The sequence below is a fragment of the Camellia sinensis genome, chromosome 4, assembly GCF_055761805.1.
Source record: "Camellia sinensis isolate YWXY chromosome 4, ASM5576180v1, whole genome shotgun sequence".
Lineage (NCBI taxonomy): Eukaryota > Viridiplantae > Streptophyta > Magnoliopsida > Ericales > Theaceae > Camellia > Camellia sinensis.
Genome location: NC_138964.1, coordinates 123,174,361 through 123,233,528, shown reverse-complemented (window position 1 = coordinate 123,233,528; position 59,168 = coordinate 123,174,361). Strand labels below are relative to the sequence as shown.

The following is a 59,168-nucleotide window of genomic DNA, read 5'->3' as shown; positions in this document are numbered from 1 at the left end:
TCGGGATAATGGATCTTTATTTTTGACTATTACCTTGTTTAGTTCTCGGTAGTCAATGCACATACGTAACGTTCCGTCTTTCTTCTTTACAAACAACACGGGAGCACCCCATGGCGAAGTGCTTGGTCGTATAAACCCTTTATCTAGTAAGTGTTGCAACTATTCCTTCAGTTCTTTCATTTCAGCAATGGACATTCTATATGGAGTCTTTGAGATTGGCTGGGTGCTCGGAACAACATCAATGGTAAATTCTACCTCTCTGTCCACCAATCCCCCTGGCAGTTTGTCGAGAAATACATCTAGAAATTCTCGGACCACAGAAATATTATTCAATTCACTATTCGCAGATTGTTCAGATAATACACTACACAAGTAACCCTGGCACTGTATCCTGATCAATTTACGTGCTTTCATTGCAGATATCAAATACGGTGGAGGTACTACCCCATTACCCACAAACACAATTTTTTCGTGTCTTGGTGGCCTAAATATAACTTGTTTTGTTACACAATCGATGGTGGCACAATATTTAAATAACCAATCCATACCCAGGGTTACATCGAAATGTCTAAAGTCCAAGGGTAACAAATCTGCATACTAGGTAGCATTCCCAATACGCATATTACAAAATCGACATACAAATGTACACAACACAAATTCCCCAGATGGAACAGATACACACAACAAATATGGTAATGATTCTAGAGGTCTATTTAATCTAGATGCAAATGCATAAGTTACAAAGGAGTGTGTTGATTCGAAGTCAAATAACACAAAAGCATCCTAATTACATATAGAGATAGTACCTAAGATGACGGCTTAAGTATTTTGTGTGTCAACTGGGACAAGTGCAAAGACTCTCCCTTGTCTCATTGTGCCTCTGATAGTAGCAGGCCCCGTAGTATTACCCAGTTTTGGGATGGATCCGGTTGAACTAATGGTTGGTTTCCCACCTTTTTGTTGTTCAGTTTGGGTACAATCCCTTGCCATATGCCCCATTTCACCACATCTGTAGCATGCCCCAGAGATACGGTAACAAACCCCATGATGCTTCTTACCACATTGAGTACATGTTGGTGTCGTATTTTTGGTGGAGCCCGAAGTGCTTGAAGACCTCGTGTTTTGTTTCTTTGATGATTTCTTTCCTGAGAAAAAGCCTTGTGTCTTAGCCTTCCAGTCAGCTGGTGGTTTACCTCGGTTGGCCATGTTAGCTTCTGACATCAAAGCTTGGTCTAATACATCAACATAAGTGGGCAATTTCAGCACATTCACTCTTTCCAATATGTCATTGCGAAGACCATTTTCAAAATTTCTCACCTTTTTATAGTTGATGTCAACCATATGTGGGTGAATCTTGCCAATTTAGTGAACTTAGCTTCATACTCAACTATGGTCAGACTACATTGCTTCAGTCCTTCAAATTCCAACACCTTTCTATTACGGACACACTGTGGACAGTATTTCTCATAAAAGAGTGCAAGAAATTGTACCCAGTTAATGCCCTTGTTATCATCACGGATTAGCATCCACCACCGTCTTGCTTCATCCTCCAATGTAAAAGTGGCCAATTGTATTTTCTGTGTCTCCAGGCATGGAAATACCTCAATTAACTTTTCAATACCAAGGACCCAAGCTTCAGTCGTCAATGGGTCCACACCCCCATGGAACAGTGGTGGATTCATTTTCTTGAATTCTTTAGTCAAGGCTATTGTTTAGTCGTCATTTTGCATATCCGGTATAGGTTGTATCGGAGGTGGGAGTTGCAGATGTTGCCACTGTTGTTGTTGCCTTAGTGTTTCTGCCATGCCTTGCATCATTCTCTCCATTTGGTCTAGTCGAGTAGTGGAGGACTTTTCTAGCTCATCGGCTCTTGTTCTCACCATTATCTAATAAGACTTGCATTATAATTCATACAAAAGATATACACAATATTCATGTACAAAAGAGTACATTCATACGACTAGGCAACAATTATATACATACATATATCATATAGTTGCATACTTCAATTCATTTAGTAAGTTCTCAATGTATTCCACATATGTACTTATCTTATCAATGCAACTTAGGTCTTTTTTAGACACTCTATTGCTCATTTGGACAAGTGTGTGAGTTATTACTCGTACTTTGATACCACTCTATCACGACCTGAACCCGCCCCTATAGATTAGAGTCATAACCGGCCAGTAATTACGAGATTACCTGCGGCCTCAGTCAGAAACTGAGTCATATTTAATAATAGGGGGCCAAATTGCGGAAGTAAAATTTACAAAGATTGTCCAATGAGCTGTGCATACATGGCTTAACCAAACATTCTCATATTCATATAATAAATCAAACCATACGAACATTCATATTATGTATGTAATACATACATTCAGGATCATTCAATAGTCAGCATTAACAAAACCAAGGTTGTACAGAATTAGTCATACGTGACCTCAAAAGATCAAAGGACAAGTACAATAAAGATAAGGCCTCTTGCATGAGGCGACCTTGGTTGACCTCTCAAAACTTGGTTTCTCATTGCTCACTAGGGTTGAGGCTGGGCATCCCGCTGCTCACCTTCATACATACAAATAAGGGGTGAGCTAACGCCTAGTGAATAATACCAAAGCAAAGGAGTTCATAAAAAAAATTCTTATAATCATAATTCACCATTACATTTGAAAATCAATAATAAGGCAAAATGACCTCAGGTCTTTTCTATCATTTCTTAAACACAAAACGACCTTGGGCCCATGTAGCATACAAAACGACCTTAAGTCCATCAAGGGCAAAACGACCTTGGGTCCAACTTACACATAGAATGACCTTGGGTCCATCAGATACGGAACGACCTTAGGTCCAATTCATATTTACATTTATTGTGTGCACACATTTGAATCTATGATCATACCCATTCTTGTATCTAGAACGACCTTAGGTCCATATCTTTTCCTTATCCCGAATGGCCTTCGGCCCATTTAGTAATCATACAGAATGACCTTAGGCCCATTTCATACTCATACATTTATCGCTTCGTATATTTCATTCTGAATTGAGTGATTAGAATGCTTGTTCCTAATATCACTCCAAAGGTTTAGAACCTTACCACATAGGCATCGTTTAGAAAATAATGTGTATACCAAAAATATCTTTGCTAAGATATTACTCACCGTATTCTGGTGCTTGATTCGTCCTTGCACTTGACCCTACATAATTCATAACACATTGGGTTATAATACAATTCACTTCGTTCTTTAGTTTGCTTAAAGCTCTTACGCTTCTTTTGTGATCTTTAATTCATTTAGAATGTTTAATGCATGCCTAAGAGTTCTTAGAAATGAAAGAAATCGAAAAACAAATCGTAAAGCAACTTTTCAAAATTTCTGAAACAGGGTTCTCCGCTCTAGCGTAGCTTTTCTCGCTCGAGCGGATCCTTTTGGTCTGCAAAAGTACTGGTGGCCTCATTTTTGCACTCGAGTGTGACTTTGGTCACTCGAGCCGAGAGTCAAAACAAGTGAGTGGGCGCTCGAGTGCAGTTATTCTCGCTCGAGCGGACACCAACGCCTACAAAAATTCTGGGAGCTTGATTTTTACGCTCGAGCGGCACTTTCCCTGCTTGAGCGGACATGACGAATTCTAGAATTTCCAGAACTGTGTTTGAAGTTCAAAACTCGATTCCAAAGGCTCAGAACTCATTTTTTTGGTACAAAAACATGAAAAGCCATTACATGACATGGGAACATAGGTAATTTGAGACCAATTGCCCAAAATCTTGATCTAATTCTCAAATCATTTCACATTCTTCTTGGTATGGTCAAAGTTTATGCATTCAAACTTCATACAAACTTCATATCTTCATGAATCATGCATGCATGTTAATTATTGACTCCAATCCTACTTCAAATGACACAAATGATGCTCAAAATCATGAAGCTCATTAAAATTATGCATGCATGTGAATTTTGATACTCAATTCTTCATGATTGTGCACATTCATGGTAATTCTTTACATGCATGGAGATATTAACTTCAATTTTATCAAACACTACTCAAATTTTGTTCTTGATCACTAACTCTCTTGGAATTCACATAATTACAAGTTTAAACCCATGAATTAAGGGTTGATTACTCACCTAAAGGCTCAAATTCTTCCAAATATAGTTAAACCTTGAGTTAATTCTCCTCAATTCTCCAAGCTTGAGCTAAATCCTTCTAATTGTGTTGCTCCTCTCTCTACAATCGGCTCATTCTCTCTCTCTCTAGAGTGTAATCTCAGCCCAGTTGGAAGAAAATGAGCTCCAAAGAATAAACTTAAGTGTTTATATATAGGCTTGCTTAATCAAATTAATTAATCTAAGTAATTGTGCTTTAATTCAATCATATGGAATCTAATTATTTTGATCCGAATCAATTTTTAATTAAATCTCATTGTAGGATCTAAAGCTCATGTAAATCGTAGAAGTACAATCAATTTCAGTTCATGTCGTATCTGCGGCTTTCAATTGAATTTTATAGCAGAAATCAAACAGATTTTCCTATGGTGAACAGATGTAAATTGGGAAACACATATAATCACATAATTAGCATTCAAAATCATATCAATCTCATAATTATAAGCATAATTAAGATCAATTAACATAACATAGAACAGGGTTATCACACTAAGTTTGGGAAATGTGAATTTTGGCTGAGGGAAGTTATGTTCTTAGGCCATGTGGTACCTGGGGAAGGGGTGATTATAGATTCTTCCAAGATTGAGTCTGTGCAAGATTGGGAACAACCTAAGAATTCTTTTGAAATTCGTAGTTTCTTGGGGTTGGTCAGGTATTGCCATCAGTTTGTGAAAGATTTTTCTATATTAGCTTCACCATTAACTAAACTGACGAGAAAGGGAGTTTAATTTGTGTGGAATGAGGCTTGTGAGTCATCTTTTCAAGAGCTTAAGGTTAGACTTACCACTGCTCTAGTATTGATTATTCCGGATAGGGGTTTGGGCTATTCGGTGTATTGTGATGCCTCACGAGAAAGGTCAGGCTGTGTTTTGATGGAAAAGGGAAACGTAGGCCTATGGCTTGCGGCAGTTGAAAATACATGAGAAGAATTACCCTACTCATGACCTAGAGTTAGCGACGGTGATCTTTGCCTTAAAGATTTGGAGGCATTATCTGTATGGCGAGAAGTTTGAAGTGTTTTCTGATCACAAGAGTCTAAAATATATGTTTACGCAAAAAAACTTAAATCTGAGGCAGAGGAGGTAGATAGAGTTCATAGAGGATTATGACTTTGAGTTACATTATCATCCAGGGAAGGCTAATGTTGTGGCTGATGCTTTGAGTAGGAAATCTATTGCCAGTGCATCTTGGAGAGTTCGTTGAGTCGGCAACCTTGTTTTCAGTAGTTGCACAACCTACACTTGTGAACCGAGTGATAGAAGCATAGAAGGGTGACTTTGAGGTAGAAAGAGGCCTGAACGTGATTGTGGCTTAACTTTTTCGCGCCCCCTTTCGGAGGTTTGTAAGAAGCCCTATAGTTCAGACTCCAGCGGTTCTGAATCTAATCTCACAAATGCAATGTGAAATTGATAAACACCAAAAAGTCCAAATTTGGAAAATCTTTTGGAAAATCAATTTTGAATTAAAAATGCCAAAAATGGACTGCTTTGCCAGATACAGAGTCGCCACCTAAATATTTTATTTTGAAAAAATTTAGGATACCCATGACTCGTGCGAAAGGCCGTGTGTCCGTCATCACCACAGTTGCCTCGGTTCAGGAACTTAGGTACGTGAGGGGATGGTCATGAATTGAGCACCCCTACTCACCCGATCAAAGATCGGCCTCTACTAATTATGATATGATTTTTATCAGCATTATATGCTCTTGTTTCGGTTATTATGCTAGCATTTACTATGTGATGCGCACAAGCAAGTATAGACTAGTTTTTCTGAATTGGAACAATTCAACTTCATGTTTGTTTTGCAAAGGGTTTGATTTTGCCACCTCAAGTGGGCTTAAAGTTTGTGAATTTGCCACTAGACATAGTGGGCTTAAAAGTACATTTATTTAATTATCCCAATTCAAGCAACAAGCTTTTATCCACAAGCATTCATGCAGTTTTAGCAATTAAGCACTTAGCCTCATGGTAAGCATACTAGTCGCAGCTGTCACTCACACTCATGCAAGTATGCTAAAGCACTAAGAACTCACCTAGTACTCCAAGCTAAGATAAAACAAAAAGAGTTAGAAAAATATGCATGATTCCTAACTATACAAGATGTCTAATGCAACACATGCAATATGCAATTACTAGGCTCGGCTACTTAACCTGTTACTTGCAACAATTTAATAGCATGCGTTTTAAACATGTATTCATCAAAGTATTGAAACGACAATGCAGTTTGAATGATGCGTTGAGCCTCGGTGCATGCAATACAAAATGAATGGATGCAAGCATAAGGTATGGTAATTGAAACGTGATGCTCCTAAACTAACCATCGAAGTAAAAGGGAGAAAGGTGTGGGGTTGGAAGACATACAAATTATTACATCACGCTCTCATCAAGGAGAGTCTGAATGAATTAAGCTAACTAGCTAACTAAGCTAAGCTAATTATTACAAAACTTGAATGAATAATAAACTAACTATCTAAGCTAATTAAATAGGAATTTAACTAGGTTAAGCTAATTAAATATTACAACACAAACTAATTAGCTATAACTAATTAAGCTAATTAGATATTGTAACACAAACTAATTAGCTATAACTAATTAATTTACAACAAATAAATAATTAAACTAATTAACTAGCTAACTAGTTCCGAGAAGCGAGGGAGGCCCATGCATGCTCGGTTTTCACCCAAAGAACATCCATTGTTTGCCCTCGAAAGCCTCTGTTGCACAACCCTTGGATTGTTTTCCTTCTCCAGATCAACTCTGCCATGCTTCACAAGTACACTGCCCAAAATTCACTAGTGGCCGGCATGCCAGAAGTTGTGGCATTGAGGGGCTGCCATCCAACAGTGATGGCCTGCTGGCCAATAACAGTTGCCGGCCGGCCACTGATGACACTCCAGATTTTTTTGCTGCAACAAAGAGCAAACAGGGCAAAGAGAGGGTATTCTCACAGGTTGTTTGTACTGTGTATCCCTCCTTATCATCAAAACATCTCAAAGGAGTGATACACTTGGTCCTCAAACCATCAATCAAGCAATTTCATTGCATGATGGCTAAGGAACCAAGATGTACAAGTTAATAAATGCACGAACAAGACCCAAAAAAGATCATCACTCTATCATGCATGATCAAGGGCAATGAAGACCTTGAAAACTTGGCACATTTCATCACTTTGAGTATGAAATTCCTCAATTTTCCTCGTGTTCAATTAACGTCCGATTGAACACATCAAAACACAACCAATTTCTTATCTTGCACACTTTTAGTTTCAAATTTTTAGTTACTCATTTTAATGTACCAACTCATTCTTTAGCCAATTAAGTCCATTAGTGAGAAGTTTTCTAAAGGGAAGACAGTGTCAAACAAGGGGTAGTTTAAGGCAAGAGAGAGGTGTCTGCCATTGGTAATGCACCCCCAAAATAGGATTAAACCATTAAGCAATGAACCTCAGTCTCAAGCCTAAAGTATCCTAAGGTAGAAACAATCCTCAAAGCAAATAAAAAGTGAAGAAATGAGAGAGATTGCAAAGATTATAAGTACTGAAAATGAAGTGAGAAAAGTGCTAAAACATGCAATCAATTCAAACAAGTGGTGTCTAAAGGCCTAAAACACCAAGCTTGTGAGAACTATTACACTAGAGACATGCAAAACAAGACTCAAATGCAATAAACAGCCAAAAACAGAGTTAAAAAAGTCTAAAATAGAGTCTAAAACATGCTAGAATTAAGCTACAAAAGCCTAGAAAAATAAGGTAACACATAGAGCTATCTAGGGTAGCAAACAAGACACAAGGAGGGAAGGCTAACCCCTCCAATTTGGACCTCAAAATATGATTTTGGCCACTGAAAAAGCTCTGAAATTCAATGGTAAAAAGCCCAAACAAAGATGGGTTGAAAGTGGGAAACACAAGTGGAAAGGCCTTGTAAGCAAGGAATAAAGAAGGGTGAACCACCCCTTAACCTTAAATGGCCTAAAACCACAAATTTTAGCCCACTAAAACAGAGGTTTAGACAGTCCAAAAACAGCCCAAAAATAATACAAAAATGTACTGGAATGAAGACAAAAGTAGCTAAAATAACAAGCTAAAATATTGAGCAATTAAGCTAGGAAACAAGCACAAGGAGGGAAGGCTAACCCCCTCTATTTCTGGGACTTCAAAACATGAATTTCAGTATCTGGAAAACTCTGAAAACCAGTGGTAAAAATCTCAAAAAAAAATTGATGAAGAGATGGGAAACACAAGTGAAAAAGCTTACAAAACAAGGTTCAAAGAATGGTGATTATCCCCTCTACCTGTAACAGCCTTAAACCACAAGCTTTAGCCCATAAAAATAGTTGAAAAACACTTCAAAATTATCAAGAAATGATAGAAAACAAGTAGTGCAAAGATGCTCAAAATTATATCTCTTGAAGAGGAATAACACTTTTGTTCTAAACCACAAGTCTTTCACTCTCAAAGGCTAAAATTCAGACTCAAGAATCTCAACAAAGAGAGCTCCAATATTGGTTTAGGAAGTGTAGAGAGAGGGTGTATGGGTTACAAGATAGAGATACAGAGAGAATTCCAAGTTTTGGAATTTTGGAAATTTTTGTAACCTTAAACCATGAAGGAAGGCCTGGTATATTTACAAAAACAGCCCCTCAGGTCGAAAATATCAAGCTTGGAACAGTTGGAGCCTTTAGGGGACAACTGGCACAAAATATCTAGGTTTCTCACTAGTGGCCGGCAGCCCAGAAGTGGTGGCCTGCCGTCCACTAATAATGGCCTACCGGACACCAAAAATATGCTTCTAGGCCCGACTTAAAATGGGCATATCTCTTTCATCCGGACTCTTTTTCAGGTCATTCTTGAGTCTGAATTGAAGCCCTGGAAGTCTACTTTCTAATGGTGGCAGCTTTACATCTAAATTCTAAGTGTTCAAAGAGATAAGCCAATTTTACTGAAGGTTTCTCAGTTTTGGTTTTAATCAGATTGATGCCTAACTTCAAACAGTCATATCTCCCTCATCCGGACTCGGCTTTAGGATATTGTTGGGTCTAAAATGAAGGCCTAGAAGTATACTTTCCAATGGTGATGGCCTTACAACTAAAGTCTAAGTGCAAAAAGAGATAGGCCTGATTTAGTGACGGCTACTCAATTTTTTCTTAACGGTTTCAAGCTCAACCATTCCTCAACTAGTTTTCTTCCCTCTCCTCCAATTTTCTTCAACTCCAAACCTGTAAATAAGAGGTTTAAAAAGATTTTTCAAAGAGTTCACTTCTCTTCCATTTATTTTCACTTTGTCCTTGCTCAATTTATCAAAAAGTGCAACATTTAACGAAATGCGAGCCTCGAAACATTGCAGAAACATTTTTTAAAATATTTTTAAAGAGAGGGTTTTAAGGTCTAAAATAATTTTGGTCTAAAATGTTTTGGTCCAAAATGGGGTGTAAGGTTGGGATTTAGAGCTCTCCATGCTGAAGAAATTGAGCGTGTGTACAACACAACTTTCATCATCGAGTGATCAATCAGTGGCATCGAAGTCTTAAGGGTAGTCGAAAATGGGGTGTCTACACTGTACTCTGACTCGAGTGTCAGATACCTTGACCGCCTCTTCGTGCCGGAGTCTTGCTGAGAAGAAGTACTCCGAGAGTTTCACCATTCACACCTTGCGGTGCACCCGGGAGGCACAAATATCTATCACGACCTTACTCACCAGTTTTGGTGAAGGGAAATGAAGAAGGATGTGGCTGTGTCTGTGTCGAGATGCCTTACTTGTCAACAAGTGAAGGCCGAACATGCGAGGCCAACGGGTTTGTTATAACCCATGCCTATTGCCGAGTGGAAGTGGGAGCATGTCATGATGGATTTTGTTGTAGGTCTTTTGAGGACTCAATGGGGTAGTGATGCAATTTGGGTGGTAGTTGATCAGTTGACCAAGTTGGCCCACTTTATACATATGCGTGTGAGTGACTCGGTAGATCATCTTGCCGACCTCTATATTAGGGACATAGTTAGATTGCATGAAGTTCCTATGACGATTGTCTCGGATAGAGATTCACGTTTCACGACTCGGTTGTGGTAGAGCCTACAAAGTTCCTTGGGCACGGGATTAACTTTTTGTACTACATATCATCCTCAAATTGACGAGCAGTCCGTGCGTACTATTTAGATCTTCGAAGATATGCTTCGAGGTTGTGTTCTTGACTTTAAGGGGTCATGAGAGAGACACTTGCCCGTAGTGGAGTTTTTCTATAACAGCAGCTTCCAATCGAGTACTGGCATGGCACTGTTTGAGGCCTTGTATGGTCGATCGTGTAGATCCCCTGTGTGTTGCGCCGAGGTGGGTGATGCACCTATGTTGAGTCTAGAGTTAGTCTGGGAAACGATGGAGAAAGTTACACTTACTCGTAAGAGGTTGGCTACTACTCAGAGTCACTAGAAAAGTTATACCGACCGTAGGGGGAGACCCTTGTCTTTTAAGGTAGGAGACCATGTGTTCTTGAAGATATCACCTAGGAGTGTTTTGATGAGGTTTAGAAAGAGTGAGAAGTTGTTCCTTCGATTCATTGTGCCTTTTGAGATCCTTGAGCGGATTGGAGAGGTAGCTTATCGTTTAGCCTTGCTGCCACAACTTTCAGGGGTTCATGATGTGTTTCATATTAGTATGCTTCGGAAGTATGAGCCGGATCCATCGCACGTGTTGGATTGGACCGACTTAGAGGTAGATTAGGATGCCTTATATGAGGAGAGACCGGTGAGAGTCTTTGATAGTCGGGACCAAGTCTTGCGAGGAAAAAGAATTCCCTTGGTTAAAGTATTATGGAAACATCACGGGGTTAAGGAAGCAACTTGGGAGCATGAGTTGGAGGTCCGTGAAAAGTACTTAGACTTATTTGTTGATGGTTGATCATGCATTGAAATTTTGTTATGTTAATGAAATATGAAAATATTATATATGTTTTGAGAATATGGACACATTGCATATGTCGTATATGTTTTGGAAACACGGATTTAATGTAAACATTGTATACGTTTTGGAAAAATGTGAATCGTGCTTTCAATGTTGGAACTTGTGTATCGAGTTGATGACAATGGGTGGCCAAAGAATGGGTCGTGGTGATGGAATTGATTAACTATCCTTATTGTGATCGGTTTAAACATAATTTTAAAACTTGATTTGTAGTTTTGGGGACAAAATTCCTTAAGGGAGGGAGATTATAGTGATTCCGGCTTTAACCCGACCCTTTTTATCTTGGAGTCGGGTTTCATGGTTTCATAATGTTGACTCATGTCTTTTTCCCCTCATACTTTCTTGAGTTTGGCTATTGGAATGTAATGGTTGCGCTTGGAACAGATTGACTGGTTTGTTTTTCAAATTCCTGTTGCCTAGAATTCTGCTCTTCCACTCAAGCGGAACTTTTTCACTCGACCGGGCTCTATGAACTCTTAATACTTTTGCCGGTCTGCAAAAGTACCAGGAGTGTGTATTCTACACTCGAGCGGTGCTTTCTGTGCTCGAGCAGCCTTAGCTCGAGCAGATTTTCTTGCATTCGAGCATCTTGATCTATTGTCTACAAAACTACTGAGAATGTGTATTTTATGCTTGAGAGTCCCTTCTTGCGCTCAAGCAAAACAACTTATTGTGTTTGACGCTCCAGCGTCACTTCTCGCGCTCGAGTGGATTGTGTGTATATCAGTTTGTAGCAGCACCTTTGTACATCACTTTTTCATATATTTTTGTCTTAAAACCCTAGATTTAGAGCCTCTCTCTCTCTAAAACTCACACTCTCTCTACATTTTCACCCAGATCGTTGGTTTCTCTACCCTAGTGTCTTTAGGAAAGAGGTAGAGCGTCTCAAGAGCTTCACTTTGGTCTGAACAAAACTCGATTTTGGCGTCTTTGAAGTTTCTTCCTTGCTTTGCTCGTCTTCTAAACTTGAGGTAGGGATTTTATACACTCTGTACGGTTTTTAACTTAGTTATTTGTTGTTGTATAAGTAGTGTGGTGATTTTGAAGGATTTTTAAATAAACTTAGGGTTTTGGTTTAAATCAAAAGAGGGGTTTTCAAATGGATGTATTGAAAATAGTTTTGGGAGTAGATATGAGGTTGTAGTGTGTGCGGAGAAGTGGTTTGGAAATACTCTTTTGATCTTGGGGGACGCTAATGATCTTCTGCTAGTCACCTGAAAAGGAACAAACACTCCGGTCGGGGGTACCGGAATTAGCACTTCGACGGGCAAGCCAGTCTCTACACTCAAGATTACTTGTATTCTAAGTTAAGCATAATAGTTCTCACATACCTCTTTCTGGCTGATGTTCTTCTATTTATATATTTTCTTTCTTGGGCCTCGGGCAGGCCCTACCTTTAGTTCGCCATTCGGCTTCTTGTAAAGCAAACTATTTTTCACTCGGCCCCTTACCCAACCGGCCTTTTGACCGAATAGGGTAGGATTTGAAATTGCGGGACGAAGCCGAATACTATATTTATATTCCAACTCTCCAAGTTCAGCCATTCGGCCTCTTTACGATCCCCAATATTCGGCCCCCACAATTGCCCCCCCAAGCACCCAACTAATGACAGTTGGTTTGAGTGTTTTGTTTTGAACTAGAAAAGTCAGGGCCGAAATTTGGCGGCTGACCTCATTCCAATGCAGATGTCTAAGCACACACTTCTCGGTCATCATTTCAACTTCCCGCCCCTTCGTACACTTCAATTTATTATGATTTAAAATTTGGACGTCTTTTCAAATACATACACACTTTCAGATACTTGTCTCTGGACTTCCTTCCGAATTATCTCTGCAACTTCCTTTCCTTCACTATCCTCTTCGTCTCATGTAAGTTTTCCCCCTCTCTGCTCTAAATCCTTTTTTCTTGATTTGTTTTTGGTTTAGAATATACCTATAAATTGAAGAAAATGGAAAAACATTTGAAAGATCTCCTCTCTTAGGATCGAATTTCTGGCTTCCGACGCCATTTTTCCATTCCTGATGACGTCCATCTGTCTCTCGTGATAGACGGTACCCTTGATATGGAGAGGGCTGACAAAACCACGATCGTCTTCCCTCTCCTATCATTCACAGAGGGTGGTGTCCGATTCCCCCTTCACCCACTCCTTAGGGCTGTGCTCTGCCATTGGGGTCTAATTCTTTCCCAACCCAATGTCAACTTCTTTAGAATCATAATGGGAATTGTACAGCTAAACCGTCGCCTTAGGATCAGCCTCGGCATTCCTGCCATTCGGCATTGTTATGCCCTGGCCAAGTCTTCCGGTGGGCACGGTCGTTATTTCCTTAGGGCCAAGGACACCGACTATCAACTAGTGACTATGCTTTCTAGCTCTGGGAAGCGAGTCGATGACGTTATGGTCGTTGTTCAAGGCAACTGGGAATTCGGTGAAGGCGAGGATCGCCTCAATCCTATTCCTAGGTGGAGGGGTGAACTAGGTGGCCGTGTAGCCTCTTGTGTTTATTTTTCCTTTGTTATATTTGTAAAGCTTCTCTTTTGGGACCTAATGGTTTTGCTTGTGCAGGAAACGATTTGCAGAAAGTTTCGATCTCAACCAGCGATGCCATTCTTTTAGAGATAAAAGTCGCATTGAAATACTTCGGCCGTCCAAGCCTTCAGAATTAAGGGAGAGTGGCCCATATTCTGCTTAAATACGAGCCGACGTACACGACTTTCTTGGCGGCAGAAAACATCCCGACTCCAAGAGACGAGGAGTTTCCAACGGCTCTTATTTTGACCAACTTCAGAAACTTGTGCCAAATCGGCGTCGAAGGATCCAACTCGGAGCATGCGGAAGTTGACGTCGCTGAAGAATCTGGCCAATCCGAGACCGAAGTAGACGAGGCTTTAAAGGTAGCCTTTGAAGAAGCCGGCCTCAATTCAGCTAACCCTTCATCCACCTCGGGTTGAGGGGAAGTTTACGACGACGTCTTTATTGGACTAGAAGATCTTCCCGGTGCGTACCTTAAAGATATGGTCGGGTTATCACTCACACAACTCGCCAAAAAGGCAAACGCGGAGCGAATAGCCGTGCGGCGGAGAGTAGAGGCCATTCGAGCAGAGGCCAATCGATCTAAGGTGCCGCCTATCGCAGATGTTGAGCTGCCCGTGCCTATTATTGAGGAGACGATTCAAATACGAGATACCGAGTCGGAGCTGATCGTGCCTGCAAATGAGGAGGTTGAACGACGGGCAGAGAAATGTCCTGTCGAGGTTGAGGCTGACGCAGGGGAAGATCCCGTCGACAAACGGCCGCATTTAGAGGAGTTGGAAATAGTTGTGCCTTTTGTGGTTCAGCCAAAGATAAGAAATATGCCGATCTCCTCTGACGCGTCAGCTATAAAAGACCCAGCCGTTGCGCTGAGTACGGCTTCATCAGTTTCATTGCCATCTGACAAGGAGACTTTTCGCTCGGAGCCAGACGTTTTAGCAGTAGCGTTAGCCGCTCAATCGACTCTTCTGGTAAAAATATATTTTCAGATTTAATCTCCTTTCCCTTCTATGCATATATTTTTGGATTTAATCTCTTGTTTTGTAGACGGTCGGAAGGATAGCCGAGATAGGCCACCGCTAGCACGATGCCCTCAAACGAATTGGCCGTTTACAAATCGAAGTTAAGCGCCAAAGGAGCTAGGCCAAGTTCGAAGCAATAAGGGCGAAAATGGAAGGGTGGACATGAGCAAAGCTGCGCTCAAGTTAGCCCAAGAGGTGATCGCCAAACTTGAGGCGGGCTTAGCGGCGTCGAAGGCGTATGAGGCTGGGCAAGGCGCTACCCTCAATAATTATGTGCAAGAAGTCCCCAAATTCGAGAATCAGGGATTCAAACATGACTGGTTGAAAACCCTTGCTGCTGTTAATGTGACATTGGCTATGCCAATTCCATACGAGCAAGTGGATGTTGAGCCGTTGGAGTCTGACTCCGAGGATTGATCAGGGCGACAGTAGTTTTTATTTACAGCTTTTGTTTAGTTTTTTATGTATGGCTACAGGTTTTAAGTTTTCTCTAGGCATTTCCCTACAAATTTGTAGCCTTTTGTTTAGTAGTTTTCATATGTAAAATGGCTACAATTTGTGCCCAATTTACTTAATGAAAATTCCTTTTGCACTTTGCTATTATTTGTGCTAAATTGTGTTATTGGATCATTCATTCATGTATACTTAACCAATTTTAACTCCAAAAAATGGATGTGGCACATGTCGATCGGCATGGGGGCTAGATATTTGGCCGGTTAGATTACTAAATCTGCCCTTGCCCCAACCAGTGCATGAACTCCATAACATTCATGTATAATTGTCGTTTAGATGATTAAGCCACTTTAACTCCAAAAAGCAAAAAATTAGTACATGGAGTGGCTGTGGCACATATCGATCGGTTTGGGGCCTAAATGCTTGGCCGATTAGATTAATAAATCTGTGCTTGCCCCAGCCAGTGCATAAACTCCAAGACATTTATGTATTATTGCTGTTTAGATAATTAGGCCATTTTAACTCCAAAAAACTGAAAATTACTACATGGAGTGGCTGTGGCACATATCGATCAACATGGGGCCTAGATGTTTGGCCTGTTAGATTAATAAATCTGCCCTTGCCCCAGCTAGTGAATGAACTCCAAGACATTTATGTATAATTGTCGTTTAGATAATTAGGTCATTTTAACTCCAAAAAGCCGAAAATTAATACATGGAGTGGCTGTGGCACATATCGATCGGCATGGGGCCTAGATGCTTGGCCGGTTAGATTAATAAATCTGCCCTTACCCCAGCCAGTGCATGAACTCTAAGACGTTTATGTATAATTGCCGTTTAGATAATTAGACCATTTTAACTCCAAAAAATCAAAAATTAGTACATGGAGTGGCTGTGGCACATATCGATCGGCATCCGCCTTTTGGAGTTTAGCGTTAATGAAATCGCCTCGGGGTCGCTGCAAGCATTAGAAATAAATGGGATGGACTTTTCGCGCCAGTAACTTCACTTACTGTGTTTAGACTCAATTTAAAACAATTTGTTGCGTGGGGTTAGATAAGTGCTAACGTCAAATAGAGTTTTCTTCAACAGCAGAGGAGAAGCGCGAACTTTGGCTGAGCTTGATACTGCAATGAATCGCAGCAGCGAACCCACCCACGCGGGAGGTAGGGCGTCCAATGAACGGGAAAATGTCAGCCTCCAAGTCGTCGAAGTAGATCACCCCGAAAGGAGAAACAGCAACGGGGAAGTTTTCCACGACCGCGACCGAGAAATGAGGCCGACGTGGCACTGCGACCATTGAGTTTTGCAGTTTTCATGGGGAATAAACTGATGACGGAGGCGGACTCCATTATCAAGGACCCAGGTGTGACAGTCGAGTTTGCTCGATAGATTTTTCCACCGGAGGTCCAGTAGTCGATTGTTGGTCGACAGGATTTCGATGTATTTCGAGAGGGCATCCACGGAGCGGTGAAAGGGCTGTATACCGCCGATGAAGTCGTTATGTGCCTACGCGCCGCGCGACGAGAAATAGAGAAGAAGGACGAAAGAATCCGCAGCTTGGAGGCTCGCACGGAGAAGGCCGAGCGTGAGCTCAAGGAGCTCAAGAAGGCCCAAACCACTGAGCCGGTTGCGGTGGATCAATCCAACCCGATCGTGGAGGAGAGGGTGACTCAACGGCTGTTGAGCCACGTCATCGCTGACCGAGATACGGCAAGCATGTTCACCGTAGAGAATACGAGGACCATGGGTTACGAACAAAGCTTCCATGCAGGCCGGAAGGTTAGGATCGACAAAACAAAAGAGAAACTTGCGGAGGAGGTATGCCGATGCGAGAACCAGGCTTTTAGGTACGGTTGGATCGAGGCACTTCAGGCCGCGGAGACTCTCTGTGCAAAGGGTGTTGATTCGGCGTTGTCGCTGTACCAGCGTGGTCATTTTTCCTTTTTCGATTTTAAAGTCAAAAAGAGTGATGATGAGGGAGACACCGAATAAAAACACTCATTGTGATGCTGAAAATGCAGATTGCGTTAAAAACCATGTAATCATTGGCTGATTGAATAAAATGTTTTGTTTTCAATGTTTGTGTTTCTTTATAAATTTTTTTTCGGCACACATATGTTTGCATGTTTTGTGCTGTATTGCATAAATGTTTGAATAAATGTGTTTTAGGTGATTGGATAGACATTGACCGTCTGGGGTTCATTTCAAATGTTTGTATGCCTTAATGTGCAAACGGTTTTTGCTAGCTCGTCATAACAGAGCGCTCTTCATTAAATATTTATTCAGCATACGTGTTACACACGGCCCTGGCAATAAATCTGAAAGCTTTATCGGCCCAAAGACATCATGCGCTAATTGGGCTTCGAATCCGGAGGCTTTATTTGGCTAATCGTGATATCCACGAAGGGCGCTCCGAATCCGGAGGTTTTATCGGCCAGAAGACGTCATTCGTCGATGGGACTCCAAATCTGGAGGCTTTATTTGGCCAATCGTGATATCCACGAAGGGTGCTCCGAATCCGGAGGCTTTATCGGCCCAAAGATGTCATGCGCCGATGGGGCTCCGAATCCGGAGACTTTATTTAGCCAATCGTGATATCCACGAAGGGCGCTCCAAATCCGGAGGCTTTATCGGCCCAAAGACGTCATACGCCGATGGGGCTTCGAATAAGAAGACTATTTGGCCAATTGTGATATCTACGAAGGGCGCTCCGAATCCGAAGGCTTTATCGGCCCAAAGACGTCATGCGCCAATGAGGCTCCAAATCTCGAAGACTTTATTTGGCTAATCGTGATATCCACGAAGGGCGCTTCGCATGCGGAGGCTTTATCGGCCCAAAGACGTCATTCGCCGATGAGGCACTGAATTCGGAGACTATTTGGCCAATCGTGATATCCACAAAGGGCGCTCCGAATCCGGAGGCCTTATCGGCCCAAAGACATCATGCGCCGATGGGGCTCCGAATCCGGAGACTATTTGGCCAATCGTGATATCTACGACGGGTGCTCTAAATCCGGAGGCTTTATCGGCCCAAAGACGTCACGCGCCGATTGGGCACCGAATCTAGAAGACTTTTTTGGCCAATCGTGATATCCACGAAGGGCGCTCCGAAACCGGAGGCTTTATCGGCCCGAAGACCTCATTCACCGATGGGGCTCCGAATCCGGAGGCTTTATTTGGCCAATCATGATATCCACAAAGGGCGCTCCGAATCCGAAGGCTTTATCGGCCCAAATACATCATGCACTGATGGGGCTCCGAATCCGAAGACTTTATTTGGCCTATCGTGATATCCACGAAGGGCGCTCCGGATCTGGAGGCTTTATTTGGCCAATCGTGATATCCACAAAGGGTGCTCCGAATCCAGAGGCTTTATCGGCCCAAAGACGTCATGCACCGATGGGGCTCCGAATTCGGAGACTTTATTTGGCCAATCGTGATATCCACGAAGGGCGCTCCGAATCCGGAGGCTTTATTGGCCCAAAGACGTCATGTGCCGATGGGGCTTCGAATCCGAAGACTTATTTGACTAATCGTGATATCCACGAAGGGTGCTCCGAATCCGGAGGCTTTATCGGCCCAAAGACGTCATGCGCCGATGCGGCTTCGAATCCATAGACTTTATTTGGCCAATCGTGATGTCTACGAAGGGTGCTCCGAATCTAAAGGTTTTATTTGGAACACTTTTGAACTGGATTTGGCAGTGAGTAAACAAGGATCTTTGCATTAAAAGAGGTGCACGTACACGTTAAACTATTCAAGACTAGTATCATTCCTCACAAGTCGGGTTTAATGATAGAATTTTCGTAAGTGCGTTGAATTCCAAGGCCGTGGGAGGCTCCTTCCAGACATGTCTTTAAGCCGATACGCCCCTACCCCTGCGATCGAATCGACCTGATAGGGGCCATCCCAGTTGGGGCCCAATTTTCTATCAGCCGATTTCCTGGCCGCCGGAAGTACTTTCTTCAGGACCAACTCTCCTGGTCTATAGCGGCGAAGCTGAACACGTTGATTGTACTACTTGGAAGCTGTTACTAGTATCGTGCCATGAAGGCAAGGGCGCGGTCTCTTCGTTCTTCGATCAAAATCAAATCCAAAGCCAGATCATGTCGTTTTGGCCCATATCAAAAACTTGCGATTTCAAGGTTGGGTGGCCGATCTCTAGGGGTATGATCGCTTGGGTACCAAAACATAAAGCAAACGGCATTTCTCCAGTTGATCGCCTCGGCGTAGTTCGATGTGCCCACAATACACTCGGTAATTCTTCGACCCATTTGCCCTTAGCTTTCTCCAGCCTCTTCTTGATGCCGTCCAAGATGGATTTGTTAGAGGCTTCTGCTTGACCATTGCTCTGGGGGTAAGCCGGTGTGGAAAAGTAGGGCCGGATGCCATACTTACTGCATAGCTCCCAGTAGACGCCACAATCAAACTGGGTGTCGTTGTCTGAGATAAGAGCTCTTGGAATGCCGAATCGTGTTATGATATTTATCCACACAAAGCGCTTAACATCAGCATCTCGAATGTACGTTAATGCCTCCGCTTCGACCCAATTTGGAAATAGTCTGTGGCGACGATCAAGTATCGCCTGTTGCCCGGGTCCCTCGGTAATGGTCCTACAATATCAAGCCCCCATTGGGCAAATGGCCAAGGACTAGTGATAGAGCTCAACTCTTCAGCAGGCAGATGGGTTAACGGGGAAAACTTCTAGCATCGTTCACATTTGTTTGCATAGCATTTAGCATCAGATCTCATTGTCGGCCAATAATACCCCTGTGTTATAGCTCGATGGGCCAAAGAATGCCTGCTAGAATGTGCGCCGCAACTGCGTTCGTGTATTTCGGCCAGAAGCTCTTCAACTTTGTCTAGATGCACGCATACTAGGTATGGGCCAGAAAGGGACTTTTTGTAAAGTTTTCCTTGCTGATCCAAGTAGTAACGCAGGGCTTTGTTTTGCAGCTTGTGCGCTTCTTTCTTGTCCTCTGGGAGCTATTCGGAAGACAAGAATGCGGCGATGGGATCCATCCAACTCAGTCCAGATTCTATAACATTGACCTAGACTTCCTCCGAAGGGCCAATGCTCGGCTCAGGGATGAAACCTACTTCGATGGTCCGTTTAATCTCTGAATTAATGGCGGAGGCTAGGCAAGCAAGGGCATCTGCATGGGTGTTCTGATCACGTGTTATCTGGTTTAATTCATGATGGTCAAATTTTGCCAGCAAGGAGTTGGCCATTTTCATGTAAGCCGCCATACGGTCGTTTCTTGCTGCGTACTCCCCCTTTAGCTGATTGATCACCAGTTTTGAATCGCAAAATACAAACAAACGCCAAGCACCCAGAAGATGTGCATTCTGTAAACCGGCTAGAAGGGCTTCGTATTCGGCTTCGTTATTTGATGCTTCGAAGCCGAGCTTGACGGCCTGCTCAATTATTGTGCCGTTGGGAGCCATGATTACAAGTCCAGCTCTGCTGCCCTGCTGATTGGATGATCCATCACAGTACAACTGCCAAATGTCCCCAACATAAATTCTCCAGTTCGGCTCTAGCCGAATCTCAACAGACTTGAAATCGGCAAAGACCCCCAGTGAATTCGACAACAAAGTCGACAAGCACCTGTCCCTTGATTGAGGTCCTAGGTAGAAACTGAATGTCATACTGACCGAGTTCAAGAGCCCACTTTGAAACACGTCCTGATGCTTCTGCACTTCGTAGTACTGATCAGAAGGTATAATCTGTTAGCACCCCAATGCTATGTCCCTAGAAGTAATGCATCAATTTTCTTACCGCCATGACTAGGGCTAGGATGAGTTTTTCCAGCAGAAGGTAGCGTGTTTCGATGTCAACCATTGCCTTGCTCACATAATACACTGGTCGCTGCTCCCCCAGTTCTTCCTTTATCAGTACGGTGCTGACGGCCCAGTCAGAAACTGCCAGATACAAAATGAGCGGGTCACCAGCAGCAGGTGTTGTCAAGAGTGGCACTGAGCGGAGGTAGGTCTTGAGGCCGTTGAAAGTGGCTTCGCATTCGGTGGACCATTCAAAGGCCTTGCCCTGCCGTAGTGTATGAAAGAATTGTCGAGAATGATCTGTGGACCGACTGATGAACCTGTTGAGTGCGGCGACTATCCCCATTAACTTCTGAACTTCCTTGACCGATCGAGGGGAGCTGAGTTGTAGGATTGCTGTGATTTGCCTTGGGTTGGCTTCGATTCCTTGGTGGTTGACAATGTATCCCAAGAATTTTCTAGAGCCGATCCCAAACGCACATTTGGAAGCGTTCAGCTTCATTCTATATTTGCGTAGAATGCCGAATGTCTCTTCCAGATCGGCTATATGATTCTGCTCTTCCTTGGACTTGACCACCATATCGTCAATGTGCACTTCCATAGTGTAGCCGAGTTGCTCATTGAACATGACAGTGACCAGTCTTTGGTAGGTTGCCCCTGCATTCTTCAGCCCAAAAGGCATAACCTTGCAGCAGTAGGTTCCTCTTGGGGTGAGGAATGCAGTTTTGTCCTAGTCCTGTGGATGCATGGCGATTTGATGGTAGCCTCTATAAGCATTGAGGAAGCTCATACGTTGATGGCGTGTCGTCACATCTACAAGTTGGTCAATTCTGGGTAGGAGAAAACAATCCTTGGGGCAGGCTTTGTTTAGGTCAGTGAAATCGACGCACACTCGCCAAGTCCCGTTTTTCTTCTTCACCACCACTGTATTAGAGAGCCATGTAGGGTAGGTCACTTCCCTTATTGCCCCGGCGTCAAGCAGCCTGTCAACCTCCTCAACAATGGCGGCAGTGTGCTCTGCGGCTGACCGCCAGCTTTTCTAAATGATCGGCTTGCACTTAGGATCAACATTCAAACGGTGTTGTGAAATAGATAGATCTATACCCGGCATCTCATATGGAGTCCACGCAAAGACATCGATGTTGCTGAGCAGGAAAGAGATTAGCTGCTGTCTATCGGCCTGATTTAGGGATGCGCCGACCATGAAGAATTTGTCTGGGCTTCCATCGATTTTAACTCGGTCTAAGCCTTCCGTGGCCTTTTCATTTGGGAGCCGCCCAACATCGTCGAGGCTCTCTCGATCTGGCACCTCAATAGAATTCACCTGCAGCTCCTTTGGCATTTTTTCAGCAAGCAGATAATATGCTTGTGCCTATTTCTGGGAACCACGAATTTGCTCAATACCGCGTTCTGTTGGGAAATGTAGCAGCTGACGATAGGTGCTTGGCACGGCCTACATAGTATGCAACAAAGATCGCCCCATGATGAGATTATACGGCGACGGCAGCTTGACGACCAAGAATTCCACATCCACTGTTCGGGAGCCTGCTCGAACGGGTAGTGTGATCTTCCCTAACGGATACTCTAGATTGGCATTGAAGCCGAATAGTGGATATGGGGCTAGAGAGAGATCCGATTTAGAGAAGCCGAGTTTGGTAAATGTCTTATAGTACATAACCTCCGATGTGCTCCCCGGATCAATGAGTACGCGCTCAACTGTGAACCAGTTTACGTGTAACTCAATTACCAAGGGATCAAGGTGGAGCAGTGTTACTCCGGCCAAATCTGAATCATCAAAAGTAATGCCCGAGGCTTCATAGGCCGTTTAGCCGGAGTGAGTTGGTTTTGAAGGTCGGAGTTCGACTGAATCGTATGCACCGCCGATGACATTGGCAAGCTGTATATCATGTGGATCATGTCGAGCGGAGGTGAATCTTGTCTTAAGGCTATTGCTTTGGTCGGGTTGTCTTTTAGGACGTACCATTGTAGCCAGCCATCTTGTACCAATTCCTCCAAGTGATCCTTCAGTGCATAACAACTCTTAGTATCATGGCCATGGTCCTTGTGATACTCACACCGTCTATCTCGTCTTCTCGTGTCGGGAGGTCCCACCATTTTCGACGGCCATTTGAAGAACGAAAGGTGTTGGATTTTAGACATAACCACACTGATCGGCTCTGTCAACTTCGTATATTTCTTGTCAGTGCTCCTCGTGCGCCTGCTGTCAACTTGCAGCTGTTCATTTTCTCGGTGGGAGCATTGGTCGCTTGATCGACGGGAATCCCGTCTCTTGTCTCGTTTGGCCCAATGCCATGGTTCAGGGCTCTGAGGTGGTATAGAATTTATTGGCCGAGCAATTTCAGAAGGAGCTGTTTTGTTGGCCGTGTTCCCGGCTTTAACTCGCAAAGCGTCATCTTCCACTTTGCAGTATTCTTCAACTTTCTTCATCAATGACCAGACAGTCTTGGGGGGTCTTCTAGTCAAAGAACTGCGGAGAGCACTATCAGGATGCAAACCCATTTTGAAGGCGGTGATGGCCATGGAGTCATTGCAAGCGTCATCAACAAGATCAAAGCACTCGCAATACCGCGCCGAATACGCTCTTTGTGTTTCTCCTGGCTGGATCTGCATTGCCCAGAGAGAGTCGGCTTGTTTCAACTGGACCTTGTTGGTGATGAATCTGGCCCTGAAAGATTTTTGTAATTGATGGAAGCTTTTGATCGAAGCCGGCTCCAGTTTATAATATCACCTGACAGCCAATGGTCCCAAACTGATGGGAAATATTCGGCACATAAGGACCTCGTCATCTGCATGCAATGTCATGGCTTGCTTGTAGTGATGGATGTGATCGGTGGGATCTGATTTTCTATCATAGAGAGTGAACGACGGAGCTTTGAACTTTTTGGGCAGAACTGCCCTAGCGATTCGTCGTACAAAGGGATCATGCTAGTCTTCTCCATCTAAGCTGTTTCTTCTGCGCTTATGCCTTATACGTGGACTCTCTTCAGAGGAACTAGAATTTTCAGATAGCCCCTTCTTCTTGGGCTCCGGGGATAATGAGTCGGAGTTGCTATCAGTGTCGTGTTGTCGGGCTCGAGATCGTCAACCACCTGCCCTCACAGGTCGTTCCAGGCCTTAGCATACAGCTTGTTGGGACTTCGCCACCTCCAAGGCCAAATCCTGACGGAGATGTTCATTCTCTGCGATCATGTTCTCCAACCTTTGTTCGTTTTGCTTTGCTTGTTCCATGATCGCTTACATTGCTTCTTGCTCTAGAGTTAAGGGTGAGGCGAAGTTCAAAGCGCGTCTTGCGGGGATAATTTCCAGTCCAAGCATGTTTGCTGGAGTGAGGTCATCTCTCTGCGTGGTTTCATCAGTGACTATCGGTGGGTCTTCCGTTACGCCCGCCATGGATGTGTTTGAGTATTTCCACAAACGGCGCCAATTGTGGAGAAGTGGTTTGGAAATACTCTTCTGATCCAGGGGGACGCTACGGATCCTCTGCTAGTCACCTGAAAAGGAACAAACACTCTGGTCAGGGGTGTCGGAATTAGCACTCCGACGGGCAAGTCAGTCTCTACACTCAAGGTTGCTTGTATTCTCTCTACACTCAAGATTACTTGTATTCTAAGTTAAGCATAATAGTTCTCACATACCACTTTCTGGCTGATGCTCTTTTATTTATATATTTTCTTTCTTGGGCCTCGGGCTGGGCCTACCTTTAGTTCGCCATTCGACTTCTTGTAAAGCAAACTGCTTTTCACTCGGCCCCTTACCCAACTGGCCTTTTGACCGAATAGGGTAGGATTTGAAATTGTGGCACGAAGCTGAATACTATATTTTTATTCCAACTCTCCAAGTTCAGCCATTCGGCCTCTTTACGATCCCCAATATTCGGCCCCCACAGTGTGAATTTGTTAATTTTGATACTTGGAGTGGATTAGGAAGAAAGAGAAGTTTTGCCCTAAAATGTTTCAATTTGCTATTTTGTATAAATAATTGAAATTGGTATAAAAAGTAGAAATTGGTTGGATGTTTATATAAATGGTGAAGTTGGATATGTATTACCTTTCACCTAAGGAAGTTTGAATAGTTTATCTGTCATGGAGATTGTAAATCTATTTAAAAACATCTATTTTGGGCTATTGGTGGAGGACAACTATGATTCTTGTAGAAATTGCATGAAGATTAGGTGAATTGAAACTAATCATTCATTCATTGTCATTGAACATGACTATGTCTTTAATACATTGCAAATGTATGATGCTTGGGAGAAGAAAGGGGATGGACTTTATTGAATAAAGTTGGCCTGTATGTCCAGGGTAAAAGTCTCGAAAACCGTGTGTATACATGGGTGCCTATTCCCGCAGATGAAATATCCATAAAATGAAAAAATTAAAGTATTTGTATAATGCCTACGTTGGTTAGAGAACTACCAAGTTGCACTTGTAGTTTGGTTGTCTGAATGAAATAGTGAATGTCTTATGAATTGAGATAAAATGAATTGAGATATAAATTTGACATAGTAAGATTTTGCAAAAGAGTTGTGAATGATTTCATCATGGACATTGTATATGCTTATTACATTTATACCTTTGTTAAGATTCATTTATTGTGTTAGATTATTCCTGTTGCGCTTTGGCTCACCCTATATGAGAAAAACATTTTCAGGTGTTGGTGATATGTCTCTGCCAAGGCAATAGCTTGGGAGGAATCAGAGCTGAAGGCTTCTCTTTTGCATAATATGTTATTGTTTTGATTCAAGCCAAGGACATTACATGTATTAGATTTATATTCGCTTTTGTTGTAAGCAAGCATGGTTTTAGAAATATGTAAGTTTATAGGGCATTTATTTTGCTAAACTCTTTTGTACCATTAACTCTCATGAAATGAAGAATATTACACTCTGGTTCATATTGTTATTTACATATGGTCTTGAATGGATTTATAGCATTTATTTCAAGGCGTCACACTTTGTGCCAACCTAGTTGGGATTAGGTAAGTGCTCAATTTGCTTTTGCTATTGGCTCTATCTTTGATGTTTGGTCATATGTGTTCATGTTGATTATTAACAATAAAGCTCCTTTTTTTGCTGATTAAAAAAAAAAAAAAAAAGAGTAAAAGGAATTTCTTAAAATTTTAAAAAATATTTGTGTAAATTACAAACACACCCCCTAAGGTTTACTTAAATTACAAATTATCCCATGTGTTCTAGAAATTACATTATGCCCTTTAAGGTTTCTAATTTCATAACAAATAGGTCCTTTTATTAATAAATCATGAAGTTAATTAACAGTTTTTAATAATGTTAAAATTTTATTTCAATTAATAATTCAGATAATTTTATTATTGTATAGGTGAACGGTTAGAAATTTCACCCTTTCAATTAATTCTTGTTAAACAACAAATTCTGACAGAGAGGTATTTGTAATTTTCCAAACCATAAGGGCAATTCGTATTTTAAGTAAGCCTCAGGGGGTGTATTTGTAATTTATCCAAAATATTCACAAAAAATAAAAAACTCAATTTTCAGAAAATTAAAACCAAACAACGTAAATAATAGGTGAATCACAAAATAACGTCAAAATGTAAAAATTCGAGACATGATTCAACACTTATAAATAATTTAAAACAAAAGGATAAAAAGATTTGAAACCCGTCTCATGTTCAACTGGTTTAGGTTACATAGCATTTTGTAGCTAAAATGGAGATGAAAAATTCATTCCAGAAAAGCCTCAATTATTGAGGGAAAAGCTGCAATTTTGATAACATTGTAACGCGGAAAACCTCCTTCCTCCAATACTTTCTTCCATTCAAGCTCAGTCCTCTCTTTTCCACCCGAACTGTGAGCAATCATTAGCAGATCAAACACCAATCTTGTATCATCAAACATGCCATCACCTTCCGGATTTAGAACTACATCAATGATAATCACCTTTCCGGTTTTCTCAGGTATTGCTTTCCGACAATTTTTCAGGATGTTAACACAACCTTCGTCGTTCCAATCATGCATTATCCACTGCATTCACAAATAATTGTTAGGCATCACCGATTTTGTTTAGTAATGTTTTTATTCCTTATTTTCTCTTCTTGTTTCCAAATATTATGACATTTGTGAAATTGATACTACAAATCTTATAATTAAATCATTTTTAGTTATAACTAAAAAAAATAATGAGTCATAAGACATAACCAAAGACATTTTTAGTCATAACAAAAATAATAATCAAAATAGATTATAACTAGCATCACAATAAAATATAATCAAATCATAACTAGGAATCATAACCAAATACTACTTGAGGAATAATAAAAGTCATTTTCAATCATAACTAAAATAAAAGCACAACAAATCATAATTAATACTACAATGAGTTATAACTGATATCAATCGAACGTATTTATAGACCACAAAAGTTATAACTAGACATAAAGGGTGTGTATAATAGAAATTTCCTACATTTAATAGTATAAAAGAAAATTGTGTCCTTGCCAAGCTATCTCAGGGCAAGGTTTGTGTTAGGAATGCTATATATATAGCAAGAGTTTTTTGTGTTGATTGTTAATTATATTCTGTGGTACAAATTCTCAAATCTATGTTAAATGAGTTTGGTTAACTCGCAGGCCACAGATAAATTTTAACCCACGTGACATATTTGAAATAAATTTGATGTATATATTTTGATATAGTTTTATTTATATCTAGAGTTTTTTTTTTTTTTTTTTTTTTTTTTTTTTTAACTCTTAGAATTTTCAGAGTGCTCATGTGCACTGTCGCTTGTGCCTAGTTGACGAGATATTGGTGTGCTCCAGCAGGGGATATATATGCATTTGATTTAGCAATCTTTGGGCATTTGGTCATAGAAATTATACAAGTTGTGTGTTATTTTGCAAGGTATCTTCAAGGTATCACATGTTTGTTGGGGGGCACTGTTTGGCTTGTATGGCTGTCTCTTTCGCAGGCTTACTATTTCGAATGGAAGAGGTTCTGGCGTCCATAGCTAACCTTGCTGGGTTGATGCAGGTTCGATTTCTTTCTAAGCTTTGGCTTTTGACAGTTTTCCATCTGGAAAAATTATTTTTTTATTATTACTATTTTTAAATTTAAAGATTGAAGTCGCCTCACACAGGCCGTCCATCATGATTCTCATGGCAAAAATAGTGATCAATTTTTGTCGCCCATAGTGCTCATAATAATATATATTGATTAGAAAACTTTATAACTGTAGGAAGTTTAAAATTTTAAATTGTACTCATAACATATAATTGTACGAATGTTGAAAATTCTAATTATTAGTGCATTATTTATGCACTTGAAGTTTTACTATGCATCTATTTGAAAAGATTATATACTATATTCATTTTTAATTACGTCATTTTTTCTTTAGTTATGATCAATTTTGTTTTTAATTGCGACAGTACTTTAGTTATGACTCGTGAACTCTTTAGTTATATCTCAAATTGTGTTTATTATAATTTTTTTTAAAAAAAATTATGACTCAAAAAATTAAAATTATAACATTTTTTTATTTTAATTATAAGATGCATATGACGTATACCATTTGAAAAATATGCATCATAATTTTTCCCTCTATGCACATATTTTAATATTGAATAGCATATTGTGAAAATACGGGCAATCATCCGGTTTTGTACATTCTGTTCGTAATATTGTGATGGAAAATGAAAAGTGTGCCACTGTATGGAGATGGTGGATCCCATGGATTCTTTTAATTAAAAATAATTGTGTTAATTTAATATAATTATTAAGATAAATTACACTCATATCCCCTAAGGTTTTTAACAATCATGGAGGCCTCTCATATAATTTCAATAACTACATAAATCACCTTTACTTTTGAAACTATTATTAAGATTTTCCACCATTAATCTTCTGTTAATTTATTTAACAGAATATGATGACGTCTTACTGACGTCATCTAATATGGATAAAAGATTCAAAGATTGCCCTTATATATTAAAAGGCAAACTTCACTTTACCCCCTGTAGTTTGGGTTGGGTACATTGCCCCCCTGATATTTAGAAATCACCACATAACTCCTATGTGGTTTGTGGACTAAAAGACACAGTTAGCTTTTCCGTTCAAGATAATACATTTTGAGAGTCACGCACTTGTAAGGAGAGTAACACTATTTTTAAGACAAAAATGCTCCTAGCACATCTTCAAATTGATAAATAATGCTATTCAATTATTTCTCTCTCTACTCCATTCATCCCAGCCATTAGTAGCCTTTCATTTTTATTTTTCTTTCCTTCTCCTCCTTTCTCTTCTTTTCTTTTTTTGACCTCATCAACGTCCACTACTTGTAGCTTCCCCCATGATCAAACTAAAACAAAAATTTTATATGAAAGCTACTAAATACAGGTAGCCCCATGGATTCCGGCAAAATTTTTTCTAGTTTAACAAATGTTTAAACACCGTGGCTTGTTCTTTTGTAGCTTAATACACATCTGATCCCTTTCATTCATCCATCCAATGTCTCATTTGCTTCCATATCTTTACCTTGCTTCATTGCTAACCGTTTTACCTCTTCTGTGACGATCGGGTCCTTGTTTCCTCTCTCTTTTCCTTCTTCTTCTTCTTCTTCTTCTTCTTCGTCACTCCGTTCTTCTGCTCACGTTGAGTTTGAAGACGTCGGAATATTTGCTCCAAATAAAGTTCTTATTATTGTTTTCGTTCGATGATTGAATTTCACTTGTTCTGGAGAGTGCGACGTTAGGCCCGGAGTGACCAGGAGCGAAACGGGATTTCTCTGGGTTGTTGGGCCAGGGCTGCATGTGCGGGGCCCAGGGCCGCACGTGCGAGAAGAGGGGAGTTGGGTGAGTTGCACAATGCCTAAAAGGCAGGTGCGGGCTGAGGTGCAGCAAGACCACCGCACATGCGGGGGTGAGGACTGCACATGCGGGGAGGGCGCTCCGTACGTGCGGGGATGCGTGCCGCACGTGTGGCAGTCTGGGCAGATCCGCGGCTCTATTTTTTCTCTTCTTTTAGGCTGTTTGTATCTCATTTTATTATATCTCTCTCTCTCTAAACCCTATTTCTCTCCTCCTTCTCTGTAGAAAACATCATCAAACACCAAAACTCTTTGATCCTTGCAATCTTTGGGCCAAGATCCTCATCATCTTTCTCTAAATCTTGAAGATCAAGAACTAAAGCTTCTCTTGGTGTTGTGGAAAGTTGAAGAATCTTTTATCAAAGCTAGGGTTTCGCCTTCTCTCTCTCTTCATCAAGCTTAAGGTCAGGACATTCTTGAGTTATATATACAAGTTTTGCTATTTGATGATGGTTTTAAGAGTTTTCTTCTAGTTCCTTGTTGATTTCAATCTTGTGTAAAAAAAAAAAAAAAAAACGTAGAGAGTTTTAAATGTGGATTGTATCTCAATTCTTTTATAAATCCTAGAGGGGTTTTCCTTTGATATATATATATATATATATAGGTGTTTAGGTAAGTTTTTGGTTGATTTTGTAACTCTCCTTGAAAATTTCGAAAATGGGTTTGGTGGCTCAAGGGATTGATGATTTTTGTAAAACAAACTCTATCTTGTGTTCATTTAAAGATTTTTTTAAAATTTTGGATAACATGAGTTGAGATTGAAGTGTATGATGGGATTTTATAAGAGAGATGAACAATGTTAGGGTTTTGTGAAAACCTAGAAAATTGGGGCTTTTTGAAAATATGAAAAATCCATGGAATAAACTTCTTTTCTTGTGCTAAAATGGGTGAGTGAGTGTAGAATTCACATCTTGGTAATAGGAGTGGTAATCTCCTTGATATAAGAAAATGGAGGATTTATTTTTAAGTTGTTGTTAGATGCATGAAAAATATTTAATTGTGAAAGGGTAATTGTTGTGCATAATGGATTGTGAGAATTATGAGTGGTGGAGGTTAGTATTTGAAAACCTTACATGTGGCTTCGAAAGGATTAAATTGATGAGAGATTGATGTTGTGTGTTGAAGACACATGGTTATCTTGAGAAAGAGCAATGAAAAGAGGTAATGGAAAATGTGATTGTTGGCATTGTTGTATAGACTTTGAACATGGGGAAATGTTATGAGTTATGGAAAATCATTGCATTGCATATTCATTCAATTATTATTTTTGCATTGTAAATTTTGATGGAAGATATTTATTTCATGAAAGAAAATAACACTGTGATATGAATTATGGAAATGTGTAAGGGGTAAATACGATGGTAAGCCCGGTTAGGGGGTGTAGATGAATTTTGTTAAGTTGACCTGAGTGTCCATGGTGAAAGACCAGAAAACCGCGCGGATAGATGTCGAGCCTTTCGGTTAATACCGGTAAAAATGACAGTTTGGTAGTACTCGCAGAGTCTACTTGCAGACACCAACCTAGGGATTACCAATGCCGTATTTACCACCCCTCTGTTGATTAAAATTGGAAGTTTTGAAATGTGTTGAGATTGCAAGCTTTTATTGAAAAATGAAATTTCTTTAAAGGAGCATGGCATGGCATAGCATTGACATTTGCATTTTTATTGAGAATTGCATATCTGTATATACTTTATTAGAATTCTCTACTGGGCTTTATACTCACCCCTACGGGACTTTGGTGCAGGTAAAGACGAGGTGATCCCGCCAAGTTGAGGGTGCGGATAATTGTAAAGAGTACAAAGCTCTTATTTTGTTGTGATCTTCTGTGAACCAAGGGCTAATGTGTTAGGGTTCGAGAGACCATTCTGTAACCGGGCTATTACCTTGGAAGATGTAAGCTCATAAGGGCATTTATTTGTTTTGAGATTTAGATGTTTCATATGCTATAAATTCATGTGTTCTTTTAATTCGTTAGAATGTATGTCGCAAGTGGAACTTTTGTATTTAATCCATTTATTATGTATGAGATGATGGAAGGATTATTGTTATAGATTAGTCAATGTTCATTAGTATGGCATGTTGAATTATTTCGGGGCAAACTTTAACAAACTTTGACAAATTCACACTAATCCTGAAACCATGCTTTGATTGATGCTAGATTTGACATCATATCATCGATTGATAAAAAGGACATCACTACAACCCGACCCCTTCCATTTCTAACCAAAACATGCCCCAGTCCTTTCTCTTTCAGCACCGACTTAACACACTGCACAGAAAACTCTGCTTTGAACTTCAATAGTATACTATCATATAGCCAGTCGTGCCCTTCTTCATCTACCTCAATGGTATGGACTGCTTTCCTCACCAGAATACTGACGCCATTTTTCAAAACATCAGCAAAAGACCTTTGCAAACCGTATTGACTTGGTCCATTTCTTCCCCTATCTACATTTCCTTCGATAATCCTTCTAGGCTGATTTCGTCGATTTGCTCTACCTTCGAATTTGCCATATGTTGCCATTTTAACTTTAAGCTCTCTATTCTCCGCCCATAAACCATCGGCTTTCTAGACTACAACATTAGCCGCTACCGAGCAATCAAATCTAACAAAACCAAACTAAGAATTTGTTGCTTTCCTCCTCTTCTGTGGTATGAAGACATCCCTCATTATTCCAAACTTCGCAAATAGTTTATACAATGCTCTAGGATCCATATTGAAAGGTATATTATCCACAAAGACAGAGAACAATCCATTACTACCCTCCTTGTTCCATGGGTCACTTCTATTCCGTTGCTTCACGACGGGAATCCACCCACCTTGCTCCATTACCAGCACTTCCTTTCACTCTCTCTCTTTCCTAAAGCCTCTATATATTTTCTGTCTTCCAATACCATAGCAACTTACGAAATATGAATTTTTCTTTTGTTTTGTACACATATTTGTGTATTAAATTTTTTTGAGAAAAATAAACATAATAACATTTTATATTTATAATAAAAAAATTGACTTATAAAAATTATCAAATGTTACCTCATAAATATATAAAATAAAAAAAAATATCATTTTATCGTTTCACAATCCAAAATTATTCTCAAATGTTAATTATCATTAAAAAATAAGTCAATATTTCTCACCTTAATAATAATATTTTAAAAAATAAAATAAAAGTAAAAAAAAAATATCTAATCACGCTACAATAAATTAAAATTACATGTAGAAAATGAAAGATAAAGAAATTAAAATTATAAAAGTTCAAAACTTGTAGTAAAAAAAAAATACAAAATCAAGGAAATACAAATATATATACATGTATGTGTGTGAGAAATAAAATGATAATTTAATATATAGGTAGATTATAATTAAAAGTTATTAACTGTAAAGGATATTATGGTTATTTTCACAATTCAGTTAACACTGTTTGGCGTAAATTAATGGAAAGAGAATCTTGATAATAGCAAAAAAAAATAATAAATAAATAAATAAAAGAAATTTATGTAATTATTGAAGTTACAGAGCAGGTCCTGTAATCGAGGCATTTCTCAAAATAAGCCAAACTACTAATCTATTTCCCAAACTAAGCCTAGTTTGACCGAAATTCCCAAAATAAGCTGAAACGTCATTCAAAAACACGCTTTCACCATATTTCTGGCCCATGTGTGAAAAATGAATAAAATCATAAAAGCGTGGTTACAAATCACGCTTTTAATTAAGAAAGCGTGGTTAGAAGCCACGCTTTTAAAGAAATCTGTTTTGTAAAGAAAGTTTGGTTAGAAACCACACTTTTAAAAAAAATTGCTCTTAAAAGAAAATGTGGTTCGTAACCAGGCTTTTAAACTGAAAATTAATTAGCTTGAATATAGATCTGGAATGAAACAAAACCCACATTGTAGAATGTATGAAACAAAATAAAGTGCTTACATTTTTGTACGTCAAAGAAGCGCATTGCAAGGTTGAGAGCATTGCCGTATTGCTTATCAATAGCACTAGGAGGCCTAGGAACAGGACCCAAGTGAGGCGGACAGTGTTTGGTAGTCTTCTTTTTCACAGTAAGAACTACTGCAACCACAATGCAAGCCACCAAAACTAAGACAAGGAACCACCCGCATAGTCCTTTCGACTTGGAACGCTCCCCAATTTGATGAATGTGAAAATTCAAGATCTAACTCAAACCCGGATGAAATTTTCAATAACCAGAGCAACAGAGCAAGTTGCAGAAGCAATGTTTTACTATCTTATTATTGAAATGAAACAGGATTTTGGGGCTCAAACGGGCAATAATAGTAGAAAAAGGGCAGTGATTTGAAACATGAAATGATGAAATGGAATTGAAGACTTGGATTTGAACAATGCGATGAAGATCGGACTAGAAGAAGATTAAGACCGTGGTTTGCTTTGTGCTGAGAGAAACAGAGAGAAAGAGAGAAGTACTCCCTCTTCACCGACAACAGGAAGCTCCCACTACAAGAAAAAACACTTTTGGCGACCACCTATTTTCAGTTGGTCAGAAATATTCCACTTTCTGCACCTAAAATTTTTTTGGTCGCTGATGGGTTATCGTCTTTTGGCAACCAAAAAATAAGTTGGTCGCGAATGATCACCTTTTGGCGACCAAAAAATAATGACTTAACTATTGGTGACCAACTACAAATTTTGGTAGTGGAAGATCACGTTTTGGCGACAAAAAAATAAGTTGGTCGCGAATGACTTAACTATTGGTGACTAACTACAAATTTTGGTCGCGGAAGATCACCTTTTGGCGACCAAAAAATAAGTTGGTCGCGGAAAGTTATGGTGGGATAAATTAAAAAAAAAGGGTACTACTATAATTACATTTTATTTTTTGTTTAGGCATTGAAGGTTTTATGAAATAATATATAACCCAATTTTTATGGGTTATATATTTTCTTTGCCATATGTGAACAACAAGCATATTATTGACGGAGTGGATTGGGCGCATGGAGAGTGACTTCTTGGTTAGGAGTTCAACTCCCAGGCAACGCAAAAGAATATTTTTCTTTGTGTGAAGGCGTTGATTTTTGGCGACCAACTAGAACTTTGGTCACTAAAAGTTACCTTTTGGCTAATATGGATTAGACTTTCCGCAACCAATTATTTGGTCGACAATGGTCCCTTTTAGCAACCAACTATAACTTTGGTCGCAAAAAACTATTTGTGACGAGACTTTCGTGACCAACTCGCGACCAACACATTTTTGGTTACGAAAAGATTTTAGCGACCAAATATGACACTTTTCGCGATCAAAAACATTGGTCGCGAAAAATGTAATTTCTTGTAGTGTCCGTAGATAGGAACTAAAGTGGTTACAAACCACGCTTTCTTTTAAAAGTAATTTTCTTTCAAAACGTGGTTTCTAGTCACGCTTTCTTTACAAAATAGTTTTCTTTAAAAGCGTGATTTCTAACTACGCTTTCATGATTTTATTCATTTTCTGCACCAGGGCTAAAAATATGGCGAAAACATGATTTGTAACCACGCTTTTATGATTTTATTCATTTTCCGCGCCTGGGCTAAAAATATAGTGAAAACGTGTTTTGGAATAACGCTTCAACTTATTTTAGGAATTTCGGTCAAGCTAGACTTAGTTTGGAAAATAGGTTAGTAGTTTGGCTTATTTTGAGAAATGGCTCCCTATAATCATCTGAAACTCGAGCAGATGTGAGTGTAATTTACCCTAATTATTATATAGTGCATTAATAGAAAGTCTCCACACATATCTTGATTATAAATCTTGCCTTCATGAAGACGGCATCAGCACTAGGAATTGCCTTAAACATGTCACCCCCAACATGAGAAACTCCACCGTACTCCGGCGCCGTAGCGATGACATGTGGCAGATCAAAGTTGATACCCTTAATATGAGGATGCACCTTCACGATCTCACCCATTGCTGCCCCCGTCCCACCTCCCACATCAACCATCGATCCGACGCCACAAAACCCATCTTTGTATGCCGTCATGATCGCCTTCATCGTGATCCTGGCAGTACATCCCATCGCATCATTGAAGATCTTGTTGAATTCTGGGTTCATGGAACAATAGTCCCATATCTCACGGCCATGAGCCTTTTGGAATGCAATACCACCTTCTCTCACACAGTTGCTGAGGTGATGCCAGGGTGCTAATGCCCTGTGATCGTTCTCCATCATAAGCATTGGAGCTAGGCTGAGTTCTGCGCCGTGTAAAAGCCATCTGGACATGTGGGTTGGCCCATAGAGAGCCTCTCCGGCGTCTGATTGAGGAGTAACGGTGAAGATCTTTCTGCGGACCAGCAACCTCATGATACGCGCCAGGCAGGTGATATCTGGGGAAGGAGAGTCGATGATCCCGGCGGCGATTTGGGACAAGGTGATTGGGGAGCCGTGAGAGTGTATGATATCTGCTATGCGGAGCTCTACAGCAGATTTAAGTGCCATAGAGTCTGCAAAGTGGTACATGTATTTCCATATCTCTGCTTGGGCTTGTAGCATTCCCTCCCCATCTAAAGCTTCCTTCTCTTCCATTCTCTCTCTCTCTCTCTCTGTGTCTCTCTGTGTCTCTCTGTGTGTTTGTATGTGTATGTAAAGAAGAAGTGATGGTGTGAGGATAAGAGATGTGTGGTGTGTTGCTTTTATATAGGAAGTGAAACATATTTCGTTGGTAAATTATTGCATTTGCAAACAGGAAGAAATTAATTGGTTGATCACAAATTAAAAATTAATCAAATATACATATGGGGAGATCTAGCCACATATTGTTAGTGTTTGGCAAAGGCTAATTTATAAAAATATAAAATAGGCTAAAATAAGATAAATTTGTTATATCAAATTTATAATTATTTTACTTTTTCTCTCACAAACATCACATCCACTTAAAAAAATAAAAATCTAACCAACTTCCCAAACATAAATATTTTAGCCTACTAAAATAGCTTAATATAACCCAGGGGTGGGTGGCCTTATGGTAAGAACATGGGGATTAAGGCCCCAGGTCATGAGTTCAAATCCTCCCTTGACCAATCTCTTGGGCGTAGCAGAGTTGGTTAGGAGGTTGGACCTCAAGTTGTCTAACCAATGTGGGTTCAATGCTCCCCCGCTGTGCTAGTCTTGACTTAAGTGGAGTTTGTCTTTGGAGGTCGGGGCAAGTTCCTAGGTTATAATCTTCTCGCTCGGAACGGCTAACAGGACACCTTGGTGATCTCTACAAAGGGGCGCTACCTTGGACCTGTGGGAGAGTAGGGAGGATTTTCCTGTAACCAAAAAAAAAAAAAAAAGCTTAATAAAATAACCAATTTCCCAAACAAGGCCTTATTGTAATTTTTTTTTTTTCTAAACCACAAGTACAACTAGTATAGTTTTTTTTTTTTTTGGTGATAAATTTCACTTATTTATATTTTGATTTTTGTGTCATTTTAGTCTCTATATTTTTAATTAACTTAATTTTGACACTTAATTTTAGATTTTGTTAGTTTAGTCTAAATACTAATGACATTGGTGTTTTAACAGAAAATGATCATTGTATTAGTTGATGTTAACTTACTGAGTTGAACAAGTTTATAATTTTGTACTTAAAAGTATGATACATGCCATTTATATGTGTATTTTCTATTAAAAATTGCTAACAATTTTAATCAATTTGATTAAAGTGAGAAATATTCATAAATTTATTGTCAAAATTAAACCAATTGAAATTATGGAGACCAAAATAACACAAAAGCAAAATATATGAACAACTGACACAATTTATTTTAAAAATCATATTTACCGTCAACACAAATGTAATCCGATCAAGTGAATATTGATATCCAATCAACGTGGTTTTCTACAGAGATGAATTACTCGACGAGTCCCATTGATGCAGGCTCCGTAGTGAGCTCACAGAGGCCTAACAACACTCTCTAGTTCAATTTGGATTGGAGAGGAGTCTGCTCCCTACAGTAACCTTTTTTGAAGTTTGAAAAAAATAAAATAAATATAGTTAGTTTTATAGTTTTAACAAAATTACACTAGCATTATTTTTCGTTTGGTTAACGTGATCAAAATGAATGTCAATGGTGGTAGATACTAAAATAAATAAAAATAAAAATAAATATTAATGGAGAAAAGATGATAATATTATTTTTTTTCATTCATATGACTAAAAAATTATTGATGAAAAATAGTTTAACTGCTATGTGAATTAAAATCTTATGATATATTAGTGTAATTATGTCAAAAATATAGGACCAACTGTATTTTTTTCAAATCTCAAGGAAGTGCGTGTAATTTATCCTTTAAATAAGTCATCTGAACAAATTATTCGATTTCATTCTGGTGTCTGGAATACAACTCAACAAAATTATAGTACTATTAAAAAGGAAAATTTATCTCTTGTTTTATGTATTAGTAAATTTTAAAATGACATTTTAAATCAAACTTTTTTATTATGTGTTGATTGCAAAAGTGCTAAATATATTTTAGAAAATGACGTTCAAAATATTGCTAGTAAACAGATTTTATATATATATATATATATATATATTATTACAATAATGAAATATTACAAGAGAGAAGTGCATTTCAAGAAACTTGCTACCCTTCATCTTTCTTGTAATTTATAATTCTTAGGGTTAATAAGTAAATAGTTCATTCTTATGGAGTCATATGTTATTTAGTCCAAAGTTTAATATTTTTTGGTGATAAAGACGAGCATTAAAAAGTCATTAGAAAAGTCATCAAAAAAGTTGTCAGCAGTGGTAGCCGGTGGTAGTAAGGTAGAAAGATAGGTACACATGTACAAATAATGGTGTAGACGTGCCCCGGGAACTCTCCGATATCCGCTCCTGCGATGGCGCGAATCTCGTTTTGTACTGAGCTACTACAGTTCGGACTCAATGTCACGGTTCTGAATCTAATCTCACAAAGTGCAATGTGAGACCAATAAATCACCAAAGAGTCCAAATTCGGCAAATCGTTTTGAAAAACTGATTTTTATAAAGAAGTGCCAAACATGGACTGCCTTGCTAGATACAAAGTCGCCACCTAAATATTTTATTTTGGAAGAATTTTAGGAAACCTTGACTGGTGCCTAAGGCCACGTGTCTGCCATCACCAAAGTTGCATCCGCTTGGGAACTTGGGTACGAGAGGGGAAGGTCATGCAATGAGCACCCCCGCTCGCCCGATCAAAGATCGGCCTGTACTAAGCATGATATTTTGTTTTTGAAAACACATGTGCTCTTATTCCGGTTAATTAGCTAATCTTACTACGTGATACACACAGCATACAAGTATAGACTAGATCGCCTAATTTGGAATAAAACATTGCACGTTCGTTTGTAAAAATGATTCGAAGTTTGCTACTCGCAAGTAAGCTAAATCGGGGATTTGATGAATTGTTCCAATTCAAGTAATCCAACATTCACCCACAGGCATTTAGGCAGTTATATCAAATAAACAGTTAGCCTCATGGCATGAGTGTACTCCAAGCCGAAACAAAGAACTAGTTAGAAATCATACATGATCCTAGTTCATGTTAAGATGGTTAATGCACCACATGCAAAAATGCAGTTAAGATAGGCTCAGCTATCCTAAGATGTCATGTGAAATGCAGATTGATAACATGTATTCAAGTTGGAATTGAAATACATTGTAGCTAGTATGATGCGCCGAGCTCGGTGCATGCAAAACAAATGCATGATGTACACGTGCAAGCATAAGGTATGCTAAACAAAATATGCCCTAAAACTAACCATCGTAAGCGGTTAAGTAAAATGGAGAAAGATGTAGGTGTTGGAAGACCTGCATCACACACGCACGCTTATTACAACAATTGGCCCTCTCGACGGAGGGTCCGAATAAGAAGCTAAATAGCTAATCTAAACTAATTAAACTAACTATTACGTCACAAAACTAATTAACTAACAAGCTAACTAGTTAAGCTATTACAACACAAATTGAATAGTTAAGCTCATTAACTAATTAAGTACAAACCAAAGCATAAATTCGCTAAGCAAATTAGCTAAGTAAAGCAATAAAGCAAGGTCCTCAGAGGGAGAAGAGTGCATGCATGCCCGGTCACTTCGTTTTGAAATCCGTCGCGATGCCCCAAACTTGCCTCTGTTGGCAACTGTTCTCAGAAACTTGCACCAAGCTCCAGAAAGCTTCTAACTCATCTTGGGGACCTATAAGAGGGTGGCCGACCAGTTGTTGGTGTGTGAGACCACCTGCCGACCACTTTTTGTTGTTGCAGGGCAAAAAAAATGGTCGGCCAACTAGTTTTTCTGGCTGGTCGACCTGTTGTTGCTGCATTCTTCCAATTTGCTGCAATAGAGAGCAAGAAAAGGCATGTCAATGTATTTGCAAGGTATGTGTGCACAACCACCCTCCCTATCATTTCATAAGCTCAAGGGAGTGTGGTTCTCAACTCTAAGGCCACCAATCACGCATCTCGATGCATGATGGCTAAGAGGCGAAGTTGCACAATTCAATGTAAAATAAATGTACACATAAACACATAAATGCCTAGAACTCTATCATGTATGATCAAGAGCATCGGTGATCGAGAATTGAGGCACGTTTCATCACTTCAAGTATGAAACGTCCCTCGTTTCTCGTGTTTGGACTAACACCTATTCCAAACACAATGCAACACATAACATGGCATGCGCAATGCTACTCAAGCATGCAAACATGCAATGCAACTTAAGCATGCAAACGTGCAATGCAAATGGCATGCAAACATGCAAACAACAACTAGCATGCATAATGCAAATGACAACTAGAATACACAATGCAAATGGCAACATAGCATACACAATGAAATGAACATGGCATACACAATGCAATGAACAACATGGCATAGTCAAAGCAATGTGACCTAAGAATGCAAACAACATGGCATACATAATGCTAAATGGACTTAAACCAAAAGTGGACAGACTTCAGCCATGCCCAAATCAGTGGCCATAACTCCAAAACAAAGGCACAAAAGGGCAAGGCAAACATGCACATGCCTTGGCCTATCAAGTAGGCCTAAGAGCACAACTCTCAAGAGTGCTCAAGGAGTGACAAACATGGAAGTGTAACAACACTAGATGCACCGAAATAAGGTATGAAATGATGCTAAATCATTCAAACAAAGTAAGCATAGCATGCAAAGGTCCTTAAAGCATGAAGCTAGTAAAAAGGACTACAAATAAGGCATGCAATACATGGCACAAATGCATGAACCAAACATGGACAGAGCTGAAATAGGCCTAAACAAAGACCAAAATATGCTAAGATGAAGGCTCAAGGACCTAGGCAAGATGACATACATGCTAGGCCACAATAAGGCAACAATGCACAATACTCAAAGGCATTCAAAGCATGAAAGAAGTGGGAACATAGCCATGCTATAAGCTTTGAAATAAAGTATTAAATGATGCAAAATCATCTAAATAGCTCAAAGATAGCATGCATGAGTCATCAAAACACAAAGCTAGCAAAGCCAATTGCACTACAGCTATACAAAGCATGAAGCATATGGAAAATGCAACCCAAAACAGTCCTAGAATATGTCAAAAATGATATTAAAACATGTATGGAAGGAAGCCAAAACAAGCTAGCATGAAGGGCATAAGGCATGATGCATACAAGGCAAATAAGGTGGATTACACTACACCTATTAAGATCAAGCATGGGATGACTTAACAAAAAAAAAATCAAAGTTATATCATGGAAAAATAACCCCAAAAACACATTGAAATGATAGCTCGCAAGCTTAGGCATGAAGGCATACGCAATGACCCATGTTTAAGGCATAAAGGGCAAACCCTCCAACGCATTGAAAGAGTGACAAATGTGAGTGCATGACCATGAAACATGTATTGAAATTACATAACAAATGATGCCAAATCATTCAAATAAGCCAAGCAATGCATGCTTGTGGACTTGATACACAAAGCTAACATGCTAGTATGCACTATAGCTATACAAAGCATGGCATGCATGACCAAAACAACACAAATCAAAGCTAGAGCATGCTAAAACATGGACAAAAACTTCTTAGAGTTAAGCCAAAATCATGCTAGAATGATATGTTGAAGCATGATACATATTAGGCTAATTCATAGAAATGCACTACAAGTGAATGGAGCATGCAAAGGATAACCAAACCAAACCTTAACAAAGGTATGACATGGAAAAACATCACCAAAAACATGCTGAAATGAACTCAGAATAAGCTAGAATGACATGCTACTTCATGAAGTATACAAAGACTAGTTTATGAGATTTACACTACAAGTGTATTAGGCATGCATGGAGTAACAAAACCAAGTAAAAATAGTGGTATGCCGTAGAAAAATAACCCCAAATACAAGCTAAGATATGGCCAACATAAGCTTAACAAACATGCTCAAACATGAGGCTAATGAAGCAAGTAAACAAGATACAAGGAGAGGGGATGACCCTCTCCTATTTGGGACCTCAAAACACCACTTCCACCACTGAAATTCCTCCGAGTTTCAGTGGTGAGAAGGCCAAAACAAGGTGGTCCCAAAATCATAAAAAGAAGGCACAAAAGCAAGGCCAAACAAGACCTAAGAGGGGGGAGACAACCCCCAACACAAAAGTGACCTTAAACAAACATTTTAAAGACCAAAAATTAGAACTTTTTGTAGTTAAAAGTTAAGTTTAAATCAGTATGCAAATAGTTTCAAAAGCTTAAGCAAGAATAAGGGTTTAAGGAGCTAAAGGCTCACCCTTGAAGACCACCTTCAAAGCCACAACTCCAGCAGGTTTTTTTGAGCTCAAACCAAACCAACAACACCAAAACCAGCTCCTAAGCACCTTAGCAATAAAAGGATGGTGTTTGAGTGTGTGTTTGTGTGTTAAAGTATGATAAAACTACACTTTAAGGCACAAAAATAAAGAAGAAGAGCAAGATAGATACAAAGGTGTGTATGTATAACTCAAGCCCAATTTTTTTGAACCTGGAAGAGGGGGGGGAGCCTCCCTCTTATAGAGAACAAAAGCTCAAGCTTCTTGAAGAAGCTAAGAGTTCAAGGCCATCCCTCCATACACGTATGGAGGATGGTTCTGGTGCCTTCGAGCTGGCACAGCTGGACTAAAAATATCTCCAAAAAGGTGATAAAAGGCAGCCGACCACTTGAAGTGGTCGGCCGACCACCATAAGTGGTCTCCCAAAATAAAGCTGGTCGGCCAGGGGTAGGAGAAGTCTACACATTGAAAACAAGCCAATGGTGTGGTGGCCGACCAAAAAAGGTGGCCCAAAGACCAAGAAAACCAATTTCCCGACTAGAAAACTAGCTGGCAGGGAGCAAAGTGGTCTCCAAGGGGAAGAACTGGTCTCCTAACCTTGTAACACCTTCCAAACAAGGCTCCAAAACAAACCAAAACGGATGTAAGACGAAAGTCCGAGAGGCAAGGCGCGCAGCCGGGAGCCTCGAAAACTAGTCGACGAGCACCAAAAGTGGTTTACGATCACAAAAGTGGTCTCCCAGACCACCGTGTTCCTCTAGGCAGAGGCAACAAGGTGTGGTTCAAAAACCACGCCAAATGAAGAACGTTAAGCGGTCCCAAGACAAGACGCGCGGGCGAAGGCTCCGAAAACCAAAAACTAGTCTCCAAACTAGAAAAGTGGTCTACGACCACAAAAGAGTGGTCTACAAGACCTCTCCCTCCCTCCAGAGAAGAGAAACAAGGATTGGTCCGCAAACCGAGCCAAAGCACAAAGAGTTCAGAGGTCCGGAGGCAAGGCACTTGGCCAAAAACTCTGAAACCTCGAAACGAGCACAACATGCGCAATCACCGAGCGCTTAATCGATGACGTCTGAGTCTCAAGGTCGGTCAAAAATGGGGTGTCTACAAGTGTGATATGTGAACAATAATTGGAAAAGCAGGTAACACATGTACATATAGTTGAACATTTGAATAGATAGTTGGACATTAAAATAAATAGTTATACAAATAGGTGACAAATGTACAAATAAGTAATATTTGAATAGATAGACAGGTAGGTAAGTTTTGAACAGATAAATATATTTTTGGGAAAATAATATATTTTTGGGAAAATAATATATTTTTGCCCCCAAAGGATTTAAGTTTGAGCATATTGATCCAAGTGTTTTACAAATAGACTTCTAGCTTGAGTCTAATTCTCATAATGTTAACTCACAATTAATTTTAGTAGGATTGAAATCAAGTTAATGTGTTTAAATCTTGACCATTGAATATGCTAATTAGGACAAGTGAATTAGCCTATTGGTCCACTCAACTAGGGGTGAACATAGGGCTATGAGACCCGTACAATCCGCCCAACCTTGTCTTACCTAAAAGATTTTGGGCTATTTCTAGAGGTGTGTAGGGTCGAATGCGGGTCTATTTTTTTTTTTATGTATGTTCAGGTTGCAAGCGAGTTACTTAAATATCGCAAAAACTAGCCCTCATATTAACTATCAAATTAAGGGTAAATTACAATTACCTCCCCTGAGGTTTGCCTTAGTTATAGATACCTCTGCTGTGGTTTTAAAATTACACAAACCTCCCTACTTTTGAAAATAATAGTTAGATTCCCTGTTCTCGTTAAAAAAGCCTTAACGACGTTAACTTGATAGTGGAATTGATCATAATACCCTTCAACCACATTGTAAAAAGACACAACTGACCCTTAATGTAAAAAAATCCCTCTCATTCATTCTTTCCTAGGGTTTACGTTCAGAAAGACAAAGGGAAGACCGAGCAACGATGGATTGGAAGAGAAGAAAGAGTAGTGATTTTGTTGATGATCTGTTTCGATTATCTTTCACAATGCAAAATGTGAAAGATTTTAATCAATTTTGTTATGTTATTTACGGCTTCCAAGTAAGTTCTCCAACAAATCTATTCAATATTAAAATTTTTGAAATATATATATTCTATATGTGGGTTTAGGGTTTACGAATGAATGAATTTTTAGAGTTTTGGGAGTTTTGTTTGTGTAATATTGAACTAATTTTTATGGTTTTAGTGTTCTATTTTTTGGGTATTTAGGGCTTTTCTAGTTTTTAATCAAATATTGTAATTTTTTGGATTATTAAACATTATTACTTACTAGATTTGGAGTGTAAGAATGTTTGTTAGATTTTATTGAATTATTATTGATTTAGGATTTTTTTTTTTTTTAAGATTTTGTCCAATGTTTATTGATTTAGGGTTGTATTATTTGTTTAATGTTGTCAAAAACAAATACGAAAATTGTAATTTTTTTTATTGTTAAACACTATTACTTAATATTGTGAATTATTCATTATTTTCAATTTGTTTATTTGTTTCAATCATGCTAGCTTTGGAACTGGTTGAATTTGTTTTGCTAAAATTTATTGAATTGATTCAATTTGTCTATATGTTCAAATTAAATGTTTGTCTGTTCAAACTAGTTTTTAATCAAGTATAGTAATTTTTTGGATTATGAAACATTATTACTTTCTATATGTAGAGTATAAGGATGTTTATTAGATTTTATTGAATTATTATTGATTTAGGATTTTTTTTTCTTTTTTTTTTTCGGTTATAGATTTTGTTCAATGTTTATTGATTTAGGGTTTTGTTATCGGTTTAATATTGTGAAAAATGTACATAAAAATTTTAATTTTTGGGATTATTAAACATTATTACTTAATATTGTGAATTATTCATTGATTTCAATTTGTTTATCTGTTTCAATCATGCTAGCTTTGGAATTGGTTGAATTTGTTTTATTGAAATTTATTGAATTGCTTCAATCTGTTTATCTGTTCAAATTAAATGTTCTTTATTATTATTTCAGCTATGGCTACATTTCCTTCATTTGTTTAGTTATCCATTACAAGGGTAAAGTGGACAGAGTATAGAATATGGATCCTGATATGTATTGTCATGTTAATTTCCTGAAGGATGTACATGAATCTATTCTTAGTAACATAGGTTTGATTGAGGCTCTTGCTATTCATTTGTACTGTGATATACCTGGTACTAATAAGAGAAGAATGTTAGAAAATAATATTGATGTGTTGGATAGGTTTTACATGCAGAATCTGAGTAAAGCAATTAACTTGCATGTATATGCTGTTCATTCTATTATTAGGTTTGAGAATGGAGAAGTTAATGATAGTAGGGAGGATGCTATAGAAATTGATCACTCAGTAGAGAATGGTGATGGTCATGTAGAGGGAGATGATGAGTACAACATGGATGATTGTGTTGGCTTTAGTAATGAAGACAAGGATTGGCATGAAAATATGGATCTTGAAAATGAATCTGATAGCACAAGTAATGAATATGTCGTAAGTGAAGAAGATAGCTTAGGTGAAGATGATGGTGCACTTAGTGATTATCAATCTGGAGATGATGTAATGGTCTATGATGTTAGTACTGATGATGATTTGGATGATGAATCTAATTATAGACATAAGGGGGGAATTCCAAGGGAAAACAATTTCATTCTACCTATGATGATAAATAGCCATATTTGAATCCAAAAGCGGAAGTGCTATTGGAAAAGGGGATGATATTTGTAGATGTAAATAGCTTCAGAGCTGCACTCAAAGATTATATATTGGAAACTGACTTCAAGATTATGAGGGACAAAAATGAGAAGTCTTGGGCAACTGCGCACTGTGCTACTAAAGGATGTCCTTGGAGGATTCATGTATCTCCTCATCCAGATGGGTTAACTTACAAGATAAAAACCTAGTTTTCCAGCACATATGTAGTAGGTTGAACCAAAATATAAGGGAACTTCAGATTGGATAACAAAAAATTGAGTGACAGTTTTAAGGAAAATCCAAACATGGGGTTGGATACAATGCAAGGCAAATTGAATAAGATTTATGGAATTGATGCTTCAAATATACAGTTGTGTAGAACTTTAAAAAAAAAAAAACATATAGAGATGAGATGGAGGGTAATCATATTATCCAATATCTGCTACTACCAACATATGTTGCAGATATTAAAAAGAAAAATCTTGGTAGTTTGGTGAAGATCAATTATGATAGCCCACCCACGTTGTCACTACATGCTAACAGTATAATAACATAAGTGTAATATGTACACATAATCCATTCAACATATCATTGTCATCCTCTACCGATGACCAAGGACAAAACCTCAAAGCATATGTATTTGATACGCATAACTACAACTGTCCAAAACTCATAGGATATAAGCCTAACAACAACAATGACATATATCAAATGTCCAAATGACCAACCCCTCGCTTATTCTCAATTTACAAAAGAGTTTATAATTTCATCTTTCTTTTCTTTTTTTTTTCTTTTTTTCTTTTTTCCTTTTCAAAATCAATTTCCTTATTTTCCCAATTCATAATATTCCAACCATGTTCCAAAAATTCATTTTCCTTCTTTAATAATCCTGAACCCATGGATAACCAAAACCACAACCCAACTCAATACATATTTCTCAAAACAATCTCAATATCTCAGTTAACTCCTTTTTTAGCAATTACTACATTAATACAATCCACATAATGCATAACATAACTATTATTCAACTTTTCCCCTTTTCATTCGTCTAACGCTTGATAATAAAAATTAGGATTTTCCCTTCATTAATAACATAAACAAGATAGACTACCTTCTACTGCACTAAAACCTCCTGAAAACATATAATTTCACTATTCACAACTCAAACCCAAAAATCCATTTACATGAATTTGAAATCACATAACCAAATTGTACTTTTTATGCAATAAAAATATACCAGATGTCTACTTGTATGAAAGTATTGAGAAGGAGTAAAGCAATCCCTACCTCTAGCAAGAAGAGGACAAAGCCCGAAAATCTAATTTTGACGAAAACACGATTCGCTCAAATTACTAGAAAGCTCTCTTCGTGCAATACATTTTGATATATGGAACTAAGGGTAGAAACTGAGTGGAAATAGACGAAAACCAAGCTAGAAAGCTTGAAACCCTAAAAAATGGCGGAGGAGAGGAAGAAGAGAAAGAGAGAAAGAAAAATGATTTAGATTCAGCCAAAAGTGACTTTTTAAAGTGTTGATCCCGAACAAACCCTCGAGTGATGAAACTTGCACTCAAGCATCAGAGACATAAAACTGCTTGAGCAATGAAACTTTCGCTCGAGCACAGAAAGCGAACTCCCAGAAGTTAAGACCTATAAAAGTGGTAGATGACTTGCAAGACCGCTCGAGCAAACAATCCGTCGCTCGGGCGATGAAGAAGAAAAACTTACAGGTTGTTATAATCTCCCTACCTTAGGAAATTTCGTTCCAGAAATTAAGAAGAAGACTGAAACAAAAAGGCAACTAAATCACAATTGAAAGCATAACCCGCAACTCAAGACTATATCCATACTTGGGATAAATTCTCGAATCCTGACTTAACACTTAGGGCCCCCAAAGACACTTGATTGCCAAAACTCAAGTAAGAGATCACGAATGCCTCCTTGATCCACAATACTCATTGGGCCTATGAGACAAGAACAACACAACCAAGCCTCAACCACCACAACATGCACAACACTCCTGAGTGTTCAACACTCGAATAGAAAAGAAAATCCTCACAACAAAATTCTCGGTCAACTTGCATAGAAGAAAAGAACTTGTAACATAACGCGGTCAAAAGATAATACCTCAGCATAAAAAGCCTCAACAATGCCAAAATGCCCTTAAACCAAGGCTAACGGTTAAACTAAAGTCGTTATGCAGGCCATCCATTCAAAGAAAAACAAAGATTCATGTTAAAAGAAAGTTTTCTTTTTTTCTCAATTCTTTGAAAATGAATCTCTTGCATATAAAACATTTCTCAAAAGGGTGTTCACACTACAACAAAAGTAACCTATGGTGACGAAAACTAGTGAAGAAAATAAAATTCGTCACTAAATAAAAATAATTCGTGAGGAATTTATAAATTTTGTCACATATAATAAAAAAATGAAAATGGTAGGTGACAAAATTTATTTTCGTCAATAAATACTTCATTTTAAGTGAGGAAAAATTAAGTTTCGTCACCAAAAATTTCCCCCTTTTTTTAATTTGGTGGCGCCAAATTTTTGGGACTTTTGGTGAGAAAAAAATTTGTCACTAATTATAAAAGTATTTGTGAGGAATATATTTTCGTCACGAAAACGTTTTAATATTTTTGATATCTTTTGGTGAGGAAATAATATTGTCACCAATTTTGGTAGAAAATTTTTGATATATTGAACGGCAATAAAAAAAAAATAGGGTATTAATTTTTTTTTATCCCTTTTCTGTTTATCATCTCTATCTCTCTCTCTCTGAAAACAGGATATTAATTTGTCTTATCTCTTGCTCCTCCACCACGCCGATCGCCATCGTTGTATCTATTAGCCTTGCCGATCGTCGTCGCCACTAGTAGCCTTGCCGGTAACCACCACATCTTCTTCGCTCGGTGATTTGGTAGGTGATTTCAATTCCTTCTAGGTGAAAAAGTACTTCAAGCTTTTATGATCCGTATACATTTCACATTTTGAATTCACAAACTTTGAATTCAACCTTTGAATTCGCAAACTCAAACCTTCAAACTTCTCAAAACCAAATATGTAAATGTAATTTTACCTCAAACCCAACAAAGATGATAGAATTCATGCTCAAGATAAGGAAATATGATTAAATTATGCATGCATGTCTATTTTAAGCCAATTTCATTATCTTCGTGATAATTCCTTCCAATTTCCATACAAATTATCCTACATACTTCATAAATTTTGCTCTGAGGTGGATTTCTACAAGAATTAAGGGTCAAGTACTCACCTAGAGCCTGAATTGATGATTTTCTAGTTGAATTCTCTTAGTTCTTCTTCGTCTTACACAATTTTCTCTCTCTCTCTCTCTCTCTCTCTCTCTCTCTCTCTCTCTCTCTAAATCTCAGCCAAGATATGTAAAAATGAGCTCAATTCTCACACTTCACTCATATATATACATGAGATTAGATTAGCCTCATTAAGCAAGCTTAAGATTAATTAATCCAGTCTAATTCTAATTTATTTTATCTAATCAATTCTAATCTAAATCAAATTTTAATTAAACTTCCCAAATGATTCTAAATATTCAAATTAGTCTATTAAACTTATCAATTTTGGTTTCTGAAGTTATTTACACTTTCAATTTCTTATCCTAAACAAGCATTATGACAAATATTTCATAATCAAACAGAGATAAGCAAGATTAAGCACACAAACATGCAAATTCACATAATAATGTAAATGCAAAAATGATATGCATGTTGGGGTCATCCCAGATGATTTTTTAAAGAATTGACATGAACAAGAAAGGTAAGGACAAGATTTGAACATTTTGAACTTTTGAACCCTTTTGCATTAGCATAATAAATTATCATCTCATGACGCATGCCATGACATTTCTGCACCTCGCCAATTGTCTACCTACCCGATGCAACAGAACAAAGGCCAGGTCAGGCTAGCATTCAAAGTCAAAACTAGAATCTTATTTTTGTAACGTTTTTTGTTTTTGTCCCCATTCAATCACTACTTTGCCAAAAGCAAAGAAAAGCAAAGGGAATGTTTTTTCTGTTACTGAACAAATCGTCAAAAGGAGAATCAATAATGTGATTAACGATGGGGCTCATAGTGCACCCAACATTATATTCTTTTTTACCGATTCTTTTAGTCACCAATTATTTTTCTTTTTGCATCTGTAAATTGGGAGCTTTCATCCTTTGTTGGGCCACACTTAAAGTTTTATGAATTTTCTAAGTAATCAAAGTTTTAGCTTCTTTGTTTCCTTTCTCTCATACTCTTTAAAAAAAAAAAAAAAAAAAAAAGCCTATGGAGGCTTGGAGCTTGTTAAAGATCTATAGTTTTGTAAGTATCTCTAATCATATTCTATGAATTATGAATATGATACTGTCCTTGATAGATTTTATGTACTAACTCCATTGCGTAAATATCATAAAACTTTAAAAGAACTAGAATCCGAATACCCTCCTAGAAGATTTCGACACTATTATATTTGGGATACATTTACACATTATAGACGTGCAATAGATTTTTATCAAAATATTTTAGTTAAATTAGCATCTATATAATTAGTACTGTAGACACCCCATTTTTGAATGATCTTAAGACTCAGACGTCATCAATTGAGCACTCGGTGATGGTGCATGTTGTGCTCGTTCTGAGGTTTCAGAGTTTTGGCTAAGAGCCTTGCCTCCGGGCCTCGGAACTCTTTGTGCTTTGGCTCGGTTTGCGGACCAAGTATTGTGTTCCCTTCCCAGAGGGAGGGAGTGGTCTTGTAGACCATCTCTCTATGGTCGTAGACCACTTTTCATGGTCGTAGGCCACTTTTCCTGTTTGGAGACTAGTTTTCGATTTTTGGAGCCTTCGGCCGCGCGCCTTGTCTCGGGACCGCTTAACATTCTCTGTTTTGCGTGGTTTTTGAACCACACCTTGTTTCCTCTTCCTAGAGGAACACTGTGGTCCGGGAGACCACTTTTGTGGTTGCATACCACTTTTGATGCTCGTCAGCTGGTTTTCGGGGTTTTGGCCGCGTGTTTCGCCTCCCGATTTCTCGTCTTGCATCCGCTTTGGTTTGTTTTTGGTACAAACCTTGTTTTCCTTGTTTGGATGGTGGTACAAGGGTTGGAGACTAGTATTTCTCCTTGGAGACCACTTTTCCTTTCTCTAGCTAGTTTTCTTGTCGGATAACTGGCTTTCTTGGTCTTTGGACCATCTTTTCTGGCCGGCCACCACACCACCACCTTGCATTTAGTGTGTTGACCTCTCCCGCCTGTGGCCGACCAGTTTCTGCTCTGGTTGACCACATAAAGTGGTCGGTCGACCACTTAAACTAGCAGGCCGACCACTTTAAGTGGTCGACTACTTTTTGGCACCATTTTGGAGATATTTTCCTCCAATTGGCACAGCTGGAGGGCATTAGGGCCATCCTCCATACACGTGTATGGAGGGATTTGTTTGGAGCTTAGCTTCTCTAAGAAGCTTTGGCTTTCCTCTTCTATAAGAGGGAAGCCCCTCCTCCCTCCTCCAGGTTCAGAAAAATTGCCTTGGAGGGATAGATATAGCTTTGTCTCTATATTGCCTTGTTTCTCCATTTTTGAGCATCAAAAGTGTTATTTTGTCTTAGTTTAACACACAAACACACACTCAAACACCATCCTTGGGTAGCTGAGGTGCTAAGGAGTTGTTTTTGGTGTTCTTGGACTGATTTAAGCTTAAGAAGGTTGCTAGAGTTGCAGTTGTAAAGGGGTATTCAAGGGTGAGCCTTTTGACCTTTAAAACCCCCTTTCTTGCTTAAGCTTTTAGCCCTTCTTGCATATGTTTTTGAGCTTACCTCTTAACTGATAAAAGTTTTTTCTTTGCATGCTTTTGAAGTTTGTTTAAGATCACTTTTTCATTTGGGGTTGTTTACCCCCTCTTAGGCCTTGTTTGGCCTTGTTTTTGAGCCTTTTTTGTGAGCTTCGGGACGACCTTGTTTTGGACCTCTCACCACTGAAATCCAGAGGGATTTCAGTGGTGTGGATGGTGTTTTAAGGTCCTAAGAACGAGAGGCCATCCCCTCTCTTTGCATTTTCAATATATGCCTCAATATGCCTCATGTTTGAGCACCTTTGTTAAGTGTTTGTTGACCATGTCTTAGCTTGTATTTGTGGCTATTTTGCTGAGGCATACCATTGTTTTTACTTGCTTTGGTCACTCCTTTCATGGTTCACACACTTGTAGTGTAAATCACACAATCTAGTCATGTATGCCTCATGTTTGAGCATGTCTTTCTAGCTTGTTTTGGAGCCATCTCAGTGGATTTTTGGTGTTTTTTTAACATGCCTTAGATCTGTTTTGGGTTGGTTTGTTTGGCTCTTGCATGCCTAATACACTTGTAGTGTAAATCCCTTAAACTAGCTTTGTATGCTTCATGAAGTGGCATGTCATTTTGGCTTGGTTTGAGTCCATTTCAGCATGTATTTGGTGTTATTTTACCATGTCATACCTCTGTTCAGGTTTGGTTTGGTTAGCCTTTGCATGCTCCATGCACTTGTAGTGTATTTCCATGAAATAGCCTAACATGCATCATGTTGTGACATGTCATTTTAGCATGCTTTTGGCTCAACTTCATGAAGACTTTGTTCATGTTTTAGCATGTCTAAGGTCTGATTTATGTTGCTTTGGTCATCCATGACTTGCTTTGTATAGCTATAGTTCAATCTAGTTTGTTAGCCTTGTGCACCAAGTACACTAGCATGCTCTACTTGGCCTATTTTAATGATTTGGCATCATTCATAATGTGATTTCAGTCCATGTTTCATGGCCATACATTCACATTTATTGCTCATTCAATGCGTTGGAGGGTTTGCCCCTTTATGCCTTAACGTGAACCATTGCGTATGCCTTCATGCCTTTGCTTGTGAACCACCATTTCAGTGTTTATTTGGGGTTATTATGCCATGATATAACTCTAATTTTTATCGTTTAAGTCATCCCAAGCTTGGTCTTAATAGCTGTAGTGTAATCCACCTCATTTGCCTTGTATGCATCATGCCTTATGCCCCTCATGCTAGCACATTTTGGCTTCTTTTCATGCATGTTTTAGACTCATTTTAAAATGTTCTAGGACTATTTTGGGTTGCCTCAATCATATGCTTCATGTTTCGTATACTTGTAGTACAAATGCTCTTGCTTGCTTCAAGCTTTGAGCATCATTGCATGCTTCATTTGTGTTGTGTACATGATTTAGCATCATTTAGTACTTCATTTCAGAGCTTATAGCATGCTTATGTTCCTACTTCATTCATGTTTTGAATGCCTTTGAGTATTGTCCATGTTGGCCTTATTGGCCTTAGCTTGCATGCTTGTATGCCTAGGCCTTTAGGCCCTTATCTCAGCATGTTTAGGTCCTTGTTTTGACCTACTTGAGCTCTGTCCATGCTTAGTTCATGCATTTGTGCCATGTATTGCATGCCTCCTTTGTGTTGCTCTTTGCTAGCTTTCATGCCTTAGGATTCTTGCATGCCTTACTTGCTTAGTTTGAATGATTTGACATCATTTCTTACCTCATTTTAGTGCACATAGTGTTGTCACACTTGCACATTTGTCACTCTTTGAGCCTTCTTGAGGGTTGTGTTCTTTGGCCTCTTTGATAGCCAATGCATTGTGCATGCATGCCTCGCTTTATGTGCCTTCATTTCATCACCAATGGCCACTGATTTGGGCATGGCTGAGGCTCATCCATTTTGGTTTAAGTCCATTGTGCATTGTGTATGCCATGTAGTTCATAGCATTGAGTATGCCATGTTGTTTGCATGATTAATTTAACATTGTGTATGCCATGTTCATTGCATTGTGTATGCCAGTTACCGTTTGCATTGTGTATGCTAGTTGTCATGAGCATTGTGTATGCCATATAGTTCATAGCATTGTGTATGCTAGTATGCTAATTGCATGTTTGCACACTTGTCCCTTGCATATTTGCATGTTCAAGTTATATTGCATTGACTTGCATGCTTGAGTCGCATTGTGTATGCCATGCTTGTTTGCATTGTGTTTGGAGTAGGTGTTAGTCCAAACACGGGAAACGAGGGACGTTTCATACTTAAAGTGATGAAACGTGCCTTAATTCCCGGTCGCCGACGCTCTTGATCATCCATGATAGAGTTTTAGGCTTTATGTGTTTACTTGTGCATTCATTTTCATATTGAATTATGTAACTTCGCCTCTCGGCCATCACATATGAAAATGTGCGATTGGTGGCCCGAGGGTCGAGAACCCACACTCCCTTGAGTTCATGACATGATAGGGAGGGTGGTTGTGCACACATATCTTGCAAATATATTGACATGCCCTTTCTTGCTCTCTGTTGCAGCAAACTGGAGTTTAGCAACAACAACTGGTCGGCCAGCCAGAAAATGTAGCTGGCCGACCACTTTTCTGAGTTTTCAACAACAAAAAGTGGTCGGCAGGGGTTTGGAGAGACCAATACTGGTCGGCCACCCTCCCATTGGATTCCCAAGGTGGATTTTTAGCTTTTTGGAGCTTGGTGTAAGTTTCTGAGAATAAATGAAAACAGAGGCAAATCGGGACATCGCATTGGATTTCCGAACGAGGCGACCGAGCATGCATCCAATCTTCTCCCTCTGAGAACCTCCTTATTTATTGCTTTCCTTAGCTGCCATGCTTAGATAGCTAGGTTTTGCTTTTGTTTGTACCTTTAATAGTTAATGCATTTAGCTATTTCAATTTGTTTTGTAATAATTAGTTAACTAGGATTAATTAATTAGTTTGTTGTGTAATAATTAGTTTAATTAGCTTAGATTAGCTAGTTAGCTCTTATTCGGTCTCTCCCTCGAGAGAGCCAATTGTTGTAATAAGCATGCGTGTGTGTGATGCATGTCTTCCAATCCCCATTTCTTTCTCCCTTTTACTTAACCGCTTACGATGGTTAGTTTTAGGGCATGTTTCATTTAGCATACCTTATGCTTGCATGTTTGCATCCATTCATCTGTATTGCATGCACTGGGCTCGACGCATCACACTAACTGCATTGTATTTCAATTCCAATTTGAATACATGTACTAAGTTGCATTTCACATGACATTCTTAGGATAGCCGAGCCTATCTTAATTGCATTTTTGCATGTGTTGCATTAGCCATTTTAACATGAACTAGGATCATGCATTGATTTCTAACTAGTTCCTTGTTTTGGCTCGGAGTACACTGTGAGTGTTTGCGCTTTAGCATACTGCATGTGTGTTAATGTTTCCATGAAAGCATGCTTGCGATGAGGCTGTTTGCTTACGTGATTAATTGCCTGAATGCCTGTGGGTGAAGGTTGGATTGCTTGAATTGGGACAATTCATCGAAATCTGCATTTTAGCCTACTTGCGAGTAGCAAATTTCAAACCGTTTTTCAAACAAACGGATATGCAATGCTTTGTTCCAAATTAGGCGATCTAGTCTATACTTGTTTTGCTATGCACATCACATAGTAATTCTAGATAATTAACCAGAATAAGAACGCATGTGCTTTCAAAAACTCGATATCATGTTTAGTAGTGGCCGATCTTTGATCGGGTGAGCGGGGGTGCTCATTAAATGACCTTCCCCAATCGTACCCAAGTTCCCGAGCCGAGGCAACTTTGGTGATGACGGACACATGGCCTTCAGCACGAGTCAGGGTTTCCTAAATTCCCCCAAAATAAAATATTTAGATGGCGACTCTGTATCTGGCAAAGCAGTCCATGTTTGGCACTTCTTTTCAAAAAATTAGTTTTCCAAATCGATTTGCCGGATTTGGACTCTTTGGTGATTTATCAATCTCACATCGCACATTGTGAGATCAGATTCAGAACCGTGACGTTTGAGTCCGAACTGTAGTAGGCGGAGGCCCTCGGGCGCCGTCTATAAGTACATGAAATCATATGTGTATTAATCTAGATTAATTACAATAATTATATATAAAAAGATATTCCTGGATTTGTGTCAATTAGCGATTGAATTGATTAAAGGTAAGTGGGACATCACCCAAGTCGCATATGGGGTTGTAGTCATTTTTGCATTAAATTGCTCCATGGTAGTTGTCCCAGTAAGCCATTGATAGATGTGCTTATCTTTAATCCATTCTACACACCAAATTAAGCCATTTGAAATTTCAAATATCTCTTGTCAGAATTGTTCATTTAACAAAATTAATATAAAAATGAAATTTCTAACTATTCTATTATACAACAATATAATTACCTAAATTATTAATTGACTTGATAATTTATTAATAAAAGGAATCATTTGTTACGTGATTAAAAACTTTAAGGGACATGATGTAATTTTCAAAACTATATAAGACAATCTATGGGGTTGTTTGAGATGATTTAAATAGGTATATTTTTTGACTTTTTACAAAAAGATGTGCAAAAAAATAAAAAGGTGATATGACCGACAAAGATAAAAAGACAAAAAGTGTGCTAATATCCAACATGCCAAACAAGCTCTATATATTAAGAAAACTTTAATGAGTGGATTTGAAATTGGAAATTTTCTTCATATATAAAATTCAAACAAAAAAACTTGATAAAAATAATATGATAATGTTATTATTGTAAATAAACTCATCATTAGTTAGCGAGTCTTACTATCCAGGTCTCAAAATGAAATTTACTTTCTAAACCTAGTGATGTGTCAAGAAACTTATTAAAATACAAAAATTCAAGATATTATTCATATAAAAAATTAATTGTTTGTAATTGTCTAAAAACTAACTATCTAAAAAATTAATAATTGTCTTCAATACTGATGGACATGGCCTACATAGCCCAAGAAGGCCTAACCCACAGTCATTTCGGGCAGCCCAAATGGTTATTTAGTTACAGCCCAGTAGGTGAAGCTTAACAGCAGGCCCACTGAAGAACTTGCACTAGTCCAGGCCCCATGACATTTAGACACATGTCAAGTAGGGAGTTAGCCATGTGGCAAACAAAGATCCTGTAAAGTTATTGAGCCCATGTACCAAGCATTAATTGAGGCTGTCAGGGCATTAAATGCAACATGACCTCTCGTTCTTCGACGTGGTGAAACTGTCACGGTTGGCGGCAAGTAGACTATAAGCTTTCGGCCAATGAGACAACATGAAGGGACAAAGAAATGATTAATAAGAGATATAAGAAAACTTCTAAAGAATGTTTGGTGGCAGGAAAATCCTCTCTCAAATCTCAATTATCTCTATCTCTCTTTTTCATCCACTTCCTATCTAACTTAATCATCGAAGAGTCCACATGGAGGGACCACTCTAATCTTGGTACCTTTATATTGGACTTGTAGTAGGCTTGCACCAAGAAGACGAAGGCCAGCAGACTTATGGAGCACTTGGATCAGTCTGACCCAAGTCATGCCGACTGTTTTGCATTATTAGTTGGCGTCATCTATGGGAATTACTCTGATAGGTAATTTTCTTCTTCGTCACCAGAAATGGTTCCACCCTCACCCGTCTCTTTACGTCGGAGTGAATGGTTACGACGAGATCTATGGCTTCACAACACAACACTGGCAACCCTCAAGCTGAATCTTCCAACCCAAGCAACCCACCTCTATACTTCACAGAACTCACTAACAGCATCAACTGCCTAGCTAAACAAAACCAAGCCTTGATTAACACTTTGCTCCAACGTGACTTACATATTCCTCCTCCTCTACTACCCCAAGACATTCCCCCAGGGGCTGTTTCTCCCGCCCTTCACTCCATAAGCTCAATCGTCGAATCTTAAAGGTCTATACGCCTATCCTCCGGGCTCATAATTTAACCAGGAGGAACCTCTACTCTTCCATAATCACCTTTCACAACACTGCGTTGCTATCTATGAGGGAGAAGCCAGTAGTGTTCAGCCCCCATTTAATGCCAGATGGGACAATGTTCGGGTTTGGGTTAAAGAACTGCGAGCTGTGAAGCTGCAACTTCAGGGGGTTATGGAGAATATACAAAGCAAGCCTTCTTCCACCACTAACTCCGTGTTTATCACTTCTATCAAGGACAAACCTCTACCTCTTAAGTTCAAAATGCTACTGATCGACACCTTCACTGGCACAATTGACCCGGCCGACCATCTGGAAGCATCCTGATGCTCATGATCCTCCACGTCTTTCCTGATGAGATCATGTGTCATGCTTTCCTTGTTACGCTGAAGGGGTCGGCACAACTCTAGTTTAGTCAACTCCATCCAAATTCTGTCACTTCTTTTAACCAGCTCAGCGCATCTTTCTTGAGCCATTTCATTGGCGTTCAATATCAATGACATCCCATGACTCAACTGCTAAACATTTGGCAAACAGAAGGGGAGTCATTGCGCAGCTTTGTCACTCGCTTCAATAAGAAAAGCCTTACGGGTTGATAACAATAATGACAAGGTCATTGTAGCAACCGTCATGGCCAGTTTGCACTCATCTGATTTTCTCTTTTCCTTATCCAAAAATCCTCTGACCATCATGGCCACCCTCCTCACCAATTCCCAAAAATACATGAACGCCGAAGATTCATTGGAAGCTCACCAAGATTCTACATCTAAGCCCCCACAATCCAGAGAAAAGAAAAAAGAACTCGAGACTAGACACTTCTAATGTACTCATGGACCTCTCCAATATTTTGACCGACCCCCACACCCTAACCGACTAGTTCCCTTCTGTTCACCTTGTCATTTTAAGCAGATAGCCCTTTTAACTCACACATCCTCTTAACTCACACGTGAAGCAAGTCTTAAACCAAATCCAATGTCACAATAACCTAAAATAGCCACAACCTTCAAGATCCTCTTTCAACTGACGGTATCAATCTAAATATTGTCGCTTCCATCGCGACCATGGCCATAACACTGAGGAGTGTGTCAATCTTAAAGACCAAGTCAAGAACTTGATCCGCCAGGGGAGTTTGAACCGATTCACCATAACTCGTCCCCA

At 39.1% G+C, this 59,168-nt stretch overlaps 1 protein-coding gene across 1 annotated transcript; it reads right to left on the bottom strand.

Annotated features, from left to right (window-relative positions):
* Nucleotides 1–26,456: 26,456 nt before the first annotated feature.
* LOC114295623 (xanthohumol 4-O-methyltransferase) lies at nucleotides 26,457–36,351 on the bottom strand. The gene is made up of 2 exons (XM_028239898.2): nucleotides 35,516–36,351; nucleotides 26,457–26,919 (listed from the first exon to the last, which is right to left on the bottom strand). The coding sequence occupies exons 1-2, from the start codon at nucleotides 36,281–36,283 to the stop codon at nucleotides 26,620–26,622; spliced, it is 1,068 nt and encodes a 355-aa protein (XP_028095699.2). The 5' UTR covers nucleotides 36,284–36,351; the 3' UTR covers nucleotides 26,457–26,619.
* Between the last annotated feature and the right edge of the window lie 22,817 nt (nucleotides 36,352–59,168).

Bases quoted from the DNA above. Each gene is read 5' to 3' on its own strand.
- LOC114295623 (XM_028239898.2), bottom strand. From the start codon at position 36,283: ATGGAAGAGAAGGAAGCTTTAGATGGGGAGGGAATGCTACAAGCCCAA. The intron at 26,920-35,515 runs GCAAGATTTATA...TTGTGAATGCAG, and splicing joins CTGATGCCGTCTTCATGAAG to TGGATAATGCATGATTGGAA.